This window comes from Rosa rugosa, chromosome 4 (assembly GCF_958449725.1).
Source record: "Rosa rugosa chromosome 4, drRosRugo1.1, whole genome shotgun sequence".
Classification (NCBI taxonomy): Eukaryota; Viridiplantae; Streptophyta; class Magnoliopsida; order Rosales; family Rosaceae; genus Rosa; species Rosa rugosa.
Window position 1 is genome coordinate 3,714,722 of NC_084823.1, and position 72,089 is coordinate 3,786,810.

The 72,089-nt window shown below is 39.5% G+C and overlaps 3 protein-coding genes, 2 long non-coding RNA genes and 1 pseudogene across 11 annotated transcripts; 3 read left to right on the forward strand and 3 right to left on the reverse strand.

Annotated features, from left to right (window-relative positions):
- Positions 1–1,423: 1,423 nt before the first annotated feature.
- On the forward strand, positions 1,424–4,836 carry LOC133746574 (MDIS1-interacting receptor like kinase 2-like; annotated as a pseudogene).
- Positions 4,218–35,180, reverse strand: LOC133746575 (uncharacterized). The gene is made up of 3 exons (XR_009864236.1): positions 34,270–35,180; positions 4,853–4,925; positions 4,218–4,345 (listed from the first exon to the last, which is right to left on the reverse strand). It is a non-coding gene; the product is annotated as an uncharacterized LOC133746575 (long non-coding RNA).
- LOC133745729 (uncharacterized) lies at positions 19,970–21,647 on the forward strand. Of its 3 annotated transcripts, XR_009863750.1 has the most exons (3): positions 19,970–20,411; positions 20,518–20,817; positions 21,046–21,647. It is a non-coding gene; the product is annotated as an uncharacterized LOC133745729 (long non-coding RNA). The 3 variants fall into 3 exon arrangements; XR_009863751.1 differs by having other exon boundaries at positions 19,970–20,416; positions 20,518–21,647; XR_009863749.1 differs by having other exon boundaries at positions 20,518–21,647.
- LOC133746301 (65-kDa microtubule-associated protein 6-like) lies at positions 29,267–31,269 on the reverse strand. Its single transcript, XM_062174477.1, has 3 exons — positions 31,182–31,269; positions 29,951–30,154; positions 29,267–29,509 (listed from the first exon to the last, which is right to left on the reverse strand). The coding sequence occupies exons 1-3, from the start codon at positions 31,254–31,256 to the stop codon at positions 29,282–29,284; spliced, it is 507 nt and encodes a 168-aa protein (XP_062030461.1). The 5' UTR covers positions 31,257–31,269; the 3' UTR covers positions 29,267–29,281.
- A 29,114-nt stretch (positions 35,181–64,294) lies between the features above and the next one.
- On the forward strand, positions 64,295–68,647 carry LOC133741847 (pectin acetylesterase 6-like). 5 transcript variants are annotated; one of them, XM_062169567.1, is made up of 8 exons: positions 64,295–64,965; positions 65,899–66,023; positions 66,149–66,232; positions 66,398–66,527; positions 66,795–66,877; positions 66,973–67,115; positions 67,322–67,524; positions 68,366–68,647. In XM_062169567.1, the coding sequence occupies exons 3-7, from the start codon at positions 66,158–66,160 to the stop codon at positions 67,326–67,328; spliced, it is 438 nt and encodes a 145-aa protein (XP_062025551.1). In that variant the 5' UTR covers positions 64,295–64,965; positions 65,899–66,023; positions 66,149–66,157; the 3' UTR covers positions 67,329–67,524; positions 68,366–68,647. The 5 variants fall into 5 exon arrangements, 3 of the variants coding, with proteins under 3 accessions (XP_062025551.1, XP_062025550.1, XP_062025552.1); XM_062169566.1 differs by having other exon boundaries at positions 64,299–64,965; positions 65,903–66,023; XM_062169568.1 differs by having other exon boundaries at positions 64,299–64,965; positions 65,903–66,023; positions 68,371–68,647.
- Positions 68,648–70,791: 2,144 nt separating this feature from the next.
- On the reverse strand, positions 70,792–71,721 carry LOC133744184 (uncharacterized). The gene is made up of 2 exons (XM_062172328.1): positions 71,597–71,721; positions 70,792–71,551 (listed from the first exon to the last, which is right to left on the reverse strand). The coding sequence occupies exons 1-2, from the start codon at positions 71,719–71,721 to the stop codon at positions 70,792–70,794; spliced, it is 885 nt and encodes a 294-aa protein (XP_062028312.1).
- Between the last annotated feature and the right edge of the window lie 368 nt (positions 71,722–72,089).

Below are 72,089 nucleotides of genomic sequence, written 5' to 3' on the forward strand. Positions count from 1 at the left end.
GGTCCGAAACGGCGTCAGGGTCACTGACATCCAGTGATGCTTACAACGCCTTGGATCCTCCTACGCCTGGCCCTTCATGGTGCAAGCACATTTGGCATGCTGCAATACAGCCTAGAAAGAGTGTCACTACCTGGAAAGTCTTGCATGGAAAAATTCAAACAGATGATTTGCTTCAGATACGGGGTACATGCCTTTGTTCTAGATGCCTCCTCTGTGGGACAAATTCCGAATCACGTATGCATCTCTTCCAGACTTGTGAGATCGCCACTTCATTATGGCATTGGCTTCACCATCTCTTCAGATTGCGGTTTCCCCCGGATGCGTCGCTCCGTGATTTTTTCCTTGATAATTTGCTATCCTCCCTCGATTACTCCTCCAGGTTATTGTGGTACATAGCTGTCTGCAACCTCCTTTGGTGCATCTGGCAAGAAAGGAACAAAATAAAGTTTGATGAGGGTGCCTTTTGTCTAGCAAGATTTAAGCAGTTCTTCACCCTATCACTACGGGAATCCGCAGGGTTGATATTTGCCTCATCCTCCCTGGCATCCACTGCAGCTCCCATTTTTGGCCTATTGGGCATCTCCCCCCTTCGCCCCATGGCACCTCGTTATATTCCAGTCACATGGACTCCCCCGCCAGAGAATTGGTTCAAAGCAAACTCAGATGGCTCTTTTCGTGATCCCAATCATGCTGGCTTCGGAGGCATTTTTAGAAATAGTGAGGCAGCTTTCTTAGGTGCCTTCTCTTGTAAAGCAATTGTGCCATGGGCCATTGACACTGAGTTATTGGCAGTAATGGCGGTTATTAAAGTGGCAAGTGATCGTAACTGGTTTCCTCTATGGTTAGAGACCGATTCAATGTTGGTTATGCACTACCTTAAAAACCCATCCAGGGTGCCTTGGCGTCTTCGTACTAGATGGAAAAACTGTGTTGCTTCGATTAGACAATTGCAAGTGCACATCTCCCATATCTATAGAGAGGGGAACCGCGTGGCCGACAAGCTGGCTAATTTTGGCGCCACAAATGACAATCCAACTTGGTGGGATTCAATTCCGCCTTTCCTGCTTAGCTCTTTTGGTCATGACTATTCAGCCCAGATAGACTACCGGTTTCAGTAATTGGTTCAGTTCGCTAGTTTGGTTCCTCTTATTCATGACAGTTTGATTTCAGTTTTTCTCTTCCTGCGAGATTAATTGGTTCTTTTATCAGTGTTTTCATGGGCTCCTTTCTGGAGTTCCAATTTGTTCTTTCTTTTTCAGCTGCTTCTTCTCCTGTGTAAACAGCTCGGGGTTCAGGTTGTTATGTCCCCCCCCCGTTGCTTCTTTTATTTAATATTTAGATCCGGGCGTGGGGCTGAGCCTCCCAGCTCGGCTGGGTTCCAAACCCTTTAAAAAAAAAAAAAAAAAAAAAAAAAAATCTCCATCTCGGTAACAATAAACTTTCTGGCACCATTCCTAAAGGGATAGAGAACCTAAAATCTCTTCGGACTTTAGGGTTGATTATTAATCAACTTAATGGTTCAATCCCAAATACAGTGGGCAATTTGATTAGCCTTACCAGTATTTATCTCGGACAAAACAAATTTTCTGGTTCTATCCCCTTAGAGATAGGAAATTTGAAGGCTCTAGTGGTATTAGGCCTCGGACATAACAATCTTTCTGGTTCGATTCCCACTTCCTTTGGAAACTTGAACAACCTGGAAACCTTATACCTCTTGGACAACCAGCTTTCTGGCTCAATCCCCCAAGAATTAGGAAATCTTATGAAGTTGACTAAATTGCTATTGGGTGATAACCAATTTGTTGGTAATTTGCCCCAAAATATATGCCAAGGTGGAGTACTCGCAAATTTTTCTGTAAACAACAACTATTTGACTGGCCCAATCCCTAAAAGCTTGAAACAATGCAAAAGCTTAATTAGATTCTTTCTTGAGGGGAACCAATTGACAGGTGATATATCTCAAGCCTTTGGTGTCTATCCTATTCTTAGTTTTATAGATCTAAGCCACAATAAATTTTATGGGGAAATCTCAAGCAACTGGGGACAATGTTTACACTTAACAAGCCTCCTGATTGCGGGAAACAACCTTACTGGTAGTATACCACCTGAGCTCAGCAATGCAACCCAAATTCGTGAACTCGATCTTTCTTCAAATCGTTTAGTTGGGACGATTCCAAAAGAATTTGGGAGATTGACTTTGGTAAAACTGATGTTGGATGACAATCAACTTTCAGGTCCTATACCATTAGAATTTGGATCATTGACTGATCTCGAACAACTTGATCTGTCAATGAACAAATTCAATGATGAAATTCCAAGCTTTGTCGGTAACTTTCTCAAATTACACTACTTGAATATGAGCAACAATAAGTTCAGTCAAACAATTCCATTTCAGTTGGGAAAGTTAGATCATGTGTCTGAGCTAGATTTAAGCCATAACTCACTTGAAGGTAAAATACCATCAGAGATGAGCAATATGGAGAGTTTGGAGAACCTCAGTCTTTCCCACAATAATCTCTCTGGTCTCATTCCAACAAGTTTTGGAGGCATGCTTGGCTTGTCCTATGTTGACATATCCTACAATGACTTGGAAGGTCCCCTTCCCAACAACAAAGCATTTCAAGATGCTCCTCGAGAAGCATTAGAAGGGAACAAAGGTTTGTGTGGCAATGTTCAATTTTTGCAACCCTGCAATAAAAATAGCCCAAAGGACCACAAACAGCTGGTATTGCTAATAACCTTTCCTCTTCTGCTGGGAGCACTTGCACTTCTATCTGTTGTCTTTGTAGTTGCATTTGTTGTAAAAAGAAAGAAGGAAGATCAACACATGGAACAAAAGAACATGCACGAGGAGATTTCTTTTTCATTAATAAACTTTGATGGCAAGTCAATGTACGAAGAAATCATAAAGGCAACAGAAGATTTTGATTCCATGTATTGCATTGGGAAGGGAGGACATGGCAGCGTCTACATGGCTAGTCTGTCATCTGACAACATAGTGGCAGTGAAGAAACTTCATCTTTTGTGCAATGGTGAGAAGAATCTTCAGAAGGAATTCTTGAATGAAATAAGGGCACTAACTGAGATTCGACACCGAAACATTGTGAAGCTTTATGGTTTCTGTTCACACAAGCGACACTCCCTTTTGGTGTATGAGTATCTAGAAAGAGGTAGCTTGGCCACTATGTTGAGCAAAGATGATGAAGTTAAAGAATTGGGGTGGAGTAAAAGAGTGAATATTGTGAAAGGTGTAGCTCATGCCTTGTGTTACATGCACCACGATTGCTTGCCACCAATTGTCCATCGTGACATATCGAGCAAGAGCTGGACTCTGAATATGAGGCCTCTGTTTCAGACTTTGGCACCGCAAAGTTCTTAAACCCAGACTCAGCTAATTGGACGGGCATTGCAGGCACATATGGATATGTGGCACCAGGTAACCTTGTTGTTGTCTGTTCTTTTAGTTTTAGATCTTCTTATGCCTTTTCTTTTTAGGCATATCCCCCTTGCAGACTCAACGAAATGATTCTTTTATTTAATTTTTCTTTTTACATCATTCTGTTTTATAAAATTTTCATGACAAACCAACTGTGCTACTCTTTTTCCTTTGTCTTGTACAGTGCGTGTGTTATAGGCAATGTTTCTGTAATAACTAATAAGTGATACTTATTCTCTTTAATGATTGAATTCTGATCTCCAATGTGTGTGCAGCAATATATATACCTATTATGCTGTAATTGATGTCTATATATTATACCATGCTGAAGTCTCTAAAGTAATATCGAATTTATCCCCTGATATACTGTCGTACATTGATTTATAACTAAATGCCTTGATGAATTGGAAAACTAGTTTTTATTAACTAAATTTATGTGCAGTTTTGTTTTGAATACTAAAGCCATGGAACGGTTATTATATTTATAATAAATTTCCCTTCGTTTCGAGTTTTTCTCTGAGCAGAGCTTGCTTACACCATGGAAGTGAACGAGAAGTGCGATGTTTATAGCTTTGGAGTGGTGACACTGGAAATAGTCATGGGAAGGCATCCAGGAGATTTGTTCTCATCTTTATCCTCATCATCGGTGTTATCATCAGCTGCATTACCAGCTCATCACATGCCAGTTGTGGATGTTTTTGACCAACGCATTTCCCCTCCTACACATGAAGTTGCAGGAGAAATTGTCTCTCTTGTGAAGGTAGCATTTGCATGCTTGAATTCCAGTCCTCAATCTCGTCCAACAATGAAGCAAGTTTCTCAACACCTCTCAACTCGAAGATTGCATTTGTCAGATCCAATAGCTCTGGTAACATGTGGTGAATTGCTTACTTGTAATGGTTTGACTACCTGAAGAATTGTGAATCCAGAATGTGCTTCTGTCTTTTATGTATTTCTGTCCATGTTGTAAACCTCTTTTCTTTAGAGGAAAGAATGTTATTAAACATTTTTCTTATAGTATTATACTTTATGTACTTGTGTGATAACTCAGATATAATAAAAATGCAAGGATTTGCTTTTGTATATGATCTGCTATTTTGTAAGTATAATCTGTGAGTTCTGTTTTAGACAGATGAACTTCGGTTTATAGGAATTGGGAACTAAAACTCTTACATTGTTTTTGTTTTTATTTTTATTTTTATTTTTATTTTAGTCATAAATTAAGATAAGTAGATATTTGTTAAGTTACTTGACAAAATCTGGTATCTTGTACTCCCTCAGTTCTGATTCTATGTTTCAAAATATACTAATGTAAATAGTTGTATCAAAAATTAAAAGATGAATGAGAATGCAAATGACTGTACTTATTGAAATGATGAGATAAAAATAAATTAGAGAAGGATTGGAAGAGCAAACCTCAGCAGCAGTTGAAGGGAGCAATATTTCTCAAAGAGGTGGTGAGCTTCGACCATCAATTACATCTAAGCAACTGCAAAAAAGCTGAATGAATGAGGAATCAGAACAGTTTCGCATGTTCTTTGTTTCTTTGAAGGATAAGGTGTTAAAACTTTCAAAATATCAGTATTTTGAGTAAATAGATATTGCTTCAGTAAAAAAGCAGGAGACTCTAGTTACAAGATCAACAGTGAAAACTTTCAGAGAAAAATCGAGTGACAAAACAGTTGATTAGTCTCCACTTCCTTCTCATTGATCATTATCACTTGGGGAGAAAAATATTTAAACACCAGAAAAAAGGAGCCATCTCAGCTCACTTCAATGTATCATTTTCAATTAATTCAAATAATTAAAATTAGAAAAATGGAAATTTAATCTGACTGTAGAGATAAAAGACGCAAACTTCTACTCCAAAGTCTTCTGCAAACGATCTTATATTTAAGAAAGAAAACTGAAAGACAGATATTCGAAAGACTTTCTAAATCTGAACAACAGCTCCTAATTAATGCAGTAGCTATCACTTGGGGAGATAAATCTTTAAACACCAGAAAAAAGGAGCCATCTCAGCTCACTTCTATGTATTATTTTCAATTCAATAAATGAGAAAAATGGAAATTTAATCTGACTTTAGATATAAAGACTTCTACTCCAAAGTCTTCTGTAAACGATCTTATAGTTAAGAAAGAAAACCGAAAGACAGAGATATTCGAAAGACTTTCTAAATCTGAACAACAGCTCCTAATTAATGCAGTAGTTAGTATAAGTTCAATACTTTACATTAAAACAAAAGTCATGAGATTTTTTAAACAAGAAATAAAAAGACCACCATGAGATTTTTATCTTGTTATGATCAAGTATGTCTCATAGCATATTGCCTTATACCGTATCTTCATCTCGTTCTATCACCCAACCATGTAGCTTTTGCTTCTACAGAAGCGGAGGCACTTCTCCAATGGAAAGCCAGCATTCTGAACCAAACCCTGAACAATCTTACCTCGTGGAGTTACCTGCCCAGCAATACAAAGGCAAACGCAAGTCCATGCTTTTGGGCTGGTATTTCATGCAAAACTGCTGGAAGTGTCAGCAGGATATACCTTACCAGTTCTGGTATTGTTAACGTTAGTGATCCGTGGGATCTCTAGTTAGCTTAAGTGAGAGAGAGAGAGAGAGATTGACACGAGATGTATAGTGGTTCACCTCCCGCCTTAGCGGGAGACTACGTCAACTTGAAAGCTTATACTAGTGTGTGTCGAGCCTTGCGGCCTAACATGATTACAAGAGATGTTGTAATGGAGTTGGTTGTGGAATGAATGGTGTTTAAGTGGGAGGAGAGTTCCTTATATAAGTGAAGGAAGCCATCTCCTTTACATTGTTTTCGATGTGGGACAAGTAACAACTATTCTAGTGTAGAAACTATTCTAGTGTGGAAATGCCTAGTTTGTGGAGGCAACTTTGCAAGGGCGGGAAGATGGCTTCCCGGTGGCGGATTTGCGACTTCCGGATACCGTAGCGTAGCTTGAACATAGGGCTACACGATGCATGTCTCGGTTGGGCCTTGCCATGGCTTGTGGGTGTCCCAAAGAGGGTGTTACTTATGCTTGGTGATGTAGCAAATAGCCTTGCTAGTGTAGGTATAAACAAGTCCCCGAAGTCCCCGAGTAAGAGTAGCTTCTTGGTTGGGGAGTTCAAATCATGAAGTCATCAAGCATAAGTAACATCCGAGGGGCGCACGACCCCTACAAGTCCCCGAGCTCCGCAAGCAAGAAGGGACTCGCTATCCTGTATCACAAAAGACAAAAATTTGTATATGTAGTTACATCGGAGGTGCACATCCATAGACTCGTGGAGCCCGGAGGCCAGACCACATGTAAGAAAACGTGAAAAAGTGTGGTGCTCGGAGGCTAGACCACATGTATGAAGCATTGTTAACCGAGAGCGTAACTAAAGCATGTTGGATAAATGTAGGGAGTTAGGTGTTCGAGCAAGTTAGGTGTAGGCGTTGTATGAGCGTGCGGGGCGTAGCCCAAGCGAGTCGCGGCCATGCTTTGATACCTAAGCGAGTCATAACCGTTTCGCAAGCATTTATCCGAACATGTTTAATTGAGCTATAAGTGTCACAAGGTTCTAGATGAATGTCACATGAAAGTGAATTTGAAGCATGTATGTGTGTAGCATGTACTTGTAGAAAAGTTGCTAATAACATTGTGTAGGCATGCTTAAGGGTTATAGAGACATGTATAGTCATGGCATCGGTGGTAGCTCAAATTGCAAGAGCGGAAAGGATAAGATAGTGACTTATCTTTGTGCCGTGGAGCGAGCTGAAGATGGAGTTGGCCGAGTGTGACGGTCCGTTGCTTTTGGCGGATAAAGTGTTCCTATAATGTACGTCATCTCGTAGAAATAGTTGAATTTCCTTGAAACAAGATAGGTGATTAGTACATTAGTGTGCAAAACCAACGCTAGTATTTATGTTTATTTGCGGTAGCTCACGTAGGAGAAATACAAATAAGCAATTTGAACACTTAATTAAAATATGGTTGCATCCCTGCATGTGCCCAGAGGCTCATAGGAGAGGTAGATAGCATGTGCTGCGTCTCTACATCATAAATAAGTAGGCCTCCACAATTTCATCATGCTTTGGTTTGATAAAATGATAAATCATCTTGGCTATGTGGTGCAAGCATGGCCACGTGGTACTTGTATAAATAAGGAGTAAAGGTCGGACTTAGCTCGTGAATTGGTATATTTGACTGCCGTCGCAGTTCGAAGCGTGGCGGAAGACCAGTGCCTGAAGGATTTGCCTTTGGGTGCGTTTTGACAGAGGCAGCTGGGTGGTTGGAGGCTTGGGCCAGCAGAGTGTGGCGGAGCAGTGGACTTGGAGGCCAGCGGCGGAGGTTGTCGGTGCCCCAGTCGACTGGAGAGCTTTGGGCAGCGGCGTACGGTCTGGCGGTGTGCAGTCCGGCGGTGTTCTCTGCAAGCGGTGCAGCAGATCTTGCCAGCGGTGGCAGTAGCAAAACGGAGCTTTCCGTGAGGCTCTGGTCAGCGGCGGAGGTAGTCCGGCGGAACTCGGCGCTCAGCGGGTTTTCGCAGCAGGCCTGAGTTCAGCGGGGAATGGGCTCTGTCGCTGACGGAGTTCGGCGGAGGTCGGAGCTGGCGGAGGATCCGAGCTCGGCGGAGCTTGAGCTCAGCGGAGGCAGAAGACCGGCGGTACGAAGCGTTTGGCCCGGGGTTCGGCGGTGCTTGGGCTTGCTGCTGCAGAGCGCGGGGAGGGCTGCTGGCGGAGCCTAGCGGAGGCGCTGATGTAGCTGAGCGGAAGAGAGTTGAGAGTTGGGTGGATGACTGGTAGCGGCGCCCATCGCTGCTGTTGGCAGTGGTGATGTGGCGGACTGGTGGAGTCTAGCGGAGCGGACATTTTGTCTGGCGGTGCAACATCAGCAGAGGTGCTGGCAGGTAAGCTTGGCGGATAACGCCTGGCGGTTGAAAGAAGGTGAAGCTGGGTTTGGCTAGCGGTTTGAGGAGCTCAGCGGTGACCCGAAGTCAGCGGAGGCATAGTCAGCGGCGGGGGAAGTTGGGCGGAGCGGGGCTCGCTGGGTCTTGAGAGAGCTGCTGCTGGCGGCCTGATGCAACGAAGAAGAAAGAGGGTGGCCAAAGCAGATCTCTGGGTGTCCAGAGAGAATTGGTGGCCAAATTTTTTTTTTTTTTTTTTTTTTTTTTAAGGTTCAGCGTTGACCGGTCCCTGATGGGCGTTGACCGACCCCGCCGGGCGTTGACTGACTCCGCCGGGCGTTGACCGAGCTTTAATTTGATGTTGAATGAGCGTTGACTCGACATTTTCGGGTCAAAGTTCGTGGTAGGTGACGAAGCCTTTGTGTGTCGGCTTCCCACAGACGGCGCCAATGTTAACGTTAGTGATCCGTGGGATCTCTAGTTAGCTTAAGTGAGAGAGAGAGAGATTGACACGAGATGTATAGTGGTTCACCTCCCGCCTTAACGGGAGACTACGTCCACTTGAAAGCTTATACTAGTGTGTGTCGAGCCTTGCGGCCTAACATGATTACAAGAGATGTTGTAATGGAGTTGGTTGTGGAATGAATGGTGTTTAAGTGGGAGGAGAGTTCCTTTTATAAGTGAAGGAAGCCATCTCCTTTACATTGTTTTCGATGTGGGACAAGTAACAACTATTCTAGTGTAGAAACTATTCTAGTGTGGAAATGCCTAGTTTGTGGAGGCAACTTTGCAAGGGCGGGAAGGTGGCTTCCCGGTGGCGGATTTGCGACTTCCGGATACCGTAGCGTAGCTTGAACATAGGGCTATACGATGCATGTCTCGGTTGGGCCTTGCCATGGCTTGTGGGTGTCCCAAAGAGGGTGTTACTTATGCTTGGTGATGTAGCAAATAGCCTTGCTAGTGTAGGTATAAACAGGTATAAAAGGTACGCTACAAGAGTTTTCATTCTTGTCCTTCCCTAATCACGAATATCTTGACTTGAGCATGAATAAACTCTTTGATGCCATCCCACCTCAAATCAGTTTCCTTTCCAAACTCGTCTATCTTGATCTTTCTTTTAACCAACTAAACGGTTCAATCCCGACATCTCTAGGCAATATGACAAACCTTACCAATCTCTATCTCAGTGTAAATGAACTTTCTGGAACTATTCCTAAATATATATATAGGGAACCTACAATCTCTTTTGGCTCTAGGATTGAGTGATAATCAACTCAGTGGTTCAAAATTCCAACAATACTAGGTGATCTGACAAGCCTTACAAATCTCTATTTTGGTGTGAACAAACTTTCTAGCACTATCCCTTCTGAACTAGGAAATTTGAAGTCTCTTGTGGAATTTGGCCTGGCAGAAAACAATCTTTCGGGTTCAGTTCCTACTTCCTTTGGAAACTTGAGCAACTTGGAAGTCTTAAACCTCTTAGGCAACCAACTTTCCGGTTCCATCACCCAAGAATTAGTAAATCAAACAAAGTTGACTAACTTGCAATTGGGTGATAATCAATTTGTTGGTTATCTGCCCCAAAACCTTTGCAGAGGTGGATCACTCACACTCCTTTCTATCAGAGACAACTATTTTATTGGTCCAATCCCCAAAAGCTTGAAAGCATGTAAGAGCTTACGTAGATTCCGTCTTGGTGGGAACCAATTGACAGGCAATATATCTCAAGACTTGGACGTGTTTCCGAATCTTGATTATATAGATTTTGTTGTAGTATATATGAAACATGTTGTATTGTTCATTGTATAAAATGTCTATGTCATGTATAAGATAAGTATTTGAGTGAATAGCATAGGTATAGTGACTTGTGAGTCAAGCTTTATGCCAATGGGGAACAAGTGTGGCAATCATCATCACAAACCACAATGTGGAGCTGCAAATGGAGATGCCACAATGGAAGGCTACAAATGAAGATGCCATCAAGTTGTATCATTATTTACTTCAAATGTATCCCTATAAATACCTCCTATTGAATGAAATGAAACACACACTTGAATCTCTATTCCCTCTCTCTCTCTGTCAATTTTGCTTGTCCTTAAACACGTTATCAGCACGAAATTGCTCTAGAATTAGAATCGAAATTGAAAATAGTAGAGGGAGTTCAAAATCCGATCGAAGTCATTTTTCCAAACCAACAAAAAACCTCCAAACCCTAGCTCATATCAAAGCCCTTGATCCAAGAAGCCCAGAACCGGTTTTAGAATCTCCAGAATCGGCCGGAAACCGCCTGAACCGGCCATCGGAAAAATTGAACCGCTGCCGGACCGCTGTCGAGTCTTGCCGAAGTGCTGCCGAGCCCCTGCCGAAGTGCTGCCGAGCAGCTGCCGAGACCTACCGAGACCCCTGCACAGCCCCTGCACAGCAGCTGCCGAGATCTGCCGAGGCCCCTGCGCAGCACCTGCCGAAGCCCCTGCCGAGTCCTGCCGAGACCTGCCGACAACACCTGCCGAGTCCTGCCGAAGCCCCTGCGCAGCACCTGCCGAGGACCTGCGCAGCAGCTGCCGAGCCATCTGCCGAGCAGCTGTCGACAGATCTGTCGAGTAACTTTCCGGCAACTCTCCGGCCACTTTCCGGCCACTTCTCCGGCAACTTTTCCGGCCACTCTCCGGACACTTTTCCGGCTACTTTTCGACAACTTTTCCGGCCATTTTCCGGTGACTTTTGGGCAACTTTTTCGGTCATTTCCGACAACACTATTTCAAGGTATTCTTTACTAAAAGTTCCCGCTTTTGAGTTTTTATTTATTTTTCTCCTCCTTTTTCTTTTTGGGAACTTACAATTAAAAAGCGGAATTATAGAAATTCACGCTAAACGAACTAAGAGCGTTCGTAGTCAATGAACTAAGAGTGTTCATAATATTCGGACTAAGAGCGTCCGCAAGCATCGACTTATGACCCTATTAAACATCATTGTTTCGGTCTAATCCAAATATTCTTGGAAATTGATTTCTTGGTAGCATAGCTCGGAAATCTTATTGTTTTAGTTTTTCGTGGAAGTTTTAAACTCCGAAACTAATACATCTTTTTCTTCTTATATTTCAAGGATGTCGAATGAACCTAGACTCGAATTTCAAATCCTTGACTCAACTGGTTCGGATTACCATAGTTGGAAAACTGACGTTGAGAACCATCTCACATCAAAAGGGATATTGCCCATAATCCAGGCACCAAACGCGGGCCTTGTGTTCCAACGAACACCCATAAAGCATGCACAAGCAATTATCTTGATGCGACGCCATATGGACAGAGCACTCAGATTAGAGTATATGTCCATCAAAGATGCAAGGGACCTATGGGTAGCGCTAGAAGAACGCTTTGATAATATCCAAGATTCCCTCCTCCCTGACTTGAAGGTTCAATGGAACAATATACGCTTCTCCGACTTCAAGTCTGTTGCTGAATACAATTCAGAAGCTCTTCGGCTAAAAGCCATGCTGAAGTTCTGTGGAAAACCTCTCACAGAAGAAGAGCTAATTGAGAAGACTCTCTCCACCTTCCCCGTCGCAGCAATTATACTATCAAAGCAATATCGCACTGAATTTAATGCTGGACGACTTACGAAGTTCAATGAGCTTATCAATATTTTGTCGGTGTCTGAGAAGCACGACAATATCCTTGTGAAGAATTATAATTCAAGGCCCGTAGGAACCAAAAGCGTTCATGAGGCAAATTATAATGCACCCAAGAAAGGGCGCAAGGAGCGGTACCCTACTAATAAGGGGCATGTATACCCTAATAACAGGGGACATGACGGACGAATGGGTCCATACAACCGCCCCAATAAGGAAGGAAACCGCAACTTTGGAGCGGGCACACGTGGTGGCAATTCCACACGTGGGAAAAGAGAATATAACAACACCATGGGCCGTAACACTGTGGGCCGTGGAGGTCGCATAATACGCCGTGGTAGTAGCAGCAACAACCCGCCTAGGGAATATCCACAACGTGCACCTCAAATAAAGAAAGTCAACCACAATGACGTGTGTCATAGGTGTGGATCAATCGAGCATTGGTTTAAGCAATGCCAAGCAAGTACTCAACTAGCTGCACGCTACAAGGAGTACAGGGAAATGAGGGAGCAAGAAGCTCACCTTGCTGAAGAAGAAGATGGTGAAGATGTTATTCTCACCATAAAAGACTTCAAAGCTGAAAATGAAGAGCACGAGGATGCCGCAGACTTTGATTAAAATAGTCTTTTCTATTTTCCAATAAAACGGCAAATGTGCCTTAGTCAAATAACAATTGAATTGACTCTTTCTCATGTGGCGTACCCAATGAAGTATGATGTCTAGGCAAGTAATTGAGATCGGGGTACTTAAGCGAGCCTCGCTCCACCAACATCTCTCTACTTACCTGGTCATATTTTATTGGAATTACCAAACGGATTTAGCAATTACAATTTGTATAAAGTTTGATTTTATATTGGAATAAACTTTGGAAACTTTGATGTAATCATTGACTATTTTCCCTATTAATAAAGTATCGCATTATCAATGTCATTGACATGTGTTAATATTCCGAACTTTATTTTTTCAGTATGTCTTCGGGAGAATTGGAATGCCTTCTTGATAGTGGCACCACACATACTATATTACGACATAGGCAATTATTCTTATGGATGACGCCTAGTCAATCTTCAGTGACCACGATGGCAGGACCATCTCAATTGATTCATGGTCGTGGACCAGCTCAATTTCTATTGCCGAATGGCACAAATATTAATGTCGCCGAAGCTTTATATGCTCCAAGGGCTGGAAGAACCCTATTAAGTTTTAAAGATATAAGAGCCAATGATTTTCATGTGAAAACACATTGTGAGAATGGACAAGAGTTCCTTTACATCACCTCTAATAACTACGGAAATACACGAGTATTAGAGAAACTCAAGTGTCGCTCTAGTGGATTGTACGCAACCACTATTAGAGTCATTGACTCCAACCATGTCATGAATAAAAATTTATGGGATTCCGACACATACAAACTTTGGCACGACCGTTTGGGACACCCAGGTCGAGATATGATGCTCCGTATATTAAAAACTTCACACGGACATCCATTCTTTAAAACAAAAGGAAGTACGAACCAAAGAAAGGTTCAAAGAATTACTTCTGAAGCATATCATTCGTTTTGCAAAGCTTGCTCTTTAGCAAAAGTAGGATCGAGACCATCCTATGCAAAAGACATTAAAGAAAATATACCATTCTTGCAAAGAATACAAGGTGATATATGTGGACCTATACATCCAACTTGCGGACCATTTAGATATTTTATGGTGTTGGTTGATGCATCGACACGTTGGTCACATGTCATGCTCTTATCCACAAGAAATGCTGCATTTGCTAAACTCCTAGCACAAATCATTAAGTTAAGGGCTCACCACCCTGATCATCCTATTAAGTCAATTCGTCTTGACAATGCTGGGGAATTTACATCAAAAACTTTTGATGATTATTGCATGTCCATTGGGATCGAGGTTGAACATCCTGTCCCTCATGTACATACCCAAAATGGTCTCGCAGAAGCTGCCATTAAAGGACTTCAAATGATTGCTAGGGCATTGGTTATGCGCACCAATCTCCCTATTTCTGCTTGGGGCTATGCAATATTACACGCAGCTGTGCTTATTCGTCTAAGGCCCACTGCCACCCAACCTTTTTCTGCGTCCCAGATGGTAACTGGGTATGAGCCTAATATCTCACATTTACGCATATTTGGGTGTGCAGTCTATGTGCCAATTGCGCCACCACAGCGCACTAAAATGGGTCCTCAAAGACGATTAGGCCTTTATGTTGGCTATGACTCTCCAACCATAATCCGCTACATAGAACCCTTGACAGGTGATCTATTTACCGCTAGATTTGCGGATTGTCACTTTGATGAGACAGTCTTCCCGCCTTTAGGGGGAGACATGAACACTAATGTTCATCAAAAAGGACAGGAATTGTCGTGGTTTGTCCCCACTTTGTCCCATCTTGATCCCCGAACCGCACAATCTGAAAAAGAAGTGCAAAGAATTCTCGATCTTCAGAACGTAGCAGAATCGATGCCTGATGCGTTTTCTGATATCGCTAAAGTGACGAGATCACACATACCTGCTGCAAATATACCTGCAAGGATTGATGTCCCTAAAAGACATAATGCCATCTCAAAAATACATGAGAATGGCGCCAACGTTCCCTCTATGGGTGACACATTGGCTAGGCCCATGGCTCCTGCCAGGAAGCGCGGGAGACCTATAGGTTCGATGGATTCTCGCCCAAGAAAGAAAGCGAGTTTGGCACAAAATAATCCATTAATCATAGATATGAATAATCCATCTCATGAGAATATTCCGGATTATGGTTATGTCCAAGAGACATCATTGGGGGACGCTCCAATGTCAGAACCAACTCCAGAGAATAGAGAAATCTCCATAAATTACAATAGTGTACATGAGATGATGGATAGAAATTCTATGGCAATTGATGATGCGTTTGCATATCATGTTGCAAAAGGAATCATAGAATATGATGATATCGAGCCTCGCTCTGTTGAAGAATGTCAACGAAGAGCGGATTGGCCTAAATGGAAAAATGCGATCCAGACTGAATTGGATTCACTAACAAAGAGACAGGTATTTGGGTCTATAATGCTGACACCACCAAATATAAAGCCTGTTGGCCATAAATGGGTCTTTGTTAGAAAGCGTAATGAGAAAAATGAGGTGATGAGATATAAAGCCCGCCTTGTGGCACAAGGTTTCTCACAACGCCCTGGAATCGACTACGAGGAGACATACTCTCCCGTAATGGACGTTATAACGTTCCGCTACCTTGTCAGTTTGGTAGTTTCCGAAAAACTTGACATGCAGCTTATGGATGTGGTTACAGCATATCTCTATGGGGATCTAGATTCAGAGATATATATGAAGGTTCCTGATGGACTTCAATTACCAAAATCAAGTGGCTCTAAACCACGGAGCGCGTTTTCAATAAAATTAAGACGCTCACTATATGGATTGAAACAATCCGGACGGATGTGGTATAACCGTCTAAGTGACTACTTGATTGGAAAGGGATATGTTAACAATGAAATATGCCCTTGCGTGTTCATTAAAAGAACAAGTTCCGGATTTGCAATTGTAGCAGTTTATGTCGATGACATGAACCTAATTGGAACTCTAGATGAGTTAAAAGAAACTGCTAAATATTTGGAATCCGAGTTTGAGATGAAAGATCTTGGGAAAACACGGTTTTGCCTCGGAATAGAACTCGAGCACCGTAGTGATGGGATTATGATCCATCAGTCAGCATATACTCAAAAATTACTAAGGCGCTTTAATGAAGATAAAGCAAAGCCTGTAAGTACTCCCATGATCGGCCGAAGTCTTGAGCCCACAAAAGATCCGTTTCGTCCAAGGGATGAGGACGAAGAATTATTAGAGGCTGAAGTACCCTATCTAAGTGCGATAGGCGCATTATTGTATTTAGCTCAATGCACAAGACCGGATATCTCATTCGCAGTGAACTTGTTAGCTCGACATAGTTCTGCGCCAACACACCGCCATTGGATTGGCATAAAGACAATCTTTCGATACTTAAAGGGTACGATTGATATGGGCTTGTTTTATCCCTACAAAGAGAAAAGAAAAGACGGAAGCATGAGATCAGACCCCATGAGGCAAAAAGCCACCTTCCGTAATGTAGACGCCGGCGACACCATCAATGGTGACCGACGTTCTCCTCCTCCCCTCCATCAAAATAAAAATAATGTTTTGATGGGATTTGCTGATGCGGGGTATCTCTCTGACCCCCATAAAGGTCGCTCCCAAACAGGTTATGTCTTTACCATGGGAAGCACGGCGATATCTTGGAGATCTACAAAACAGACCCTTGTCGCTACTTCCTCAAATCATGCAGAGATTATTGCTCTACATGAAGCTGTGCGTGAATGCATATGGCTAAGGTCTATAAATAGACACATTCGAGGAACTTGTGGTTTGAAGTTTACCACAGATAAACCTACATGCATTTACGAAGATAATGCAGCTTGTATTGAGCAAATGAAATTAGGTTTCATCAAGGGTGACAATACTAAACATATATCACCGAAATTCTTCTACAATCAGCAACAGCAAACACTTCTAAACATTGAAGTAAATCAAATCCGATCAGAGGATAATGTAGCGGACTTATTTACTAAGTCGCTACCAAAAACCCCTTTCGAGAAGCATGTGAAGAGCATCGGATTAAGAAGGTTATCCGAACTCCCATGATCTTCAGGGGGAGAATAAATCAGGGGGAGTATCTAGAAACATACTCCACACTTAATGCGCGTTGCACTCTTTTTCTCCTTCGACCAAGGTTGTTTTTTCCCACAGGGTTTTATTACTTGGCAAGGTTTTTAACGAGGCAATTTCGAAGCGCACGGCTTAGACAAATACTATCGACATGAAATATCCAAGGGGGAGTGTTGTAGTATATATGAAACATGTTGTATTGTTCATTGTATAAAATGTCTATGTCATGTATAAGATAAGTATTTGAGTGAATAGCATAGGTATAGTGACTTGTGAGTCAAGCTTTATGCCAATGGGGAACAAGTGTGGCAATCATCATCACAAACCACAATGTGGAGCTGCAAATGGAGATGCCACAATGGAAGGCTACAAATGAAGATGCCATCAAGTTGTATCATTATTTACTTCAAATGTATCCCTATAAATACCTCCTATTGAATGAAATGAAACACACACTTGAATCTCTATTCCCTCTCTCTCTCTGTCAATTTTGCTTGTCCTTAAACAGATTTGAGCCACAACAACTTCTACAGTGAAATCTCGCATAACTGGGGACAATGCTCTGCAGTTAACAACAGTACAACACTACTAATGGAGGGAAACAACCTTACCGGTAGTATACCACCAGAGCTCGGAAATGCAACCCAAATTCATGAACTGGATTTGTCCTCAAATTGTTTAGTTGGGATGATTCCAAAGGCACTTGGGAGGTTGGCTTTTTTGGTGAAGCTGATGTTGGATGGCAATCAACTATCAGGTAGTATACAATTAGAATTTGGATCCTTTGTGGGTCTAGAATATCTTGATCTGCCTCTAACACTAAATGAGTCAATTCCAAGCATTCTACGGAACTTTCTCAAATTAACCTACTTGAATTTGAGCAACAATGAGTTCGGACAAGGACTCCCATTTCAGTTGGGAAAGTTAGATCATGTGTCTGAACTAGATTTAAGTCATAATTCACTTAAAAGGTATGATACCATCAGAAATTAGCAATATGGAGAGTTTGGAGATCCTCAGCCTTTCCCACAACAATCTTTCTGGTGTCATTCCAACAAGTTTTGGAGGCATGCGTGGATTATCCTATGTTGACATATCCTACAATGACTTGGAAGTTCCCCTTCCCAACAACAAAGCATTTGAAAATGCTCCTCTGGAGGCATTACAAGGGAACAAAGGATTATGTGGCAATGTTCTGCTTTTGTAACCCTGCAACAAAAGTAGCTCAAAGAAGGACCACAGACTGATATTTCTAACTACCTTCCCATTTCTAGGAGCACTTACACTTCTATCTGTTGTCTTTGTATTTGCTTTTCTAGCAAAATGAAAAAAGAAGGATCAACATATAGAACAAAACAAGATGCATGACGAGATTTCTACTTCAGTATTAAATTTTGATGGCAAGTTGATGCATGGGGAAATCATAAAGGCAAAAGAAGAATTTGATCCCATGTATTAATTGCATTGGGAAGGGAGGACATGGAAGCGTCTACATAGCAAATTTGTCATCTGCGAACAAAGTGGTGGCTGTGAAGAAACTTCATCTACTATGCAATGATGAGAAGAATCTTCAGAAGGAATTCTTGAATGAAATAAGGGCATTAACTGATATACGACACCAAAACATTGTGAGGCTTCTAGGTTTTTGTTCGCATCAACGACACTCATTTTTGGTGTATGAAACTATGAATATCTAGAAAGAGGTAGCTTGGCCACGATGTTAAGCAAAGATGATGAAGTTAAGGCATTGGGTTGGAGTAAAAGGGTGAATATTGTCAAAGGCGTAGCTCATAACTTGTCTTACATGCACCATGACTGCTTGCCACCAATTGTGCATCGTGACATATCGAGCAAGAAGTTATTGCTGGACTCTGAATATGAGACTTGTGTTTCAGACCTCGGCACTGCAAAGTACTTAAACCCAAACTCGGCTAATTGGAGTGCCCTTGCAGGCACATATATATGGATATGTGGCACCAGGTAATATTGATGTCTATCTATTTTGAATACTGATAAACCATTCAATTCTTTTCACGCATGGTCAAAACAAATCTGTTAGGATCGATCAGAAAATTGAACATGTACAATTGTTATTAAGTATCTTTCAGTAAGAAGATGCCTAGTGAGGTTAATGTATAGAGGAAAGATTTTTTTACTAAAGAATACTAAAATTTGTCTACAGACTTCTGGGTTACAATTTGATAGTACATAAAAAAGCTTTGGCAATTGAATGATACTAACTGAATCATCAAATTAAATAGTATAGAAGCTTGTGGATCCACAGGCACCTCAATCGGTTTTACTGAGTGTTCAAGTGTAGAATCGCTGTAAATCTGTATGTAATTAGGATTTTATTTAATTAGGATTGTTGAGTTAAAAGTGTAAAATGTCTCCCAACGTAATTTCACTCGTATTCATTAACAGAACAGAGTTTTAATTATTTCGGGTTCGACCCATTCAAGACAGAATGTGTCTCTTAATTACAATCCCTTGTTACAAGGGAACACCCTTTGATTCCATTTATAAAGAAACCAGTGTGTGATTGTTTGTTTTTGCGGCTGCACCCGAATTTTGGAATGGGTTGCCTACGTACCTGGGAAGGGATCAAGCCACTCGTAGTTCAAGAGTTCCAATGAGTGAATGACTCAGTGGAAGGCTTGGATTTTTGGAATAGGAATAGTGTTTGGGATGCGGTTGCATCTAGATTATTTGATTCCAGATTGCCTACATACCCTTGCGGGATCAAACCACATGTAGTTCCAGCATTTGGGATTTAAATGGGTAGATGACCCATTTATTTTTGGATTTGTGTTTGAGATATTTGTGAGGGTTTAGTGCCCTTGAATTTGCTTTTGGGTAATTTGGGAATGATTTTATTTTTCTGGTGTTTGGGTGAATTTGACTGGTGGAGTCAGAGATTTGGATTGGCTGAATTTGACTGGTGAAGTCAGGGATTCGATTTGAATTTGTGGTTGCATCTAGTGGGTCGCTAGATTGCCTACATACCCTGTGAAGGGATCAAACCATTGTAGTTCATAAGCTTTCTTGGTTTTGTACCAAAAGAAATTTCATTTTGGGCTTCGAATCACTTTTTTACGAAACCAGAGTTTGTGTATTTTTTTTGATATGGACACCCGTAGCATCGAGTAAACTCCAAGTCGCACTTTGTAATTTTCCTCTGAAGACTAGAGGCACCATCGAGCTTTTCTGTCAGACACCGATGACGTCAAACCTAGCTCTTTAATTGGGCCCAAATTTGATATGGGCACCCAACTTTTCTCCGTTCCACTTCTCTTTGTTTTCACTTCTTTATTCTTCTTTTTCCTTTTCACCTCTTCTATTTCGTTCTTCTCCTGTCTTGAACAAAATGCATAACCAAAACGAAATGAAGATGGACTTGAAGACTGAAGCTGCATTAGAGATGGACTTGGAGACCCACGTAGGAGCTTCCACAAAGCCAAAATGGAGATGGGGCTGTGTCTATATCTTGGCGAGAGAAGACCACCTCTTAATTTGTGTTTTCCCAGGCCAGCGATACATTTGTGACTTGTGAGGCCGAAGCGGTGCCATCTCACGACAGTAATTTGAAACACCGTCATCCAAAATAAGAAAACACGGGATTTGGAATCATGGTCAGGGATCGCTGTTTCTCATTGTTTCATTTGTAGAGTAGCAATCATGATGCCCACCAACTGTTCGATGAAAGGCCAAGGACAAAATCTGCAGCAATCTTTTGGTAGGGTTAGTCTTCGCGAGCTTTGTCTTATTGACTTTTTGCTTCTTCCTTTCATTGACTCTGAGACCATGATTTAAATTGTTTGTTTTGTTTTCTTTGCTTGCAGGTGCAATTAGATCACAAGGTGTTCAAAAGCCCTTCTTTTGTCTTCGTGCACTTTGCCTCATTACTTTCTTTCAACTTACAAAGCTCCAGCACACCAAGTAACCAAGCCTTAATTGTTTTGGCTTGTGCATAGGCAATTAAGGCTTCTTTGTTTTTTTTTTTTTTGCGTAACACAGCAACCCCAAAACCAAAAGTTGGTTTATTCTTTTATAATCATACTTTTTACGTTTTGGTTGTTCTGGTGTGTTGTAAAGACCGGATTATATGCTTGCTTTTGCCGATTACGTGGCTCTCCAAAGAGGTGAGTTTGTCATCTTTCATCATCTTTACTGATGTAGAACAAACTAGATCCCACATCCCTTTTTCTTTTTCATTTGCTATGAACTGCATGCTTGTAGCTCTTCGGTCATTTGTTTTCCCTTTTATTTTGGAAGAAAAACTCAGTGAGCTTGCTTTGAGTTTCAGAGCTTATGGCCCAGAAGTTTAACATCCGCTTGGCTTTGTTTGTTTTTTTTTCCTTTTAGAGCAGGTTCGGTAAAGCATGTAGCTACGATATGGCTACGGAGACGGAGCTTCGGCAAGGCTTGTGGAGACAGAGCTCCGACATATTCATCGGGACGCTGCCCGGCATGGTCATCGGGACGCTGCCCGGCATGGTTCATCGGGACGCTGCCCGGCATGGTCATCGGAGGCGCTACTCCGGCATGATATTTTTTGTTCTTTTGTTTTTACTTTGGCATGGCATCGTTGAGAGGCCAGTGAACATCCAAAGAGGAGGTGGAGCCTGTGAACATTGAGGTGGAGCCTGTGAACATTCAAAGAGAAGGTGGAGCATGGAAGGGAGGAAATCTCAACCTTTGTGTTGTCTTGAATATCTCCTCTGAACTTTGTTTTCCAAGCTGTTTTCTTGCCTTCGCTGCTTCCTCCCTCTGCAATTCCACACTGCTGTGCTCCCGACGTTGTTGTCCTCCGTCCTCCCGTTTTTCTTTTCATGTAGCACTTATATAGTGAACTATAGATGAGTTTGGCTTGTGTACAACATTGAAAGATTTAGAGTTCAACTTGAAGTGAACTCGTTGGATATTTTATCTCCTTTCTCTTTCGACGTGAAGACTGCAACTTCTTTTTCAATTGCTTGTCTAGAGTTTCAAACAAGCTAGAAGTCAGATGCTTCGCAAACCCAATATAAGCAGCTTAATTATTTCTTTTGTTTAGAGTTTCACTAGCTATCAAACTCGTCCCCTATTTTTCTCAAAATAAAATGCTTTTAATTTTATTTAAATTAAAGCATTCATTGCAATTGGGTATGTATTTTTTCCATTTCAATAAGGATATCCTGTAATTATGGAAAGATTGTTTCCTATTAGAGTTAGACTACTCCTTTGTACTTATATATATACCCTCATTGTGGGATGAATAGAATTATCGAATTAACCCTGAATTGAAGTATTCTTTTCTACTTGGTATCAGAGCCAGGTTCAATCCTTTGAACTTGCGCTGCATCCTTTGAATCCTGAATCCTGAAGAACACCACAAACCGCTGCGTACCACCACCATTGAAATCAAACCATCCTGAATTTCAAACCACCATCACCCTACCTTTTTTTCGAAAAAAAAGAAAAGAAAAAAAATTTCTTTTCCAAAACATTCATATCCATCTTGAAATCCTTGAAAATCCAAACCTACTAAAATCATGAATTCCTCAATGATGCAATCAAAGAAACAGGCTATTGGGCATTCGGTGACTACCGAATTTTCTGTTATGGCTCAACGCAAACAGGGTCCTCCTCCAGGCTTCTCAGGACCTTCTCAACGCCGTCTTCTGGGTAAACCAAATCCATATGCAAACAAAAGGTGCATTATCTGTGGGGAATTAGGTCATAGCAAGGAGCGGTGCTATGAAGTGATTGGTTACCCTGATTGGTGGGACTTCACCAAGAAACCGCGAAAGAATCTGGGCAAGGCCGCTGTTGCTACTACAGAGGAAGTTTACCTAGACAATGGCTCCGCTAATGTAGCGCAGTCAGGTATGAAGGGTAATGTTACATTTAATAGTACATGGATAATTGATACAGGTGCATCTGACCATATGACCAATGACCCAAGTCTTGTGCAAAACCTTAGACGTTCCCCTCAAGACTTTGTCTCTACTGCTGATGGTACTCCAACTCCGGTCACCGGAGAAGGTTCTATTGCTTTATCTGATACCTTAACCCTTGAATCTGTCTTAGTTGTTCCATCACTAGCTTATAATCTCCTGTCTGTTGGTCAAGTTATTTTAGCTCTTGCATGTATTGTGACCTTTTATCCGTCTTTCTGTGTGTTTCAGGATATTCTGACTCGACGGATTCTTGGTTATGGTGTTAGAAGGGGGAAATTATACTATCTGGATCTGACAGAGACTGGAAAGAAACAGAAGCATCTTTTGGGACAAGCTAATCAGATCAACGAGGTAGAGAATGCGAAGGAAGCTGTATGGTTATGGCATCGCCGTTTAGGTCATCTATCCTTTCGTTATCTTAAGAAGCTGCAACCTCAATTGTTTTCAGTTGTTAGTGAATTGGATTTCCACTGTGACATCTGTGAACTGGCCAAGAGTCACCGTATTTCATATTCACCAAGTCTTAATAAAAGTCCTGTTCCTTTTATGAAGATTCACTCCGATGTCTGGGGTCCTGCGAAAATTCCTTCTCTTTCTGGAGTTCGGTATTTTGTAACGTTTATTGATGATTGCACTCGCATGACATGGGTGTCATTACTGAAGAATAAGAGTGATGTATTTGGAATGTTTACCGAATTTCACAAAATGGTGGCAACTCAATATCAACAATCCATCAGAGTGTTTCAGTCTGACAATGGTGGAGAGTTTGTGAATGGCCTTATGATTGAGTTTTGCCGGTCACATGGAATTCGTCATCAAACCTCCAATTCTTATACTCCTCAACAGAATGGTTTAGCAGAACGGAAGAACAGGCAATTGATGGAAGTTGTTCGTGCTTCCTTGTTTGGCATGAATGTACCTCGGTCCTATTGGGGCGAAGCAGTGAAATCAGCAGCATATCTTATCAACCGTACTCCTTCACGGGTGATTGAGTTTCAGAATCCTCATCAGAAGCTTCATACACTTTTGACCATCCCTTCTATGCCTAATTTGGAGCCCCGGGTGTTTGGGTGCACAACTTATGTTCATATTCCCAAGCCTCAACGTAGCAAGCTTGATCCCCGTGCCCGTAAGTGTATATTTGTTGGTTATGCTGACTTCCAGAAGGGTTATCGATGTTATGATCCTCTTACTGGCACTATACATATATCTCTTGATGTCTCATTCCGTGAATCTGAGCCATATTACTCAGGGGGAGCTTCTCAGTCTTCCCTTCAGGGGGAGAGAGGTTATGAAGGGAATCCTTGTTCTATTATTGATTTTGATGTCTTTGAAGACTTGGAAGATTTGGAGGAACGATTTGAAGGTAGAAATTCCGAAACAGAAAATGCAACTGCCGAACAGAGTGTTGTAAATTCCGAAATAGAAAATTCGACTGCTGAACAGAGTGTTGTAAATTCCGAAACAGAAAATGCGACTGCCGAACGGAGTGTTGTGAATTCCGAAACAAAGAATGCGACTGCCGAACAGAGTGTTGTGAATTCCGAAACAGAGAATGCAACTGCTGAAACTGCCGAACAGAGCGTTGTGAATTCCGAGACAGAAGAGACGACTTTTCTGGATAGTTTGAAACAAAATCAAGACGTATCCGAAGCTCACACACAAGATATTCCCCCTTCTGCCCCACCAACTGAAGATCCCAGTCAGAATGATCTACCTCAGGTACCCCTAAACTTTAATGAGTCTTCTGGGTTAGAAAGTGTCGAACCTAGGAAACCACAAAGGGTTACCAAGGGAATTCCTAAGAAACAATATGAACCAGATATCAAAGCCAAAGCTAAATACCCTATAGCTAATTTTATGTCTAACCATAGGATTTCTGGGTCACATGCACTTGTTGTTGATCAATTATCTACTGTATCTATTCCTAGTAACGTGCAGGATGCATTGATGAATCCAAAATGGACAAAGGCGATGAATGAAGAATTGGAAGCTCTTCAGAAAAATGCAACATGGGAGCTAGTACCTATGCCGGTTGGAAAGAAGACTGTAGGATGTCGTTGGGTATTTACTGTGAAGCTTAATGCAGATGGAACTATTAATAGATACAAAGCGAGGTTGGTTGCCAAAGGATATACACAACGCTATGGGATTGATTATGAGGAGACTTTTGCACCTGTGGCAAAGATTAATACTGTCCGGATTCTAATCTCACTTGCAGCAAACAAAGATTGGCCCTTGCACCAGTTTGATGTGAAGAATGCGTTTCTTAATGGGAATTTGGAGGAAGAAGTGTACATGGATATGCCCCCAGGTGTTAAGAATTACCCAACTGATGTTGGCAAGGTGTGTAAATTGAAGAAGTCTTTGTATGGCCTGAAGCAGTCTCCAAGAGCTTGGTTTGGAAGATTTTCAAAGTCCATGAAAGCCTTTGGGTACAGACAGAGCAATTCTGACCATACCTTGTTTATCAAACGCAAGAATGGTAAGATTACAGCTCTTATTGTGTATGTTGATGACATGATTGTTACAGGGGATGATCCGAAAGAGATGAATGAATTGCAAAAGTATCTGTCAAAGGAGTTTGAAATGAAGGATCTGGGACAACTGAAGTATTTTCTGGGTATTGAAGTTGCAAGGTCTAAGAAGGGGATTTTGCTTTCACAAAGGAAGTATGTCCTTGATTTACTTGCTGAAACAGGGATGCTGGACTGCAGACCAATGGAGACACCCATTGAGATGAATCACAGACTTGCTATTTATCCTGATCAAGTTCCAACTGACAAAGGGAGGTATCAACGTCTTGTAGGAAGGTTGATTTATCTTTCACATACTAGACCTGATATTGCTTATGCTGTGAGTGTTGTTAGTCAATTTATGCATTGTCCTAGTGAAGAGCATATGGATGCAGTCTTTCGTATTTTGAAGTACTTGAAGATGGCGCCAGGTAAAGGGTTACTGTTTCAGAAAAAAGATGAATTGGAAGTTATTGGGTACACAGATGCAGATTGGGCTGGTGATAAAACTGACAGACGTTCTACATCTGGGTACTTCACTTTTGTTGGAGGGAACCTTGTCACCTGGCGTAGCAAAAAGCAGAAAGTTGTTGCCAGATCAAGTGCAGAAGCTGAGTTCCGAGGTATGGCACACGGAGTCTGTGAAATGTTGTGGATTCGTAATGTCTTGAAAGACCTGGGTTACAAGCTTAAAAAGCCTATGGATTTGCGTTGTGATAATACAGCTGCCATTGAGATTGCACATAATCCAGTTCAGCATGATAGAACAAAGCTTGTGGAGGTTGACCGTCATTTTATTAAAGAAAATCTTGACAGAAAGGTTATTCGCTTTCCATTTGTAAACTCAGAGGAGCAATTAGCTGATGTTCTTACTAAAGGAGTGTCTAGGAAGGTATTTGACAGCTCAGTTGACAAGTTGGGCATGATAGACATCTATGCACCAACTTGAGGGGGAGTGTAGAATCGCTGTAAATCTGTATGTAATTAGGATTTTATTTAATTAGGATATCCTGTAATTATGGAAAGATTGTTTCCTATTAGAGTTAGACTACTCCTTTGTACTTATATATATACCCTCATTGTGGGATGAATAGAATTATCGAATTAACCCTGAATTGAAGTATTCTTTTCTACTTCAAGAAGGTTGTTTTGCTACCCCAAAATGTTTTGAACATTTAATTTAATGATTTGATTTGGTTTATGGCTTATGTTTAATACAATTTGTTTAAGCTTTCATTCAATAGTCCTATCTATGTACTAATGTTGGCCTTGCTAAGAGCTTGAATTTTGTGAACAGTGCTTGCTTACACTATGGAAGTGAACGAGAAATGCGATGTTTATAGCTTTGGAGTGGTGACACTGGAAATAGTCATGGGAAGGCATCCAGGAGATTTTTTTCTCATCTTTATCATCGTCACCGGCATCATCATCAGCTGCATTACCAGCCCATCAAGTCCCGGTTGTGACCAACACATTTACCCTCCTACACATGAAGTTGCAGGGGAAGTGCTCTCTATTGTGAAGACAGCATTTGCATCCTTAAATTCTAGTACACAATCCCGTCCAGAAGCAAGTTTCTCAACACCTCTCAACTCGAAGATTGCGTTTGTCAAATCCAATAACTGTGATAACATGTGGGCAATTGCTTGCTCTTAATGGTTTGACTACCTGATGAATTTTGAATCAAGAATGTGCTTCTGTCTTGTACTTATTTCCCTCTGTGCATGTGAACCTCTTCTACTTAGAGCAATATCAAATATTGTTTCCTTATTGTAATAAAACATGCAGGGATATACCTTGTATAATTAATTGTATGGTCTGGGATTTGATATTTACAATTTATGTGTTCTATATTAGGCCCATCTCACCTCTATGATGGTTTAATTTGATTATATCTGGAAATTGGAAACACTATGTCAAAAAGGCCTTCAGACGACAGAACTGTTCTGTCGTCTGAACGAACAAAAATGTGTCGTCTAGTACGATGTCGTGTCTTGGGCGTATCGAACGACAGAAGAGTTCTGTCGTCTGAAAATTCAGACGACATAAAAAATGTGTCGTCTGATGAGTTTTGCATTTTGGGAACATTGTGATCTGTTTCTTTAAAAGCATTCAAACAACGGTTTTGTATTGTCTGATAAACAAAACAATGACATATTTTTTGAAATACTATTCTGTGAAGCATATTGCAAGACTTATTTGTGTGGTCTGAATGCCCTTAAATAAGAAATATGAAGACTCATATGTAGTGTCTTCTCTCATACAACAACATTTAAAGGTTGTGCTAATTTACTTTACACGACAATTATATGTGGTCGTAAAGTGTATCAGAGGACAATTAAATGTCGTTCTATAGTTGATTTGTATGACATTTAAGTGTTGTGTGAAAGATTTTTCAATTATACATATGTGATGTTGGGAAATGGTTTAGACAATAGATTTCTGTTATGTCAATCTCATTACGACGACAATTTACTGTCGTTTGAGATTATTTAGACGACAAATTTTTGTAGTCTGAATATAACAAGGACCACTAATAGTACGTGTTTTATATTGTCTGTAATCATGTCCAATCACACTTATTTGTTGTTGTTATACACTGTGCAGCTGCAACCACACATTTTGGTGTGCTTTTGTTGTAGCTTGCAGTTTGTGATGACACATTTTAGTAGTCCCCTGTACAATTGGTATGCATGCATTCTGGAAATTAAAATTGCCCATTAATGAAAGTATGAAACCATAAAATCCACATTCAAAATCATTCATTGCAATTTCCATTAATCCACTAGTATCTCATGTACACAAACTTAATCATGAACTTCAGTTCAAAATAACTCATATATACTAATCTGGATCTGAAGACAAGTCTAAATGCTTAATGAATGAAAAATTTCTACTAGACACAAGTTAATAAAGGAACTAGCTAGCTATACTGCTGTACTGCTGTACTAGTTTCACAATCTGATCATGAACGGAATCACCCAAATCATAGAAGTGGTCATAGAAAACGGAATGGCCAGTGAGCTTGCAGAGACACAAACCTGCTGACCCATTGCAGAGACACAAATCTTTCTTGACCCCCATATAGACTTATGCTGCATATTACAAGAGCAACTAGTCTTCATTCTCAATGAGGAACAAGATATTGCAGAAAAAAGAACAAAAACCTTTGCTGCAAATCTGGTAGGTGGTCTACTCGTCTGCATTTAACTCATGTGCAGCTTAGTGAGGCATTTAACTCATCTGCAGAAAAGATACAAGCTACGTAAATATAATTAAATATAATAATACCATGACCATTATCAAAATTCAGGCATTGGTCAAACCTATCAATACTCTGATATATGATTTTGCATCATATTAATTTGAAGCTGATATTGTACAGTTCAGATAAAGCCGAAGTAAGTACATTATATTTATCAACAAAGAGATGACTCAGATGAGTTCATCAAATACAGAACATACTTATCAGAAAAATCAGAAAACTCCAAGTGTAATGAATTATGATGATGTTTAAGGAAAACATGCTGAAGTACTTACACATTGAGAAGAGATGAGCTTTTCGATTAAGAAAGAGCGCCATTCAACTTATTGTTTCCAAGAAACCTAATCATGAAGACAGAAATAAATGCCTTAATTAGTACTTGAAAGAGTACATTAATTTAGGAGGAAAATAAAACAAGTAAGAGCTGAACAGAGTGGAATTTTACTGAGTTGCAAGAAGAGAAGAAGACCATCACTTTCTTTGATAGATTCCTCGTCAGGAAAGAATATAGGAGAATAAAATCTCTTGGCACTTGGCACAAGACAATAGTCCTGTTGCAGTCCTATATTCGTGGCCTGTAGTGCACACAATCTTGGCAGGTTATAAAGATTACGGCTAAAATACAAGAATAAATAGGTCTATATGAGTATGAAGTGGACTTAATATTTAGTGTGGAATCCAAAAGACCAGTTGGATTCCTACCTTAGTTCTCCCATCATCCACATCTATATACATAGGCATTGTCTGGAAGGAAAAGTCAGCAAGATCTTCAACCTACAGGTTTAATGGGAAAAGTATTAATATATATAAGAAGTAACTCGTGTAACATATGGGCAATCCAGTCATGTAAAGAAGAGACAAAAACAGTTTAGAAACTACTGAACTATGGCTTCCTCGATGACAAGTCATGTTCATCAAGGGTTAATGAACTGATCAAAGAACTGTTGAGATGATCGTAACCAGATATTTCCTCTCTGATCTTCTCAATTTGTGTCCTTATATCTGAAAATTGCTTCATTCGTGCCTCTTTCTTCATTTTTAGATTGTCTAGCAGTGGTGCAACAGATGCGAGTTTCTCTTTTAAAGAACTTGATCTCTTTTCTCTCCGTATCTGTAAAATTATGTTGTGAATTAGTAAACATATGCAACTGAAACAGCAGCTGGTAGCCACAATCAGTACACAAGGTTCATATAAGGATTACCAAGCAGAACAGTATTACCAACATTTAATAACAGGGAAAGACACTTATTAAACAAAATTCTTCTACAGGCTAGAATCTTCAGAACTATAAAAAGCCAAAGGGCATTCTTCCCTACATCTGATAATCGTGGTAAGAAATTCTAGTTGAGAAGTATTATAATCCAAATGTACCCATATAGATCTGAATGATAAACAATAACAAACCTAGCCATTCAATCACAGTATATTAATCACAAATATGACAAATAAATGACCCAAATTGGAAAATAGGAGAGCAAAACTGCTAGTACGAGAACAAAAAATGGTCAATAAATGATCATTTCCACAACAGTCTGAGTTTTGATTCTTTACCGGTGAATCAATATTGAGTTCCCCCAGAGTAGCCATGAGAGTGGCGAGCTCAGCTTCTTTTGCTGCAACGGACTGATGAAGGCGTGCCTTGGTATTGGCAGCTTCATCAACCTTCCTCCTGTAAACTTCTAAGCATTCCCTTTCCAACTCCAACAACATGCGGTCTTGGTCTGCCGCGCTCTCACCAATGTCATTCCATATTTGCTGCAAAGCAGAAGCACAAAAACGGTTATTGCTGTATCACCATTCACAAAAACGGTTATTTCCGTTCACATTTTCTTTACTTCACGGGAGAGTGTGAAAATTTTGCCAGAAGTACATGGGGTAACAAACATTTTATTAACGAAAACTCGAAAAGTAACCAAAGGAAACACACAAGCACCGTTCTCGTGATCTATGACACATCAAAACTTGCATAGCAGAAAAATAACAGAGAAAATCTTCAAAATTAAGATAAATGAAGTAGTAATGCTGAATTATGGAAATTGGGAAACAAAAGTCAAGAACCCAAAGTTTTAGCAACTTCATTCCGGCCAAGTAGCATCCCTGGTTTATTACCACAGATGAATGAGCATTTTGGAAGAACCAACAGAAAGTCAAATCCCATAAGAAAAACAAGTGAACAGAACCCTAGTCTCAAAAAATCCATTGAAATAGAAAAGTAAAATTGAGGAACTTCAAAATTCAGGAAGACACTTACACAAAAAGCCAGGAAATGAATACAACATAGATAATTAACCGGTCAATTTTACCATGATTACAAGGAAAATAGTGGGAAATTCCAGAGATTGGCGAAACCCATTAGAAGAAAAGAAAAATAGAAATAAAACAGGAAAAAAAAATCCCTAATATATACAAACACATATTTTTCATAAAAACCATGATCGAGTATACACAATGATACAAAGAAACTGAATTTGAAAACTATGGTGAACAGATCACATTCCACGGAGCCTATTAACTTAAAAAGGTGGAAAGACACATCTACTTTCTCTAATAATTCAAAGAAAACATAAAAGACCCCTAATTTAAAGCTCCATTATGACACATTTTAGCGAAATAATCAATGCTCTCCTTTTGACAGAGCAAAAAAACTTAAAAGTAGGCTGAAAACGCATAATGAAAAAGCAAGCTTCCAAGAAGAAGAAGAAGAAGACCCAATTAGAAAAAGTCACAAATTTTACTGTTTAGAAACAACAAGAAACACAGAAAGTGAAGAAGAGAGAAAGACCTGAAGCTCTTTGAGCAAATGATTGCAGCCACTGCTTGCTCTGAAGCTGATAGTGGAACTCCCAAGAGCTAGCATTTTGCTCAGATCTCTGTGACTTACTCAAATTGAAGTTAAAGCAAGTTTCTTGTGAGAATAGATATTGTTCAATGTTCATCAAAATTTAGGTACTAGTTTAGTAATAATCATTCAACTTTAGCAGAAGTATGAAGTTAAATTAAAAAAATTCACAATGCACACAATTCTAGATTAGGTGATTGCTTACCTTCAAGACCCAACTCAATCAATTTGAGATATCCCCCAGGCTGCAATAGCTCCCCAACAATTCTGTCTGGCTCACTCAAGACTTTTGCACTCCCAAAATCACAAAGTTTCAGCTGATGTGTGTGTGGATTTACCTGAATATGCACAGGTAGGATTTGAGCATAACCAATAAATTTAATACAAAAAATATTACATGTAGTTGATTAATTTTTGTAAAACCAGTAGAAGTCTTATATAGGTCATGTGTCCAATGGCTCTGCTAAGGAACCCAGTGAATCGGTATCAGACAAGATATCTAGAGTCATACAAAAGCAACCATCCGTATGGAAAAATAATCTTACAAGTAAATTTTGAGGCTTGATGTCACGGTGACAGATGCCAATGCCATTCTGTATATAAGCAAGTGCCCGACAGATCTGTACCAAAAAGAAGTTGGGCTATAAACAAGTATAAATAATGAAAGCAAAGAAACATTATAAATTATGAACATAGAACCAAATATACTTGGTGGCCGTAGGTAATATGCTCATCTATGAAGCCACACTTTTATAGACTTATTTTAAAAAGAAGACACTAATCAGAATGCACTAATCAGAATACACAGAAAACAGAGCTTTGTAGTTACTTTTGAACATGGATGAAACCTTTCGAACTGAAATTTAAGACTCAAGGAATGCTTTGCATGTTTAGTCCAATGTACTAAAGATTGAGGACTGACAAGAGAGTAAAAGTTTCTCAAATCATTAATCTTGTACCAAAAGCTGCAAGTTGAAAAGTTCTCAGAAAACTGGTAACAAGAAAGAAAAATTCACCAACAATCATCCTTTCAATGATTTTAATCACAACTCTCCAGATTTAAAGTAGACATGCAAAGCTACTATTTTTCAAAATTTCATGTTATTCGAAGTTCAAATGAATGGTCAAACAAGAATTTGAAATGACAGGAACGCTGAATTCTGCAGAATTCCTGAAACAGTGCAGTAACTTCAAAATAGCATAAGTATCTCATTTTCACTCTGTTTTTCATGAAACCAGGTTCAAAATGATCATTGAAGAGTCTATTTTAAGCTATCAAAGACTGAGAGTGAAACAAGGAGTATAGGTTTTTCGAAAATCATGGAATAGCCCACTGGTTCAGCTTGGGTGTTGTCTTTGAGGCATAACTTCAAACACATGGTGTGTAGTAATTGAACTTGACCCTTTCCAGTCCTAATCATCCTAATGGAGTCACCATAGCCAGATAATAATCAAAAGTGCATTCCACAACAACCTTGAATAGATTCAAGAACAGAGATTTAACAGAAAGTAGGTGTTCTTACCAAAAGAAAGTTTCTGATACTGAAGAACTCGATTAAACAAGACCCATAAATTGATTGGGGAAAAAGACTCCCCAGAAATTTAGACAAACAAGCCTTCTGTTTTTCTGCACTACACTACGAGCAGTGAGCCTTGCCAGAAAATCCTTTTGTAGCACCAAGTTTCCCTAACAAGACCAACAAAACAGAAGAAACGTGTTACAAAATTGAAGAACTATACCCAAACTCAAAACCCCAAAACACAAATCAGCTTTAATTGAAAGAAGAAAGAGTTCTTGTTTGACAACATGGAAGAACCCAGTTGAAAAAACCCCAAAACACAAATCATTTGCAGAAAAAAAAAACCCTAAAATCAATCGAAGATTGAACCCCGTCGAAATCCTAAACTACAAAATGATTGAAACCCTAAATTGCTTACCAATATCCGATTTGAAAACAGCTCTTGCTGGAGAGCTCCATTAATACGAACATGAAAGATGAAGTAGAGACTAAGAAGAAGAAGGAGAGACTATGAAGAAGAATAGAGAGAGTGAAAATCGAGATCTGAGAGAGCACAATGAGAAGGAGAGAGGCTGGTGTTTGAGTTTTCTAGTTTCGCGAGTTCTAGGTCGAGTTGAGAGAGTTGAGTGAGAAGGAGAGAGCGCGCGGGGTGATGTTTGAGTAGTGTTTAGTCATGGTCGAACTGAGTGAGAAGGGATATATGTCAAAATGACAAATAGCACAAGTCAAAATAATTTAGGAAATTTTAAAACAACCCCCACATTTAGACAACATTTAAATGTTGTCTGAATGTCACAACATTTTCCAGTTAACTAGGGCGTGGCTATTTGAGAGGGAAAAAACTCAATCAACTTTTAGATATCCCTCCAAATTTGAGATAGGAAATCACCACCTTCTACAACTACACAAATGTGTTATCTGAATTCTTGCCATTTATCCAAATTTGAGATAGGAAATCACCACCTTCTACAACTACACAAATGTGTTGTCTGAATGCTCACCATTTTTCCAAATTAAACCAGTATGGTTTTAGTATATATTCAGACAACAGAAAAAAAAATTATGTCGTCTGAAAAACTCAGACGACATAAAACAAAACTTATGTCGTCTGATGCGTGTCGTCTGAAGGCCTTTTTGGCATAGTGAAAAGTAGGTTTTTTATGGTTTTATTCCTCACTCTCATGTCTAAAGACATATTTTTAACACCGATCTTACGAAAAAATATTACTAATTAAATCACGCTTATGAGCTTTTTCTGAGCAGAGTCGGCTTTGATGAAATAATAGTACTAAAATAGTAAAATCAAAGAACAATCTCGCCATATACATCAAGATAAAGACCATATATGCATGCCAAACTAGCTACTATGCAGTATGCACGAACAAAATAAGGATAAAAAGGCCAAAACAGGACTAAAATGAATGAATAGCCAAATATGATATCAACAGCCAAAGGAGAATGAGATGAAGATCATGTCTATAAAGTAAAAACCAAGTCACTGATCTACATACCTCGGCCAGACACATTATTCCTTCTAAATTCACACGCATAGTTTTGATTTTTTTTTTTTTAATTTCATCAACCGCTCCCATCTACTGCATCTTTATGTCGAGGATGAACTGATAAGCATGTCGATCAAGACCAGCAATTGCATGCTCACAGTGCCATCAGATTCTAGGTCACCAGGATTTGAAAGAAAGCTTTTCAAAAAGAGGATAATGTTTCATAAGTCTAATTTAACCAAAAATTATTCCACTGAAAAGTTTTATTAAAATAGGGATTTCCTAGTACGAGGTGAGGGGAGGCCTCCGGGAAATTCGGAGCGACCTCGTTTAGGTGTAACCAAAGGGTTTCGTGTGCTGGCGGCGGCGATGGAGAGGCTCGACGTTGTGCAGTTCTTACGCGGGCGTCGATGATTGATCCAGGTACGTCGGAGAGGCTTCAATCGCTGCGGCAAAAGGCGGTGGTGGTTGAGGGTGTTCGGGCTTCGCCGGTAATTGGATTCGACAGCTGCTGCACTGGTTTGATCTTTTCTGTTGGCGGCGACTGAAGGCTTGTTGTCGGCGGCTGTTCCAGGTCGTGGTCCAGACTTTGATGATCTAGTCCGTCTTTGGCAATGATCTAGGCTTGGGGGCGGTGGCTTGTGTGGTGTTGCTCCAGGTCGTGGTCCAGACTTGACCATGGCAATGGTGGAGGTCCATGGCCGGCCGCCGGACTGGTGAATGGGCAAGCCCATTCTCTTATTCCCTTTCTTTGATTGGATCAGGCCTATTGTGGGCTTTTTGGAGGGAGTGGTAGCAATTCAATTTTCTTGCTTTGAAAAATTGAGCTTGGCTCGGCTGACATCCTGTACTGCTCTTGATTATTGCTGTGTGTTGATTTGATGAGTGGCGATGTACACCATGAAGGTCTTAGGCGTCAATGCTTGTCATGTCGGTTGCTTTGATTTAGGGTTGGATAGGTGTAGGGTTTTTTACTTTTTGCATTTTCATTTTCTAGTTTGGTTATTTTGCTTGTGGAATTTTCGAATTCCTCTAGCTTGACCGAGAGATGTCGTTATTTTAATGGAATTTAATTCAGTTCTCCTTAAAAAAAAAAAATAGGGATTTCCCATTAAGTCTAATTTTTTTTATCAATAAGTGATTTTATTTCCAAAGTTTAAAAAAAAAAATTATTTTCACCTCTTTTTGTTTATTTTTCATGACCTTTATGCCCTCCATCTCATTATCCATTGCTTCAAATAGAGACAGAGACAGGAAGAGAGAGCTCTACCCCTTTCTCTAAACCGATCGAAAAAGCTTCACCTTTGTTATAAAAGATGATGACAAATGCATATCAACACGTGGCTGGTGAGTCGATGTATCAGTAATGGAGAACTTAACTGATCCTTAATTACAAAAATTATTGACTCACTGTAAAAAAAAAAATTGTATTTCCTTAATAAACACAATACTGACTTAAAAAAATAATGTTGCTGGCCCTCAATAAAAAATTTATTGTATTGCAAAAAAAAAAAAATTATTAACCAACAATAACAGTTTTGTTTTAAGGAAAGAGATTTGGAGAATGATTGATGTATTCATTGGTAATAGGGACTTCTTTATATAGAGGATTACAATACAGAATTTGAATCATACAAGAAAAACCTAATCGAACATTGATTATGTGGCGACCCGAGTGGGTATACCACAGCGCCGTAATATTAAACTAATAGGAGCTCGATACGTCATAGACGTACCGTAGACCTACCAACTTAATACTATAAGGCCTTTTGAAATACGAGTTTTTAGAAAATAGGAGACAAATAAAACTTTTAAGAAAGAACTTTCGATCAACAACCCAATGTTCAAATTAACAAGTTTGGAAATACTTCAAAAATAAAGTGGGCAAGTGCACTGTGACGCCTTAGGGCTTACATCAGAACGGAAATTAAAGGGGTTCAACAGGTATAATAAAACAAAGGGTGAGGCGCGCTCCCAGGTAGGCGGACCTCACAGAGTTCAACTGAGCATTGAAACAAAAGCAAGTAAATTGATAGAGTACCCAAAGGGAAGGACTTCAAGCAACAGGGATAGCAACACACAGACTCGGCCAACGACCCACTTCTAATCCAGATCTTCCGCAGTGACCTCGTTGTAACCTGAAATGTAGGGGTGAGCATTGCTAGCCCAATAGGGGCCGACCCAACCTTAGTTAGGTTTGAAAACTAATAAGTAAAACGTAGCTACTAGAATATAGATTGCGCGCATTTGTAAAATCAAGTAAAACAAATGCAAACAAAAACAATCATTGTTGTCTTCGTCAGAAAATCATATGCAGCATGCTTCACACAACTTGGAGATCCAAGATACTTACCTGCCAGCTAATCTAAAACAATCGGTGGCTAACGCGGTTCGTCATCCTTCTAGAACCGGTCAACTTGTCACGCCCCGAATTTTGAATAATCAATTCAAAGTCCGAAACATGAATAAAACGACTACAAATAACGTCCTGAATTTTTTTTTTCAGAAACAAACACACCACTCGTCACTCAAATATAAAATCTCGAAGACCTCGAGTTTATTATTACAAATTCACTCTCACAAGTAAAATTGTAAAGCTCTAAATGAGCATAACAAACCTCTCAATAGAAAATCAGAATAACTCACTTGCAGCTACTCTACGCAGCTCGATCACCTTCCTGATCCTCCTGACCTGTATTAGTGCCCGCTACACAGTTTGAATAGTGTACCGGGATTGCAACAACACAAAACCCGGTAAGCTTTTGACAGCCCGTATGAGTAAACAAGAAAGAACTGTTGATTTATTAAATTACTATTCCTTTAACTCAAGTAAACAACCAACAATCTCAACGTCTGCAAGGAAACATCAAACAGCACACGGAAATCCACAACGAATACATTTCCACAATCCTCTAACCACAATATCACCACTTTGGTCCTACAATCACTCAACCCCCTAAATCACCACTTTGGTTCATCCCAACAACACGTTAGAGCTCTAACTACATCGTTACCTGTCACCTCGGCCAAGGTTCAAGTAAACGGTATACATCTCGGTTATTATTTAACCGGCGTTCTTCGGACTTTTCCCCTGTCCTCAGAGCACTACATCTCGGTTATTATTTAACCGGCGTTCTTCGGACTTTTCCCCTGTCCTCAGAGCACTACATCTCGGTTATTATTTAACCGGCGTTCTTCGGACTTTTCCCATGTCCTCAGAGCACTACATTCTCCACCTCTATACATCCCACAATGTCAACCATGAATATCAACATGAACTCATCAATCATCATCATCACATATAAATATGGTAAAACATATCTCAATCCATAATAATTAAATCATCACAATTCCACACTCTTCAATGTCACACCATTCCACGTATAATCACGTAAATATATATATACGTAATCACCCACTCAGGAATGACCACTAATACCAACTATAAATCAAGCATAAAAATTGTGAAACTCATTTTGTATAATTAAAATCATTTTACTTACCTATGGACCGTAGTTGATCAAGTCCATATGATTTAAAACAAATATTTACTCCATAAATATTTTTCACACAATTACAACAAAATAAATTAATTAAAAGTGCTTGGTTCGTAATATGAACCACGTGAGGTTTACTCACCTCTAAATTCCCGCTGCGTCTTCTTAACAACTCAATTAACAATCTCACGAATCGTCCGCCAAATAAATCCGTCGATCACCTAATCCAATAATGATCTTAACTTAGCCAACAGCTCAAAAGCACACATATACGGAAATCCAACGGTCGGATTCTAATTTAATGATGATCCAACGGTCGGATAGAAATCATACGATGATCCAACGGTCGGATCCTCACGGATCGCCCTCAGGATCATCCTCCAAAATTATCACGAAGATCCAACGGTCAGATCTTCCTGAATCGTCATTACAAACATCTCCACAAAATTATACGAAAATCTGACGGTCGGATTCTCACGAATCGCTTTCCGAATCACCATTTCTCAATTATACGAAGATCCAACGGTCAGATCTTCGCCCGTGACCACACAAGGTCATCGGGACAGTCATACGATCAACATATTAAAATTTGAAGCAAAACCGACGGTCAGATCTTCGCAGATCGTAAACCGAAAGTAATGCATAAAAAACCGAAACCCTAGCATGCATCAACTTTCTCCAAAATGACCTTATAATATATCCAAACGACCGTATCGATGCGTAGATGAATATACTGAAAACAAAACACCAAAATATGGCTGGACGCGCCACCACGCGCCGCCACAAGCTACTGGTCAACGGCGGCGGTCAACGCCGGGTCAACCACCTCCGATGGCAAAGTGACCAACTACAAACTGGTTCAAAATGAAGGATTGATCGACTTTCATACCTGGAGCTAAGTCTGGTTCGGCCTAGATCGTCCTAGATCATGCTTGGAAGTTGGATTAATCTGGGCCGTCTGATCAGATTTCCAGATTGAATCAGGGACGTCGAATCTTCAATTCGTGATCCTTCACTCTACACTCAAAATCGTCGTGCAAGGAGGATATGAGGATGATCAGGGGAAGGAGGACAACCCAAAAAGTCGAAGAAATCTGTCGGGTGGTCGCCGGAAGTAGGAGATCCGGTCGGGTCCGAATCCGCTTGGCTGAGCATCTTCGATCCAGGTTTGGGGGCAGCGGCTCGGCGAAGCGATGGGAGGGAACGGCTGGGCGTGGAGCGGCGATCACAGGGGGGTCCGGGTCCGTGGCCGGAGGAGGCCGGAGGGGAGAGAACCATCCGGGTCGGGTCGAACACGACCCGCCGGGTCTGACGAGAAACAGAGGAGAGAGAACGGAGAGGGCTGGGGGCTTTTCCGCAAAAAGAAATTTTTTCGTCCTTAAATGAAAATAAAATCAGAAAATTTCCTATTTATAGAAAATTCCCAATTTTCGAAAATTCATAACTTAATCATACGAACTCCAAATATTACGTTCCACATATGCACGAGATCGTATCGACGAGCTCTACGACTTTCATGAAGGAAATTTTCCCAAATTCCGTAAGTATAAAAAGTCAACTTTTCACGAGCCCCTAACTTATGTTCGTTTTCGAATAAAACTTGTTTGAACTAATTCCACCACTCCTCCGAGCTTCGTACTTTCTCCCATGACCACAAAATCATTTCCAAAATGTCATCGGAAATTAACTTGAATTTTCGGGGTATTACACAACTACTCTATAGTCCTTGTGACTACAAGTAGCGAAAGTGTCCATTTCTTGGCCCTGAGTGTCCTATGACTGGTTCACTGTCGGTACTCACCCTTGCTCGACGCACATAGGAGCACAGCCCCCTCCAGAGGTTCACGGTTATTGACACCGTGGGATGCCTAGGAATCAACGCGTTTAGGTCCCATTTACTTTCATGTCACAAGTACAAACATGCAATGGGGTACAGTATCTCAACATACAAGTCTAGCCTCGGTTTTCGCAATAAGCAATTATAAGTTATGAAAACACAGATATCACGACGCATCGACTAATGAACAACCAAAAACGTACTTGCAAGCAACATACTATTATACTAGAGCATTCCACGTATATAGAAAAGCCTCTAACAAGGAAGGGACAACTCACCCTACCTAGAAATGCCGGTGTATTCCACACTCCGGTGTTTTCTGCTTAAGCTTCTTTAACGATCGTGTTTCCTGAACCATTACTTAGTTTGTAAGTAATTATCCGGGTAAACATCGTGACCAACTCTAAGTAATCGCGCATACTAAATCATTTTTATTTCAATGAGGCAATTTATTATTTCTTTCAACTTTTACTAATTTGGGAAACTAACTTCTTTCTTAAAAAAAAAAACAATATAAATAAATAAATAAAATAAATAAATAAATAAAAATAATGCTTATCGCTCCATTAAACTATCACCAATTCGAGCGACCAAAGTCGAGTCGATCCTAGCGTTTTATGAGGTCAGTCAACCTTTAGAGTTGACTTTTTGACCTTTGACTTTGACTTCTGACTTTTGACCAAGTATCCATTTCTTTACTATTATTTCTTATTTATTAAAAATAAATAAGTAAATAATTATAAATAAAGTTTTACTTCTACTTTTACCCTTTTTACTCCTTCTTTTTCATCTTTTTACTTTTATCGTAGTTTTTACTTCTTCACTTTCATTTTTACCTTTTACCTCCTTTCATTGAATTTACCTTTACTTTCACCTTCTTCACTTTTTACCACTTTACTACGGTAAAACTCCTTTAATTCAACTTTTACTCATTTCTTTATTTTCTTTTTCTTCCAAAATAAAGACTTTTCTCTTCTTCTTCCTTTTCTTTTTCTTTTGGTCAAAATTACACAACAAAATCACCAAAATCTTCAACACCAATTTTCAACACTTTGAGAACTAAACAAATAAATTTCTACTAATTAAATCCTCCTCAAAGATCCAATTTTCACAATTTTCCACCAACAAAAATAGCTCAACAAAATTCAAAATCAACAAAACAAACTCCAAAAATTCAAGGGTTTTCCCAAAACTCATTCCTTACCCTTTCTTCTCCAAAACTCACGGCCTTTCCTCCTCCTTGGCCTTCTTCACCTACAAATCCGTCCAAAATCAACATCACAACCCAAAAACTCAAAACAAGGTTGCATGGGATAGATCCTTACCACAAATCCTTGCCAAATCTGAAGCCTAGCCTCATGGTTTAAGGGAAAATCGGGTTCATGCACCAAAACCACAAATAAAATCAAAAACTCAAATTTGATAAGAAATAAGTATAGATCGGAGGAATAGAGGCTAGATTAGGAGGGATATTACCTTGATTGAACTTAGAATGAAAAAATCACAAAAACCCCCAAATTGGCTTTGGGTTCTAGGGTTTTTGGGTGATTGAATGGCTAAATCTCATGGTTTTGGTTTGAGAAATGGGTAGAGGGAATGAAGAGGAGAAAATCTGAAAATTTTGGTTAGGATCGGAGCACCGGCGGTGGTGCGGCGGCAGCTGGCGACGCAAGGAGGGAGAAAGAGGCTCGGAAGAGAGAGAGAAGTGAGGAAATGGGGTTTGAGGCTAGGGTTTGAGGGATGTGAGAGGCCTTAAATACCTCTCCCATTAATTAATGTGAAAAGTCCGTCTTGCCCTTCATTTTGGGCCAAGTGGGCTTGGCTGCTCCTATTTTCTTTTTCTCTTAATTCCCCTCAAGCCCACTCCGAAAATATCACTCCAAACATTCTTATTTCTCCGACACTTCACTGAATCCTTTCGGAAAAATTTTCTGGGCTTGTCCTAAGCCTCGATACTTCAAGAAAAGTTTACTAGATCCAAATTGGATTTTCTCTAAATTCTTAATCCTTTAAAATAGCCTCAAAGTCTTAACCTAAGCACAAATACTTTTGTACCTTACGAATACGTAGTCACATACGTTATACGACAAAATAAAATAAACAAGAAAAAGTATGGGGGTCTACACTCTACCCCCTTAAAGAAATTTCGTCCTCGAAATTTGTACATGGTTAGCTGAACAGGTGGGGGTGCTTCTCACGCATCTCTGCCTCAAGTTCCCAAGTAACCTCCTCCTTTCCTTGGTGCGTCCACTGAACTTTCAACAATGGAACCTTGCGGTTCCTCATCTGCCTGGTACTTCGTGCTAAAATCCGTATATGCTCCGTCTTATAGGTAGCGTCACTTTGCAGTGGCAAGTCTCTCCAAGTTATGACTTGCTGGGTCTCTGGCGGACTCTTCTTAAGTTGAGACATATGGAACACGTCGTGGATATGCTCTAGTTCTTGTGGCAAATCTACTTGATAAGCCATGTTCCCAATTCTCTGGACTATCGGAAAAGGTCCAATATATCGGGGTGTCAACTTTCCTTTGACCCTAGACCGACTGATTCCCTTTCGAGGTTTCACCTTGATATAAACAAAGTCCCCTACTCAAACTCTAGGGGTCTCCTACGCATGTCTGCATATGATTTCTTTCTACTCTGGGCTACTCTTAGTTTCTCTTTAACCACTTGAATCTTTTCAGTGGTTTCCTGAACTAAGTCAGGTCCTAGTAAAGCCCATTCTTGAGCGTCAGCCCAACACATAGGCGACCTGCATGGCAGTCCGTAAAGTGCTTCGAACGGTGCCATGCCTATGCTACAGTGATAACTATTGTTGTACGTAAACTCCATGAGTGGTAAACAGTCATACCACTTCTCTTCGACGTACAATACGCAAGCTCGTAGCATGTCCTCCAAAGTCTTGATGGTGCATTCAGACTGTCCGTCGGTCTGAGGGTGGTATGCCGAACTCAAAATTATCTGAGCTCTAAGCTCTTCTTGAAGTTTCGTCCACAGCCTTGATGTGAACCTAGGATCTCTGTTAGATACGATAGTCTTCGGCACTCTATGTGATTTGATGATGGTGTTGACGTATAGTCCTGCAAAATACTCTACAGGTGAGTCCATCTTCATCGGTATGAAGTGGGCGGATTTGGTTAGTCGGTCGACCACCACCCACACTCCGTCGTGTCCTCGTGACGAGCGTGGTAATCTGTTGACGAAGTCCATGGTGATGTCTTCCCACTTCCACACTGGTATAGGTAGTAGCTGAGGTAGTCCAGCTGGTAGTTGGTGTTCAGCTTTTACTTGCTGACATATTGCACATCAGGCGAAGTAGTCGGCCGCATCCTTCTTCATCCCTCGCCACCAAAACTGGCGCTTCATGTCTTGGTACATCTTTCCAACTCCCGGGTGCATAGTGAAGCAAGTACGGTACACTTCTTTGAGCACCAACTTCCTAATATGGTCGTTTTCAAGGACAACCATCCGGCCCTTAAATCTAACACAACCGTCTCGGCCCACCGTCCACTCGTTGGTGACTTTTCCTGCGTAGATCTATGCTCAGAGTTATGCGTATTCGGGTCATTCCACTGGCTTTCTTTCACTAGTTGTAGTAATTGTGGCCTCAGAGTTAAATTCGCGAGATACCCCTGAGGGTTTCCATGTTGGGGATACAAGCCAAACTCCTCCAGAGTTTTCAACGTCTCATTTCGTGACAAGAAGATGCAGGATAACGAACTCCTCGTCTTTTTGCTCAAGGCGTCAATAATGACATTCGCCTTTCCTGGATGGTAGAGCAAATTGAACTCGTAGTCCTTCAGATACTCCATCCATCTTCTTTGGCGTAGGTTCAGATCACACTGAGTGTAGATGTACTTCAGACTCTTGTGATCTGAGTAGACTTCAAATTGCGTGCTATAGAGATAGCACCTCCAGATCTTCAATGCGAAGATGATAGCAGCCAATTCCAAGTCGTGAGTCGGGTAGTTCCTCTCGTGCGGCTTTAATTGTCTCGAGCCATAGACCATTTTGCATAAGCACACAACCTAGGTATGTTCCCCGAGGCATCGGTGTACACTTGGTACGTACGGGTCGACATTGTTTGGGAGAACTACTACAGGTGCGGTCATCAACTTCGTCTTAAGCTCCACGAAAGCGTTCTCACACTTGTCGTCCCACTTAAACTTTGCGCCTTTCCTTGGCCTGGTCAAAGACATAGTGATCTTGGAGAAGTCTTGGATAAAGCGGCGTTAATAACCAGCCAATCCAAGAAAACTGTAGATTTCAGTCACGTCCCGCTGTTGTTCCCAATTAAGTACAGCTTCGACTTTCGAGGGGTCCACTGAAAGTCCAGCTGCAGAGATGACATGTCCAAGGAACTTTACTTCTATGAGCCAGAAGTCACACTTGGATTTCTTAGCGTAGAGTTGGTGATCCAATAGCGTCTACAGAACTATGCGGAGATAGAAAGCATGCTCCTCCTGCGTCTTGGAGTAGATGAGGATGTCGTCGATGAAGATGATCACGAACCGATCCAAATAGGGTCGAAACATTCGGTTCATCAGGTCCATGAATGCGGCTGGGGCGTTGGTTAGCCCAAAAGGCATGACCACAAAGTCGAAGTGCCTGTAGCGCTTTCGGAAGGTCGTCTTTTGAATGTCATTTTTTAGAGCATACAAAGACCCTATTTTAAAACAAATAGAAACTAGAGTATACCCACCTTTTACAAATTCTATGCACCATTATTCTAACAAAAATCTAGATGCTCATAAGCATGAAATAAAAGGTTTCAACCGAGCTACTGGTTTTTCCGACCTAAAAATAAAATTAAACAATACTAGAAGTGGAAGATGATAAGTCACCTTCCACCCCCTCCAACAATAAGCAAGCTCAGCATCCCACCAAGCTCCAGCCCACTTGGAAATTACTGAGGATACCTTACAACAGTTTGTAGGTTTCAAGTCGCCGTCGCTGACAACCCCTACCGCTGCAGAAGAAACTCAACACCATCTAGAGATCAAAGCATCCCAAATAGGTCTTCCTCAATCCTCCTCCACCTTAAGTTTTCGGCCGCCGCAGTAGGTGCGTCACCTCTACCACAAGCAACGTCAATATTCGGCCTGAACTCAACACCACGATGCACGACTGCAACTAAGTGGTCCTTTGACCCAATACCGAATCCAGAATTAGACACCAGGTTTTATCAGACAACCTAGGCATGTCTAATTAATCACCACCAATCTGTCACCCCTCTGACAATCTCCATCGGTTCCACCAGCAACACTGATGACCACCAATCTATCCTCCATCAGAAGCTCGAGAAGAAGATAGAAAGCAAAAGGCAGAGCGTGGGACCCGACAAAGAAAACCCCCACTGCCACCACCCTCAAACCCACTAGAGAAAGGAAGGGGATAAAACCCCTCCCTCCTTGTCGGAGGTCACCACTACTAGCCATGTTTGAGAATTTTATCGAAAGCCACCACTGTCGAGTAAAGCCAAGTAGAGCTAGGTCAGAGAAGTTTTGGTTTAGCTTAGAAGCTGTATTAAATATGAGAGGTTTTTTTTTCCACTCCTAGGATTTTTGTTCATTTATTTACTTACTATTTATAACAAATGCCCTTCTAATGAGGACCTCTACAATGAGAACTAGTTGATGACTTTTTTGTGAGACTCACTTTCCAATCACATTTCCGCAAATCAACCGTTAGATGTTTAGATATTCATGTGTAGATCATTTATGCAATTTTTCAACCAAATTGAAAATCGTTAAAGCATTCAAATTGTGATTTGTCAGTTATGAACATGAACAGTTTATGTTTGACAAATTTAGTTCGTCTATTAATTTGATCTAGTTCGGTACCTTAACGATTAGTAATTTGGAAGAAAATTTTCAGAAGTGATCTACTGAAGCATACATAAACATCTAACGGTTGATTTACCGTAATGTAATCAAAAAGTGGGTCACCCAAACCGTTGATTAGAAAGTCCTCAACAAATTCTCATTTTAGTGGTCTTGATTAGAAGGGCTCTCTACCATTAGATATGATTTTAGAAAATGGTGCAATCCTGGTAACCAAGCGAAACCCTAGGTTTTTAACGTCAAAAGCTCTCCCTCCAAGGCAACCACATCTTCCATGGAGTACATAATTGCATTCCTAGCTTCCCTACCTCACTGGTCCTGATTAGAAGGGCTCTCTACCCTTAGATATAATTTTAGAAAATGGTACTCCATAAAGTACATAAGTTCTCTGCAATCCTGGTAACCAAGCGAAACCCTAGGTTTTTAACGTCAAAAGCTCTCCCTCCAAGGCAACCACATCTTCCATGGAGTACATAATTGCATTCCTAGCTTCCCTACCTCACTGGTCCTGATTAGAAGGGCTCTCTACCCTTAGATATAATTTTAGAAAATGGTACTCCATAAAGTACATAAGTTCTCTGCAATCCTGGTAACCAAGCGAAACCCTAGGTTTTTAACGTCAAAAGCTCTCCCTCCAAGGCAACCACATCTTCCATCGAGTACATAATTGCATTCCTAGCTTCACTACCTCACTAGCTTTGGCCGAAAACCATGGAGCTCTAGATATCGGGAGAATTGTTACCAGTGTTATGCGCAAATCCTCCCAAACGTATCTCACCAGAAAGAAGCTGACCCACCGAAATGTCAACAAGAAGTCTTTGAAGTAACGATTTCAACGAATATGGGTTCTAGTCTGTTAGTGTTATAGTTTGAAGAAGTTGTGAGTATTTCTTCTGGTAGTGAAAGAAGCTTTATCCAGTTTGCCACATGAACGTAGGTATACACTGAACAACATTTATTCTTGGTGTTCTATTTTCTTTATGGTAGCAATTTTATTCTGGTTTGAATTTGTTTGTTACCATTCTACCATAGTTTCCAAGATACAATGCTATTGCATATCAGTAACTTTGTTCTGAAAGACGAGAGAAGAAAATATCGCATGCTGATCATGGGTTGTTGGGCTTGGACTTTTTGTTATATTTTTAGTAATTGCTCAATCCTATTGCTCTTAAGTTGTTCCAATGGTTTGGATCTCGATCCATCTCCCATTTTCCACAAGAGGACTATGTCCAAGACAAGGAGATTTGTAAATTTATGGGTTGGGCTCTCTTCTTCAACCTAATCTCAATTGTAATCACTTGTAGATCTCAAATTCTTGAGTTTTCTGTTTGTCAAAGTAAGCTTTGAGTTGTAGATTCCTCGTTGTACATATATGAGAATTGATTTCTGATTTCCTTGGAAGTGCAGTTAATCGACCATTTGCATGAGAGTAAATACATTCATGATTTATGCTTACTAGATTTGGAGTATATCCGTTATCCATTTGGGAAGAAATCATGCATCTCATGATTATCTATGACTGTTTATGTCTCTCGCATGGAAAAATTCTACAAAATGTTAACGTATGACATGCATACAATTGCCTTAAAAGTGGTAATTTGAGTCCTCAAAATAGTAATATTAGTCCTCAAAGTGGTAACATGAGTCTTTAAAGTGGTAAATTTTCTTAGTTACCACATGAGTCCTCAAAATAGTAATATTAGTCCTCAAAGTGGTAACATGAGTCCTTAAAGTGGTAAATTTTCTTAGTTTACCATATGAGTCCTCAAAATAGTAATATTAGTCCTCAAAGTGGTAACATGAGTCCTTAAAGTGGTAAAAATAGTTGATGTATGAGAAATGTTAACATACCATAGCTTTACCCCTCTCGCATGACCACTTGATAAAATGTAGAGGAAAGTTGAACAAATGGCCAATACTACTGAACGGATTCCTCTTTAGATAATAGGTATTGTAATCTGTATTGCTGTGACCGGTTTAATAAGTTTTTTCTTTTGTAAAGATATTGTGTGTATGTCTAACTAACTTTTATTTTAGACTCTCAAGAGCTTATATACTAAATCTTGATATGAAAAAAAAAAAAAAAAATCTTCAACTTCAGACTATTGTTAGGGTGGCCTATTAGTTATTTGTAAAGCCAATACTGTAAAAGTTATGACATGAAGGATAAGTGAGGTTGGAAATAAAAAAAAATATATATATTAACTTCAAACCGTTTACATTCTTCGATATAAAATCATAACCAGAATATCCTTTTTAAGATCTTCTGTTTTATGGGTATGCGTCTCTGCAACTTCCTCCATCTCCGATGGAGCAAAATTCCGGCACTCCCCCTGGTGTCGCAGCTATCGAGCACGGTCCAGGCCGTCTCCCCCTTTTTCTCTGCTCTTCTCCAGAAGTCGAGGTCCTCGACCCGTGTTGAAGCGAGGTCGTTCACTCCTCCTCAGATTGATTCGATCTGGGCTTTGTGGTCGCCTTCTGGTTGGCATGATATTGCTCGTCCTCCAGCAGGTTCGAGAAGGAGAATCCTTTGCGAATCTGTGGATCCAAATCGCATTTGGGATCCAGGCTCTCTTTTTCCGGTATGCTCTCTGGCTAGTAGGGTTGATGCCGTGTGGTTTCGACGTTGGTTGGAGTCACGGCGATCAGACCATCTCCGGCGGCGGCGATTTGACCTCTGGTGGATAAAGGCACTGAGTTCAGGTTCGTTCCGCGAGAGGCATCTCGATCAGGCCATCTGGTTGCAGTGTTCTCGGGTTAGTCGCTGCCATGCTACCCTGAAGGCGCGGCGGTCTGTCTCGGCGGCCCGGCTGTGCGGCTCGGCGGCGTGGAGGAGTGGCTCAGGAAGGGTGCCCAGCCGCTCGGGTGCCCAGAGTGTTTTCGTATGGGCTTGGTTTTGTGGCTGTTTCAATTGGGCCTGGATGTTGGTCATGTTTGCTTTGGCAGACTTGATTTTGGATTCAGGTCGGATTTGGATCCGCATTTTGGACCCGGGTGTTTCCCTAATTCGGATTTTGGATCCGAAACAGCTGCGCTCATATTGTTTTGGTATTGGTTCTGGTTCTTAAGAGTTCGTCTGCCTAAAGCCGAGGTTCTGGTATTGGTACCCTTGGTCGCTTTCGATCGCTTGGTGAGCGAATCGCCTCTCCTAGGTGGTCCTATCATCCGTTACAGTTACGGTTACTCTCCTAATTACACTGCTTCAGTGACATATGCAGTGCAACAATGCCTTACGGCATTAAGTCACATGGTTACCTGGTTACCTTTTATTCTTGATGCGATTGTGCATCTAATTATGTTTTATTGTTTTTTCTTCATTACAGATGCGTTTGTGCATCTCGTTATGTTTATTGCGTTCTTTCGATGTTTTGTGCATCGCTCCATGTACTCCTCAGTTTTCACTTAATATAGTTTGTCGTCTTCCTTTCAAAAAAAAAAAAGATCTTCTGTTTTGGGGGGGGGGGCTCCTCGAGGGTTCCTACTTATACGACTTGATGCTGTAACATCTAATTAAATCACATATCAATCCATCTTATTTTCATAAAGCACGTGAAACTCTACTCTGCCAACTATGTACTTTATCTTCTGCTTTTCAGTCTCGGGTGCGCATATATCTAATCAAAACATTGACAAGTTTTTGAGACTAAATGGAATTGTAATTTTCTTTTATTATGTGCGATATGGAGCTTTATTTGGAGAAATAAAGTTAGAAAAGACTATAAACAAAAGGCTTCTATTGTACAATGATTGTACTGTCAATTACTTTTTTTCCCAACTTTTAGTTCCTAATTAACTAGCTTGGATGTGAATCATTTTGACTCGGACCTTTATGCACGGGAGTTCCAAAAATTCCCACTGACCAGATTTATTTGAATGAAATATATATTGAAAGAAGAATTATAATTATGTCAAATATCGATCTTCTCCATCTTTTCGTTAACCTCAATCATAAAGTAATGGATGGAGGTAAGGAAGGACAGATAAGATAATTAGGGATGAAAGTGGATTCGAAAACGCATGAAGATAATGACCTTTGTAGCAAAATATGGCAACTGCTAATTAACCAAATAAACAAGAAAAAGATGCAAGTGATTAACAAACATTATTATACCTTTTGAGAAACAATATCCCACATCGCAAAAAACAAATAAAAAAGGACAAATAAGGCCTTATCATAGGAGGGTAATGGATTTAAGATGTAACATGTATGTTAATGCTGCGTGGCAATCAATTCTACATTGGAACATCATTGTTAGCTAGTGCCTATGGCACTAAGAAAAATAAGGGTTTATAAAGTCACTTTGAGATCTTGGCAAGTAAGGGGAATTGATGTGTTATCTTTAGCCTAACTTCATAAAGGCGAATAATTTTATGGTCATGATTTTGTCTTAGGATGTTTCCATTGTTTGTTTCAACTTTCAAGTACACTTGGCTTGATTTTTACATAATAATTAATTATGAAAGAATAAACCGGGGAGGAACTTAGCTATCATTGATTTAGTTTTTCAACTCCCTCATGATCATTAGCATCAAGTGGGAAATCTTTCCTTCATTTCCCATACGTTCTTAATTAGTTACCTTATCAAGGTCTCTACGAAGAAGGTAATTCAAACAACAAAATGGGAATCAGAAAATTTTACGAATTACAGGAGAGCGGCCTTTTGCACTCTCTGGCCAGCTCTTTTCAGGAGTTCAATCATGATTGTCATTGAGTCTTCGAAAATATCTGGAGGTTTCTCGCCTAAAATGTAAAATTTGTTCCTCTAATTTAATTAGTTTTATATGAAAGTAATTTTTAAATTTTTAATTCATAGAAAGATTAATCGAGACCATCTTCACACCTTGTCTTATGGTTCAACATATCCTCACCCTGAAGAAAGAGGGGCACCTACCACCTCTCCTCAATAGGGGAAAGGATCAGTACTCTAGAAGAGTCTCTCCATCCCTCATTTGTTGATAAGAAATTGAACAAAAATGCATCATATAGGACCTGTAGCCTTACCTTGTGAATTCAATCAAAAGAATGAACAACAAGATATGCATTCCTTTGCAGCGTCCGTACTTTCCGAGATCAACAACCTTAGCAAGGTCTTTAACTCTTTATATGAAAAATACTAAACTTTCTTTAAATTCTAATATATGTATGTTTACGTAATATACATGCATATCTATAATATGTAGAAGATATATTGCGGTAGCACACCTCAAAATTCTTTTTAACCCGACCTTAATACAACTAATAAAAATTAGAATAGTTCTATTCACGCTTTGGATACAGTACAAATAGCATTCTATAGAGTTTGTAATGTATTTCATAAGATAGTGATAAAAACAAGTATAAGAAATTGAGAATTATACGAGTCCAAATTTGTCCCATACATTGCACATTATATTTGTATGTACAGCAAAGAAGGACCTAGACTGCTAGACATACACACATGCGTGTAAAGTAAACCACATTATGGGTAGCTCCAAACTACCCACTAAATATATACTTGGAAAAAAAATCAAAATCATCATAGAAACAACCCTCGGCTTTTGATCCAACTCTCTGTTCTATTTAATTAACTAATTAGTTCTTGATGCCCCACTTTACAAAATATTGTACTCCATAAAAATCTAGAAAAGAGAGGGGAGAGGATACCCAGATTTTACATGAAGGTGGTTCTACTGCTCGGTGGGGGACTGGTTTTGTATAATAGAAGAAGAATTAGGGTTTTAGTGGGAGTGGTGGGCTTCAGTGGGTTTCGCACTAGACGATCATGATTTGTGGGCCTCCTATGAATCATTGCCAGGCCAATAAATCTCCACCTGTCACATCACAGAAAAGGATAGGGAATAATGGGCTCACTTTATCATGCAGCGTCTGGTTTTTCCTTCATAGTGGAACCCTAACCCCATTCGTTGTTAACCAAAAAGCCATGAGATTTCTTTGAACTGTCAGTTTTTTCAGTTGGCTCATTACCAGTGCTGCTGTTAGGTTGCCGCCGCCCCCCCCTCTTCTCTCTATTTTTGGCTAAGTTGTTCTGTAATATTCATGAGGATAGCAGCATTCCATGGCTACGATATTCTTTTTGTTATTTTTATTTACTTCAAAACATTGATCACACGAGAGACAGATGCCAGCGGACGACAACAAGTTGATTAAGATGTGATGATTTGATTACAGGGGTGATGCCAGGATAGGATCACGGGAATCTCTTATTCTTCAGTAGCGCTCAGATGAGATGAACAAACTCAGTAGTTCTTCCATTACTGAGAGTTGTTTTTAGAAACATTTGAACTCGATGTAAGAAAGGAACGTAATAGAATAGCCCTAAAACAGCTACAAGCATATATTTGAAAGCTTCTGGAATGGGAGAGTTGATTTCAACATACTTTAAGGCTAATCAAATCTCTAACTAACAAAACTTCATGGGTCCCTAGAAAAAATTCGATCAGATACTAGCTTGTAAGACACATAATATTGTAGGACAAGCTTAACGTCTCATTCCAGATAGCTTATAGAGGGAGAAACCTTACCTATAGACTTGACAAACGCTAACAAAGAAAAACATGTTGGGAAAATGGGTCTAGTTGCTATATTTAATCAAAGCATAATGCTATACGAACTACATGCATCTCACCTTATATGGCAGTTGATGTGGCACAAACACGTTATTTAATGAAATTCTGTGATAAGTTTGATTTTCTGTCCCATCAGCTGCCACATAAGGTAGGACACAGGTAGTATCCAAAAATGTAGTTCACCTAGCATTACCAAAAGTAATTTGATTGCACAAATAAATATATGCAATATACTACTAATTGATTGCATGATCAATGACATCAATAATGTCAAACAAATGCAAAATTAGCTTTAGGGAATTCTTAAGCTAGTCGATGCTTTTGTTAGACATAATGGCTGTAAGACGATTTTCTCCCAAATGGGTACTTATGGTTAGAATAAAGCTCTCATTCCTTGATACAATTACTTCACTTTTGTGATAATAACAGTACAATCCATAGGAACAGACGAATCAAAATCATGTAGAAACTCTCTTATATACAAAACAAATAATTACCTCAAATGCTCTCTAGTTTCTAAGTGTAGGGAGTGTATTATATTCAAGTGTACCCTTCTTATTTTTCTAAATGATTATGTAGGGCTTCTCTTTATAAGCATCTGAAATGTCTTTTAATATTGAGATGCAAATTTTCATTAGAAAAGTGCAACCGGTTCTCCTATTTGTGTATGTTAGATCACTTACTTACACCATTTTATATAGTTTCTTTACTAGATAATTTCTGCAATGGATGCCTTTTTGGTAGAAACTTGTTTAGGACCTCAACATTATTGGTTTTATAAATAACCAACATGTCACATTTACCGGTAAAGTTACAATGTGACAAATTTTGAGAAAAATCGAGAAACTTATTATATTAGATGCAGTTTTGAGGCCCTAAAGAATCATCATCATCATTATTATTATTGTTGTTGTTTTTTTTTTTTTTTTTTGAAGTGCCCGCGAGCAAGAAATATATTCATAAGCCAGAATAGGCTGTTACATACCCTTCCGCTGCCATTTAGACAGACAAGAAGATAGTGATAGTACCCACAGTGGTACATAGAAATAAACCTACTCATTGTACAATTAGATACGTAGAACATAATGGGAGCCCCCTTTGGTACTACGCCGGAGGCGCTAGAAGGATCCGGCCCTCCCAACCTAACTATTACCCAGTAATCTAGTCGCCTAGAGACCTCAATTGGTGTACAACTAGAGACACTGAGAATTAAGTCGACAAGACCAAAACCAATAGCTAAAACTAGGTGCACATAAGTGCCTAGACTGTCCCTGAAAATAGGGAATTATTGACACCAACAAAGACTAAAGAAAACTAGATAAAAGGCAGGGCCCACCGACCCCAACCCAAACTTCAGCCCATAATAGGCCCACAGCCACCGCCAAAGCCTAGAGAAAGCAAAACCAGAAGATGGCCGTCCCCAACCCTTCCTGGCCCTAGACCAGCCTCGCCGCACCTCCCCCAGTCTCCACCACTGATGTTGGACAGAAAGACGTCGTCACCGCCGGACCACCAGCGAGAAACACCACTAATCATCATCCCAATCCCACACTAGGCCGCACCCTGAACTCTGCACCATAACCAAGCCGGCAACCCGATCACCGTCGACAACCAGTCGAGCCAACATCTGATCCAATCCGTCGAAGTGGCCCTCCGAATTCCGACCGTCACCTGAAGCCGCTACTCCCCAGCAGAGCCCCGAGTCCACTCCGATCCAATCTGCAACCACAGCTCAACTACGCCATCCACCGAGAAAGAGAGGGTAGGACATCCTCTGTAATAACCCGAAACTTAGTATCACTGTAGAGCACTCTAAGATACCTTAAACTTAGAAATAATCCAAGTATCTTCTAAGCATTTATTTTCTCGATTAGAAACCGATGATACCACATGCTATACTTACAAGTTATAATAGAGTTCTAGGAACTTACTAAAATACCTTAGTTCGTATTTCTTGTGTATACTCGATATTTGTTATTGAGCCCAATACTATTACCTATATTATTTTTGTGATGCATGTCATTTTAGTACTAGTTATTGCTAACACATATTTTGAATATTACGAAATGACATATCAATCTTCGTATTAGTTTGAGAAAATGTGTATCTATGTGTATATATGTATACATGATTCAAATGCCAATACATCTAGAAGAACTAATCTGATTTTTCTTTCTAACAACCATAACATTCCTTGGAAATTTCTTGGAAATTTCCTTGTAAATGCTTTGTAGACTTTCAACTCACTTTTGACTTACAAGTAAGATGCTAAAGATTAATTTTTAATGCATCTTTCTAGTCTTTATAAACATGAAGCTGAATCATTTTTCCTTCAAGCCTTAAGATCAAGTGCAAAACTGATTTGGAAGTCTTAGTTGTAGAGAAAACTCACCTCACAAATCCTTCATCCTTTTCTTTCAAGAAACTCCCTTTGTTTTTCTCAAAGAAGTCCAAGCTTGGATCCAAGACCAAAATCTTCACTTCACTTCTGAGTTTCTTAAGTAAGTACATGATTACATTCCTATATTCTTTTGCCTTTAAGATTTATCAAAGTGCATAACCGATGATAAAATGGAAAAGAATCTGTTTTGCTGCAGTCATATATTTTCGTGTTTGATAAAAGTTAATCTTGTCAAAAATAATTATATTTTCAGTTTCTTCATGAAAAATCCTTCAGTTTAGGCTTTTGAATCACTAAAAAAGGTTAAGAAATGAAGAAGTTATGGTTAATCAAAGTTTTCAACTTTTAAACTCGCTGGAAATCTCATACCGCCATCACAACTTCAAAAATTCATATCTCCCTCATTTCTTATCCATTTTCTACAAACTTTATATCAATTTGAAGCTTAGGACCTCTACTTTTATTCTGGAAAGTTTGAGAAGTAATGGTAAAATACACAGTACGTAAAGACTTAAACATTAAAGGTCAGTTTCAAAAATATCGGTTTCAGCACTGTTATGGTTCTTTTACCATTTATGGACTATATCACTCTGATCTGGACTACATGACTTATTCCATTGAATTCCTTATGAAAAATCCTATGACTTGGTGTCTTCACTTGACTATTTCGGACATGAATTGAACAAGTTATAAAAACAGAAAGTTGACAGTACTTGGTACTATTATTTTGATTGACGAATGGACACTTTGGACTAAGATTTCCAATACTATGGAAAAATGACTACTGACTCTTTGACTACTAACTAATATTCTCTTACTACTTTTAATTTTCAGTACCTTTATTTTATCGCACATTTACTTTCAAGTTTAATTTACAGTACCTTTATTTTATTGCACATTTACTTTCAAGTTTAATTTGCAGTACCTTTATTTTATTGCACATTTACTTTCAAGTTTAATTTGCAGTACCTTTATTGCACAATTACTTTCAAGTTTAATTATAGATATATATATATATATATATATATATATATATTTATATTAATTTGTCCACACAATTTCAGTTATATTTACTTATTTGTGTTATATAATTATGCTACATATGTTTTCAGATGAGGTTATTCCTGAATATATGTATGTCTCTATATGTGTGTGTGCATATACATATATTATGATCTATAATTTATAAAGATTGTATTTTGTGAATTTGATTATGTCTGAGAAGTACAATTGTGAAGCCGGGTGTTATCTACAACCCCGTGCTTAAGTGAATTACTGGTAAATGTGTTTTGGTGTTATGAGACGTTAAGCCTGGGCCCTAGTCCCTTCAGATAGTGCACTATTATACTCTTAGGAAGGTTGCTTACTTTGAGTATACATACTTGGGTATAGTACGTTGGACCCTGGTATGCTGCGGCTTACCCATGCTTTGGTATTATGGACCCTAGCATGTGGTTTCCCGTGCTTTGGTATTATGGACCCTAGCACGTGGATTTATGAATTGTTACCAGTCAATCTGGCTTTCCCGTGTTTTGGTATTATGGACCCTAACACGTGGATTTATGATTTGTTACCAGTTAATCCGAAAATTCACTAAAATGAAAAGTGTACTTATATTGTTTTGATCAAATATCTATCTGTGATATATTGTTAATATGTTATGGTGTTAAGTGAAAAGAGAATCGAGCATGCATTGTTTTGAGGTTATTTGCACCTATTATTGCTACAGTATTTGTTGATTCGATAAAGAGATGTGACTATGTGATTTATTACCAGTTTTATAATCGTTTATATATATATGTGTCTGTTGTGTGTATACAAATACATATTTAAGATTTGGTGTGAACATATAAATGGTTCTCGGTACATTTTTACTTGGTTGTTCAGTTTTGATTTCTTATAAGACACATTAGTATAAGAATGTAAGCTGTACTTACTGGGTCTGTGTTACTCATGATGCTACACCTTCATGTTTTCAGGTAACAAGTAGATGCATGGGGAAAAAGGGGATGAACCTACTAAATAAAAGAAAGTTTTTCCTACTACTATTTCAAGAGAATGAGTACTGTAATATATTTTGCTAAACTTTGGTATTGTACAAATAATGATGTCGTTTTCTAATAGAAGTACTATTCAGATATATCTATATATAGTCTTTTACTTTCTTTCAAAAAGGAAGTTTTATTTAGTTTGGCTCACATCCCAAATTCGGGTACCATATTTCAGTACAATATTGGTCTCAAGTTTGGGGGTGTGACATCCTCGGATCTCCTCCTCCAAGCCTGAAGCACAGCCTTAATTACCCGTCCGACCGCACCCAACGTGCGTTGGCTAGGCCAGAGGCCGTCGCCATTGCAGGGGCGTAGCCGGACAGGCGCTAGCACAGTGTCGGCGGCTAGGGTTTCTAGAGAGAGTTTTTTTTAGAGAGAAAAACTAAATGATTTTGGTTTTATTTAATCATATCATGTTCAAAAATGTTGTTGTTGTTGTTGTTACTATTATTATTATTATTATAACTATTTTTTTTTTGATTAAATTACTATTATTATTATTAGAGCCAAAAGCTCATTAGACATTTAGGCATATATAAATCCTAATTTAATGTAATGGTTCGAAATTGAGGAACTAACCAGATTAACCATCTCTTGAAAAAAGTTTGTACTTATCTACTTGTCAATTGTCATTTTGTCAATTGATTTTGAGTTAGATGCCTAACTTATATTATCATGGTATCGGATCTAGTTAGCTCATATGTGAATGTCCAATAACCACACACGTTCCATGTCACCCAATATAAGTTATACATATGTTTGCCTTAAAACTTTGCCACACATGAAGGGGCGTGTCAGAATGTGGAGTATTTTCTCACGGGGCCGTGACCATTTACCCAATTTCAGTTTAAAAATTGCCCACTTACTCCACTAAGAGTTTTTTAACCCCATTTACTCAATCTAACAACTACTGACAGTTTTGCCCTCATTAATCAAATTGAAACTCATCGTCTCTCTGCTCTCAGAATCTCTCTCCTCCCGGACTCTCTCTCTCTCTCTCTCTCCCCGGCCGGCCTCCATCCCCGTCGCTACTGGCTCTACCACCATCGTCGTGGAGCAAGAAGGAATGGGTCCTCCCGGAAATCGACGAAAACGACATCGTCAGCGCCTCCTGGAGATCGAACTCGCTCCTCCGCTGCCTTCTCCACAGCCGGCAAACGCTGTATCTGCCAAATCATGGCCGGTGACGAGTTTATTCTGATCAACGATGGATTCAGTGGCCTTGTTCTTCCTTTGGCTCTGAGGCTCGAGAAGGAGAAGACGGAGGAGATGTTGAGGATGACGAGGATCTTAGCTTCCTCGAAGAGCCGACCATGATCTTGATCCAGAGCTATCCGGTCAAATAAGTTATTGTCGTTGAAGGCGAAGGCGAAATCGGCGTCCGTCGACATCGTCACGTACCGGCAAACTCCTCGTCTTCCTCCGCCGGTCCCGCCAATTCTCCGATCCTCGGCCGCGCTTCGAAGCCTCCCCAATCGAAGCCCAACCCCATTTCCACCTCAAAGTCCTCGTCAACTCCCAAGGCTTCGCCTCAGAGAACCCAGAGCCTCGATCAGAAGAGACCCGAATTGCCGGCCTCACATTCCGGTGGGTGCCCAGAGCATTTTTTTTTTTTTTGGGTATATTGTGAGCTCCGAGAATGGGGAAGGAAAAAAAAGAAAAAAAATTGAACGTTTACAATTGAACATATAAATTGATCAATTGTGTCTATAGTGTATTCATTTTGGTTTTGGGAGTTTATGCAATTCACTTGAGGGCAATAATATGATTATTGGGGACAATAATATGATTATTGCGAGGCAATAATATGAGTATTGGGAGGCAATAATATGATTATTGGGGGGCAATAATATGGTTACTGGGTATTATTATGGGGCAATAAATTCAGACGCCGGAATCCGGTCACTAGTCTGGTAGCCGAATTCGAGATTCCGGTGACCGGTCGCCGGAGTCCGTCACCGGAGTCCCCGGCCGGCCACTGGTCACCGGAGTCCGACAAGGTCGATGACTTCTCTAACTAAGTGACAAAGAAGGAGAGGGCAAAATTGTCCCAAAAATAAATAAAAAAATACTTAATTGGGTATTAGGGAAATAATCTCTTAGAGTGTTTGGGTAAGTGGACAATTTTAAAGCTAAAATTAGGTAAATGATCATTTCCCCATTTTCTCACATTAGAAAATTTAGACCTGCAAAAGAGTTTATAATGGTTAGGGCCTTTCTTCCTATAACCAATTAATTTTGAGGTGGAGTCTAACTTCGGGACAATATAGCAATGTCAAGGTATTACGCCATTAATTTTTATTAAGTTTATCTCATATTGGAAAACTTAGATCTAGCGAAAGAGTTTTTTTCACCGTATATAGACAATTGGTTTTGGTTACATAGATTTTGGTCTACATCAAATATTAGCTTATTCAGAAATTATTATTTTTAATGTTAAATGAAATATAGAACACAGTTTTCCATAGCTAAAACTTTTTCATACATATATCTGTGTGAACCTGGCATAACACATATATGTATAAAATGTAGAAACTGTTGAGAATATATACATACCACATGGAAAAAATGAGACATTGCCTATGGATTTATAAGGGTTTGAGCCACTCCATCTATTGGTTTTGGATGTGAATCCCAGATTACTTTATCATGGTATCAGAGCCAGGTTATCCCACGTGTGCATGCCTCACGACCACACAGGCTCCACATCACCCAAAGTTGTCCACGTGTATGGCTTGAAAATTCGCCACACGTGCGAGGGCGTGTTGAGAATATATACATCCCACATGGAAAAAATGGGACCTTGCCTATGGATTTATAAGGGTTTGAGCCACTCCATCCATTGCCAATTGGTTTTAGATGTGAACCCCATATTACTTTATCAAAAACGAACATCTGTGTGAAACATCGAAATTGATGCAGAAATAATCTTTGAGATATGTACACACAGATATCCGTGAGAGTCCTGATGAATGAATTTCACACATATATCAGTGACGGTGTTGTTTAGACCTGCCGATCCTTCAAATCCCATCAAATCCTTCATCTAGATGGTCATCTGCTTAAGAAAAACCTTCAATTTAATCCTCTCCATTTCCACTTCTCCTAATGATCATATGCTTCTCATAATGATCATATGTTTATCAAAACAAGTTATGCATCCTAATTTATCCTTTTGATTACTAAATTTACGAGAAAGAAATCAATCAAGAAACAAGTTTACGCAAACAATGTCCCTTATTTTACTTCCCCTAATTACTTAGTCTACGTGACCACATCATAGCTAAGCTTATCAAATACGCAATCAAGGTATAGAACGCTATCTTATCAACATCAAATTTGAAGTATTAAGATCATATGGAAATTTGATTGATTACAAAACAACATTCTTGTGTGGAACGCCTACCTAGCATGCAATTCTAATTGTTTCATTTAAATTTCATCCAAAAGTTGTCGCTACTTATGAACATAGAACAAAAAATTATTAGGTGAATTTTTTCTAAGTCCTATCTCCAATTACATGCTCATATCCTAAGTAAGCATCCAAAGAACATAAACATATAAAAGATATCAATCTAATGAAATCAAACAATCTATCTCACAAGCAAAGTTTTGGAAACTAAGATTGCATAACAAAAGAGTTTGTCACATAATTGGGGCTTCAAACTTCGCCCCTAAAAAAAAGAAAGTTAGATACGCATAGTTTTGGAAAACACAAAACAAAACATAGTATAATAAAAAAGAGAAAAGGAAAAAAAAGAAAAAGATGGTGGCGGATGAACAAGAGAGAGATAGAAGAGAATGTTCAGGGTGTGGTGGTGAATTATGTGATTCAAGGATCTTTATATAGTGATCATGCCTCCCTTGATTCCTCTCCATGTCACCTTAGTTTTCCTTGTCCAAGTTGAAGTAGGTTTGCCTTTAAATTTTATGATTGGTGAATATATGTAGGACTAATGGAAGCACACCACCTTATATAATTCTCCATCTTCTGCGCCACATGTGCATAATAAGTTGGTTTATTCAGTAAAAACTTACCATTTTTTTTCTCGATGTGATTTGGGCCTCGAAACATAAATTCCAGTCAAAAACCAGTTTCATGCGCAGCCTGACTTTCCTGTACTAAATCGATAATAACTTCTTATAAAAAAAAAAAGAATATTCACGAAAGCTCCTTTGCTTAAACCTCATTTCCCTAAATAAAGAGTCAGCCACGATTTGTTTTATCGTTGCAGCTTTCAGTGTATTTAGCTTTCTTTTCCCATAAGAAAACTACCTAGTTAATTGTTGTGGTTGACGTTGAACAAGAACAACAAGTCTAATCTTTGGTCCACTAGGATTTTGTCTTCAAGTCATCACCGGCCTAAGAAGTTCACCCTGACTTTTAAGTTCAAAGATACCACAACAAACATATATCTCCACACATAATCATTTTCAATAATAGAATCTTTGACCCCATTATTTTTATCGAAAGAATATTTGACCCTTTTGTTCAAGATATCTAAACGTCTTATTATCATTTGATATTTCGAATTAACCTAAAAAGTTCGAAGAACTCCATGTGGAAGTTTCCTTGTCAAACAATGTTGCTGTGCGAAGTGGTCCTAATTTTAAGTTAGCAGATTGATCGACATGTAAAATTGGAATGCCTCACTTCATTTTTATAATTCTTTTTTCTTTTCAAAAGGATAACTTTTTGGTACTTTTGTGTTGTCATAATATTAGCAAAATAAAATACTAAATTACAATATATATAAACTTCAAATTTAGTTCCGAAGTAGCTTTTTTTATATTTTTTTTTAATCCCCAAAAAGTTTTATATACACATTTTCATTTACTAGATACACAACCCTACTTTTTTTTGTCCAACTTCTTCCTTAAACTTCCTCTTCTGCCCTTATTTAATGGTTTTCTCTTAAGTAAATAAGTATTTAATTGAAGCTAAAGTTTTTTGTTTTTTTTTAAAGCTAAAGTTGATTCACATAACCCCATTGAAACCCCATGCTCTGCAACGAAGTGTAATTAGACAAATGAAATGTCGTGGCTTATGCTCTCAGACGACGTGAGTAGCTCCAGCAAAGAATCAAGTAAAAGTGTAAAATTGCCTATTTTCTGTCGTTACTCTCATGGCAACCGATTTTAAAAAAAAGTATCAATTGCTCTGTGAACCGTGAGGGGTCACAAGAACCAGGTAAAGATTTCGTCATTGTAACGAAAACACTCGGCTCTTTTTTACATGCACAATTTGTTTGAACCCATATTTCCAGTGAATATAGAAACTTCAATTTTGCTGATTAGCGATAAACAATCTATTAGGTTCGTGCTATATGTGTTTGCGGGCGGATTTGCTACTTGCTCCAACAATAAAACGGTTAGGTTTTGGTCCTTGGAACCTTCCGATGGACGCCGGCATGAGACGTCGAAAGATTCTGAGCGGCCTTATGAGCTGTGCACTCGCATTGGCATGGATTCTAGCCAATGTGGATTATCCAGATTATGGAAGTGTGCGGTGGCACGGACAATATGCTATCGGAATGGGAATTGATCGAGGACTGGGAGGAAGCCTAGAGGGACATGAAGGGATTGTCACCAGTGTCGCTTTGGATGATGGGCAGAAGAGGAAGTTTAAGAAAGAAGTTGGACAAAAAAACAAAAAAATATTAGGGGTGTGTATCTAGTGAAAGTGTTTGAGTATTCACTTAAGAGAGAAGAAAGAAATTTCTGGAGAAAAATAGCTGAATCTATTTCTTGATGCTTAGTTGTTACAGATTGAGGAGCTGAGTCTATTTATACAAGAAACGGATGCATAGATGAGCACCACGTGTCAATCATCTGTGTATATGCTAACTAACTATCTAACTAACTTGACGTAACAAAAAACTAATAGCTAACAATTAACAACCCTAACTGAGCTAAGCTAATTAACAGCACTAATTATCAAAGGACTAATTAACTAGAAAACTAATTACTATGGCTAACACCCCTCCTCAGCTTGATGAGGGGGAACGATCATCAAGCTGCTCCAAAGATAGGTATGTTGAGGAGAACACAGACCCTTAGTGAAAACATCAGCAAGTTGTTCATGAAAAGAGACAAATTGAACCCGTATAGACCCAGCCTTCACCTTTTCCCTTGTGAAATGCACGTCGACTTCAACATGTTTCAACTTGGAATGATGGACTGGATTTGAAGCCAGAGCAAGAGCGGAAATGTTGTCACAATGAAGAACTGGAGTGTAAGCTAAATCAACATGTAGATCGTGAAGCAGATTAATAAGCCATGCTTCGGTACCCAGGCTCAGTGGAGGATCGAGAGACAGCAGTCTGTTTCTTGCTACACCAAGAGATAGGGGAATTGTTAAGGAGAATAACAAAACCTGTTGTAGATTTCCTGTCATTGGGATCACCTGCCCAATCTGCATCACAATAAGCCTGCAAAGCAGCTTGCACTAGACTGGACTTGGAAGGAAACACATCACCCCTCCTGAAAAGAATGCCATGATCCATAGTGCCTTTGACATATCTCAAAACTCTATTGGCAGCATATAAGTGTTCCTCAGTAGGAGAATGTAAGAATTGACATATAGAGTTCACACTATATGCTATATCTGGTCGAGTAAAGGTTAAATACTGTAGACAACCAACTAAGCTTTGAAAATGAGTGATATCAGATTGTTGAAGTGGAGTACCAGAGTCTTTAAGGAGCTTAACACCAGACTGACAAGGAGTGATGTGAGAATGACAAGCATCTATACCAGCCTTATGAATAAGATCTCTGGCATACTTGTGCTGAGAGAGAAAAATGCCAGTCTGCAAGTACTTGATCTCTAATCCGAGAAAGAAATGTAAATCACCTAAATCCTTCATGTCAAACTCAGCTTGAAGAGCAACCTTAACCTCTGAGATAAGATCCTCACTATCTCCTGTAAGAATAATATCATCCACATACAACAAGAGATAAACTCTAGCAGTACCAGAAATTTTGACAAACAAGGATGGATTAGCATAGGAGTTCTTGAAGCCGATTGAAGGTAAGAAATTGGTAAACCTCTCATTCCATGCTCTGGGGGCCTGCTTAAGACCATATAGAGATTTGTGAAGTTTGCACACTAAGGATGAACCAGTAGGATGTTCAAAACCACTAGGCTGAGACATATAGACTTCTTCATTGAGAATACCATGCAAGAAGGCATTTTTAACATCCATTTGATGAAGCTTCCAGCCAGATTTAGCAGCCAAGCAGAGAATAAGTCTAACTGTAGTGTGTCTGACAACTGGGGAGAAAGTCTCTTCAAAATCTACTCCATATTCTTGACAGAACCCCCTAGCAACTAACCTAGCCTTATGTCTTGCAATTGATCTATCTGAATTTCTCTTAATTTTAAAAATCCCTTTGCATGAGACTAGGTTTTTATCAGGAGGTAAAGGCACAAGAGTCCAGGTATTCTGATGCATAAGAGCATCATATTCCTCCTGCATAGCCAGCTTCCAAGCCAGAATTTTTAAAGCAGCCTTGTAACTTGATGGTTCAAAATCTGCAGGGTCATTACTTGGTTCAGTAAGTATAGATAAAAAGCTTTTCTTCTGTATGACTCCTCTCTTACCCCTGGTGAGCATGTTATCACTACAAAAAAGAATTCCAATGGCTTCACCAATTTGCGTCGGCCTTCAATTGCCGTCGCTAAAGCCTCCTCTTTCGCGACGGCAAAACTTGAGGGGTCGCGATTGTGCAAAATATTTGCGACGGTAACAACTGCCGTCGCCATTGGGCGTCGCAAACCCGATAATTTACTTCGGCAAGAGTTAGCCGTGGTAAAATATTAACAGTTTGCGACTGTAAAGACATTCATGCCGTCGCGTTTCTTCAATTCTTCCCGTGGCTTTTATGTTTTTATTTTCCCGTGCTTTCTATTCCTTTAAGATTAGCATCTGAACTAAACGATTTCACTTCTCTTTCTCTCTACTTTGCCGTCCTTCTTCTTTGAGTCCATCTCGATTCGATACCGATGAGTGCTATAGATTTCCTCTCTCCATCACCTCCTTCAACTATTTTCCCCTCTCGATCTGTCATATTCTCTGCGGAGTGCATGCAGCCCCATCCCCTCGTTCTTACTTTCCTCTTTTCCCTTTATATACCTTCCGATCCCCTCCCTCCACTCCTCCACTTTCACAGCAGATTGGTCAAACTCCAACCAACTTTCTACCATTTTCAGATCGCTTCGTTTTCTTCATCGGAATCCATGGCGAAACAACCAGCTCGCGTCCTCGTTACCAGAGCCACAGGTACTGTAACGCATCCATAGCTTTCCTGGATCAGAGTTTCAAAAGCCATGTGATTTTCCGGCCTAAGACAACCTCGAGGCTTTGTTGATTCGAGGTTGGCTTAGGGTGGAGTGGCGGATCTGTTGTAGCGTTCTCTGAGGACGACGGCAAAGGTTTGGATCTACCAGGGATCGAAGGCGTTCGATGGGACAGGGGAGTGGGCCTGAGCCTAGAGCTTGGGTGCTCGCGGTAAGGTTCTTGTTTCTCATCTCTTATATTTTTAAAGTTTCAATCTTAAGGCTTGCAGGTTGCAGATCTTGAATTTTTTTTTTATGGAATTTTGTTTGTGTGGGTAAATGGGATATCAGGATAATCAACGTGCTGGAAAACTGATTGGAGAAGATGAGACGAGAATTTTAGTATATTTGGTTATTGTTCATTTTTGTTTTCGTTTATGTATTGGAATGGTTTTTGTTTCATTGGATTCTCCTTTGTACACAGATTGGATTTTGATGGCTGACATTGGATTCAAATGTCTAATATGATTAAGGTTTCACTTTTGTTTCAGAAACCCATCAAGATTGTTGAGCCAATTGCTTCATATTTGAATACGTTTTAATTATTGCTTGATTAGTCGACATGTTTCATAATGATGAGGAATCATTTTTTTACTTTAAGATTAGGAAATGTATGCACATGTTTCACTCATGTGCCAATCTGTTTGGTCATTACAATAAATTTGATTAATCTCTCTCTGCTCTGCTGCATTTGTTTCTTTTTCGGTTTTCTTTTTGTATGTGTTCATTTGCCAACAAACATCAAAAGGTCTTGGGGTAAAAGGAGCCAAGCTATAAAAAATCATAACCAATCTTATGCTTGTGGAAACTTGATACTTTGTCAAAGACGGAAAAGCATCCTTGAACATTAAGCAATCTCAAGGCTGAGGTTTTGTTGCCAAAGCTGGATTGGAGGATCCTTTCTAGTTTAATTACTGGAGAATTTTGGTTATGATGGAAAGCATTGGAGGATCATTTCTTATAATAAGCTTTTGTTTTCTATTTAACATATCTATAATTCGCCCTTTGAATTTCTCTGTTTCCCGTCTTTCAATCTCTATTTTTTTTTTGTGTGTTTGTTTTGGTACCTAACCTTTTTGTATATGAATTGCTAAATTTGATTAAGGCAGATGAGCGATGCAAGATTAGCGCAATGGTTGAATCTTCTAGTATGTTCAGTGATAATGCTAAAAGCAACAGGAGTTCCTGTCGGAATCACTGTCCTTAAGACTACGGTCGCCAAAGGAGCCGGTGAGAAACTAGGTTGCAAAGTTGCTGATATGAATCAGAGTTCTTTTCTCAACTCGTTGGGTTTGATAATGAGACAATTTTGTTCTGATTTTTGGTTTAACCTTTTGTATGGACATGGTTTACAGTTTGTTTGGATGGGAGCCCCCCAGCTTACCATTGGGATAAGGGGTTTGGTTCAGGAGTTAACAAATTCGATCTTTCACATTGAGGTTTGTTCTTTTCTTTAAATTAGCTCCAAGTTAATGTAGTAACAATTCGAGTGTTTTGTCTTGGTAAAGTTACAAAATTATAGTAAAGTTTGCATGGATTTTTTTATAAATGTTGGTTACGTATCTCTGTTTTTGTTATAATTGTTCTGTCTGTTTGATTCTTAGGGAGAAGGATGGTGTAACAATGTCACAAATTGCCTCGGCCGTAAGAACACTTGTTTAGGTTCATCAAAGCAAATGCTGAAGGAAATTCCTTTTTCTGGAATTCTGAGCAACAGGCAATCACTTAATCCAGGTTTGGTTTGTTGATCAACATTTCATCTATAAATAAGAAGTTAATTTCCATAACCTTTGTGATGGCCATTTTCTATCTATGTATTTCATAGATGAATACCTGAAGAATGTCTTTCTATAATTACTTTTGACTTTATTGTTTTTCATGAAGTGTAATGTTAATAATGATATGATTTCATTATGTGTACCAATGCTTTCATTAACTAGACAGTTTTGTTTCTTGTGAATGTTTGTTGTACTGATCGAACACCTGTTCAAGGACAATCAGTTCTCCATCAAAAGCCGTCTGAATTTCTCCATATCAGAGACTGTCTGCTGATGTTCCTGTACAACTTCATGAGAGGTTTCAAGGTCTGTCATGCTCTAACTTTCTCAGTTTCATCCATTTCATTGTAGCTGGTAGTTATTATGATTATAATGTTATATTAAATTCATTGCTGGCGCAGTGTGAGTGTGCTGCTGCTGCAGGTGAGAGTATCACTAGGTCCTCAGTTATAGAGGAACCTGGAGACCATGGAGAAGCACACTTAGTAGCTCTGGGTGAATTAGAATTCCGTAAACAATTTCTAATATTAAGTGATGCTGGAGGGTAAGGAACATTTTTACCCTTTGTGTTTTCCTTGCTTATTTGGCTAGTAGTCTTGGTTAAATTGTTTACCTGTTTTGGGTGGTCATTATGTTAATAACGAAAGCTAACCCAGCGCACTCTTCTAGAGTTGAACTTCTGCTCAATTTCAAAACTTCAAACTTGTTCCTATGACTCTAAAGAGTTTGAAACTGATTTACTTCGTGCAGCTCATGATGAGAGTCATGCACAAGATGCGTCGTGGGGGTTGTCTAACATAAGGGCTGTTGACGAAACTTAAAATCAGGTTGACAGTCCATCCGAAAACCCAGTCAATAAGGACGAGATCAGTGAGGTGCCAGATTTATATCTTGGTGCAAGCATTCATCTCTCAAGAGATCCTAATAATGTTAAGGATCCCAATGCCATCCAGGTTTATTCCCTTTCATATGCTTTTTTTTACTATCGATTTGATATCAACTTTTACTTTAAATTTGAAGGCATACATGTTTCTTCGGTTAGGTTGTTTATTCAGATTCAGGTGCCTTAAAATGCTTGGTTTCTGTTTGTTCGCATCCAAAATTCCACATTGTGTCAAAATTTGTAAAATAGTTACCCATTACCTGCTCTGGATAATAGTTTACATTGTCATTTCCTGCTTTGGATAATATGAAATTGTGTGGGAATTGAAATTGTATCTGATATACAATTGTGGACAATAGCATACTGGAAACTAATTGTATCTGATATGGACATATGGTATGTAAATGCATACTAATTGGTTACTGAATACTAACTGCCTTGGTTACTGAATACAAATTTTCTTGGCAACCAATACACGAGTATGAAATTGCATCTGTTTTGGTATGCCCTGTTATGAGTTAATGACTTATCCTCAGCTTTGGTTACTGGTTAGTCAAGGATATTGCTCAGTTATGCTCAGTTTTGTACCCTGAAAAGTCTAAGTGATAATGCTACTTCAATTTCTCTCATGATATGAATTTAGGAGTTCAAATTATAGCTTAAACTCTAGTGCTATTTCATTTTGGTTAATTTTATATGCCTTTTGTCTTAGTATGACACTTCTGCCTAAGATGAAGCAGTTTTATATGTTTTTTATCTGCAATATTGTCAATGTGTTCAAGTCTCTCCTTATATGTGGTGGCATCAAATCCAAGTCTCTCTATGCAAATTTTGTTGAATCACAAGTTTCACATTTTCAAATACTTGTCTTAAATCTACTGATTTTGTTTACAAGAACTGAATTTTTACAGTGTAGGACCTATTGCTATAGAGAGAAGAAGAGTGGTGGAGAAGGAGATAGACACAAAGAAGAACATAGCTATCAATGAATGAATGAAGCAAAGAAGAATACCAATGCGGTTGAACTTATGCGCTTGAATTCTGATTATGTAGGTCATGATACTTAGCCTACTGAGCGTCAGCATTATGTATTTTAATTTTTGAATGTTTTTGTATTTTCAAGATTGGTGAAGTTGTATGAAATGTATAGAAATAATGTGAAAAAAACATATGAAATTATGATTTATATGGCTTCTTTTGCTCAAAATAGAAAACCTGGTATGCAAATTTGCATGCCAGGTTTTTTTTTAATCAATAATATGCATTTTTGCGACGGCAATGTTGCTGTCGCCAATGACCTTTGGCGACGGCAAAATTGTTGATGGCGTCGCCATTATGCCGTCGCCAAAAATCATGCGACGGCGTAATTGCCGTCGCAAATAGCAATGGCGACCCCACCAACGACAACGGCAATTTTGCCGTCGCCTAGCCGTCGCCGTTGGTCTTTTGCGACGGCAATTTGGCTTTTGGCGACGGCCTTGCGCCGTGGCAAATTGAATTCTTTTTTGTAGTGTATGATCATTAACAACAGCATTAGTCAAGCCTTCAACAAGATGCAGAATATTGGAATCAGAAATATTACTACTGTAGCCAGATGTGTGATTTGGACAATCTAGGACCACTTCAATACCAATTCCAGGCTGAGTACTAACATTAATATTGCCATTTGCTTCTTCAAACTGTATCACAGTATGAGCAGTTGGACTAAAAGGAGATAAAGAACTAGTAGTATTGCAAGCTTCTGAAGAAAGTATGGGACTGGTAACATGTGGAATGGAGCCAAGCTCACATGAAGAATTGGTAACAGGCATAGGGAGCAAATTAGGTGAACAATCTGAGAATTCATTTTGTTCTGAAAAAGAGGTATCAAATTGTGAAGAAGTGATAAAGTTATGAGATGGACCTGTATGAGTAGTTACAGTAGCTGGTGATGTGTGATGGACAGGTGTGGGCAAAATAGACTGAGTAAAAGACTGAGACTGAGGAAGATAAGGTTGTACCATTGACTGTGAAGCCTTGGCTGATGATCTTTGTAAATCACTAGAAGATTAAGTGTTGGACAGATGTCGAGACACTTGAGCAAAAGGGAAAGAATCTTCGTCAAAAAATACATGCCTGGAGATAATGCATTTCTTTGTGCTCAAATGGTAGCAAATATAACCCTTGTAACCAGCAGCAAAACCAAGGAAGATACATTTTGCAGTCTTTGGTTGTAGTTTGTCACTTCTATATGGTGTCATTAGTGGATAACATGCACAGCCAAACACTCTTAACAATTCCAAAGAAGGCTGAGTATGATAAAGTTTTGCAAAAGGTGATTCCATATTATTCACTGGTGTAGGCATTCTATTGATGAGATATATGGCCAAGGCACATGCATGATACCAGAAGATGGGAGGTAAAGATGAATAGTACAAAGGGATTGAAAGTAGGAAAACACTTCACTTTTATTTTTCATGGGAAAAATCCAAGTATATCTAGTACAATCATCTATGAATAGTACAAAGTACTTAAAACCATCAATGGAAACATGAGGTGATGTCCCCCAAACATCTTAATGAACAATCTCAAATGGAACTAAACATTTTGTTTGTGAAGTATGGAAGGGAAGTTTCTGAAATTTTCCTAGAAGACAAGCTTCACACATAGAGTTGTTATCTAGTTTACTAACTATATTTCCTTTATTCAGCATTTGACTCACAACTTCATTTGATGGATGACCAAATCTCTTATGCCAAAGAGAATGTTTGACAATCCTACCAAGAAAAGCTGAAGATGTTCGTGAAGAAACCTGAGCTGAAGTAGATGCACTTGAAAGTTTCTGTAACTGAAAAGGTAGGTTAAATGGTATGGGGTACAAGCCTTGTTTACTCAGTCCTTGGTACAATATTTTGCCCAACACCTTGTCCTGTATTACACACATAAATTCATCAAACCAAACAGAGCAGTTATTTTGCTTGCATAACTGGTATATGGAAAGCAAATGTGTAGCAAGTTCAGGTATAAGTAAAATGTTATTCAATATAAGCTTGCCAAGCATTGCATCACCAGTATGTGTAATCTTGAGATAGTTACCATTACCAACTTGAACAGAATCAGTAGCCTTGTATGGTGCAACATTATTGAGGAGCTGAACTTCACTTGTCATATGGTTTGTGGCACCAGAGTCTGCAAGCCAGAAGTGTGGTGGATTAGGTGGAGTTGCAGCAGCAAGCATTACCTGGATTTCTTCATTCTGTTGTTGCTACTGTTGTTGACCAGGAAAGCCAATGATATAATAACATCTGTCAGCAGTATGATTATCTCTACCACAGTATTGGCATTCAACATTTGAGCTTCAAGCACCTCCAGGATTGAAGTTGTTGAGTGACCTGCAAGTCTTTGCACCATGACCAACTTTTCCACAAAGTTGACAAGTAATAGATGTGCCACCAGCATTATTGTTATTGTTGTTCCTGTAGAAATTTCCACTGTTGAAGTTTCCATTGTTTCTGTTGAACCCATTTCCACCAGTAGCATTGTTGTTTCTGTTGGAAAAGAAAACACCTCTTCCAACACCATTGCCCCTGCCACCAGTAAAGTTGTTATTTCTTCCTCTTCCTACATAGAATCCAGTCATTGGAAAAGAAGTGTCCCTCATGGCAAAGGGTGTGTATGGAGAAAAGCCATATGGAAGTGCATGTATGGGAATGTATGGAGGCTGTGAAGTTACAACAGGTTGTTGAACTTGAGCAGTTTGTGGTAAAGGACTGAATCCAGGGGGCACATTGGCATTAGGAGACTGAAGTGTAATGGTGGGGGAGCCGGAAGAACTTGCAGCCTGAAGAGATGTTGTGGATGAAGCAGAAGAACTTGGGGGTGATGCCTGGTTTTTAGCTAGCAAAGCAGTGAGATTCAGTGGGGAGCTAGACTGCATTTCATTCTCAATATCTACTTCAACAGCTTTGAGCAAAGTTTTCAATTCTCCCATAGTACATGTCACAAATTGAGCTCTAATAACTGTCTTGATTGCAACATATTCAGAAGGTAATCCTCTCAAAACCACAACCACAATGTCTTCATCATCAAGAAACACACCCACAGTTTCTAGTGCATCTCTAGCAGCCTTGACTTTATCCAGGTAGGTTTCTATATTGTCTTACCCTTTCTTTAAGCCTTGAAGATTAGATTTCAGCTGTAGGATATTTTGTCGATTTGGAGCAGCAAATTTCAGTTTAAGATTGACCCACATTTCAGCAGCAGACTTACTGCCAACAGCACAAGACATGGCAACATGACTAAGGCCCCGTTTGGGATTGCTTCGCTTTTAAAAAAATCAGCTTTTGTTCAAAATTTTAGATTTTATTGTGTTTGGTAAATAAATAAAAAGCAGCTTTAATTGGAAGTTATAGGTCACTGACAGCAGATTTTAGAAGCAGCCCAGATGTTACTTTTAGAAGCTGCTGTAGATCAAAACACACTCTATAGTTTTTTTATTTACTGACAGCACTTTTAAAAATATTATTTACCAAACACGAAACTGTTTTGATTCACAGCTGATTATTCTCACAACACAGCAGCAACAGTTTTTTTTAAAAGTCACAGCAATCCCAAACTAGCCCTAAGTGTTTGTCCAAGCATATTGACTATACTTTG

Coding starts and splice junctions, on each gene's coding strand:
- LOC133741847 (XM_062169567.1), top strand. CDS start 66,158: ATGGGAGCCCCCCAGCTTACCATTGGGATAAGGGGTTTGGTTCAGGAG. Junction 66,528..66,794: donor CAGGCAATCACTTAATCCAG/GTTTGGTTTGTT, acceptor AAGGACAATCAG/TTCTCCATCAAAAGCCGTCT. Junction 66,878..66,972: donor ACTTCATGAGAGGTTTCAAG/GTCTGTCATGCT, acceptor TTGCTGGCGCAG/TGTGAGTGTGCTGCTGCTGC.
- LOC133746301 (XM_062174477.1), bottom strand. CDS start 31,256: ATGCTAGCTCTTGGGAGTTCCACTATCAGCTTCAGAGCAAGCAGTGGC. Junction 30,155..31,181: donor ATTTGCTCAAAGAGCTTCAG/GTCTTTCTCTCT, acceptor TCTGCTTTGCAG/CAAATATGGAATGACATTGG. Junction 29,510..29,950: donor AACTCAATATTGATTCACCG/GTAAAGAATCAA, acceptor ATAATTTTACAG/ATACGGAGAGAAAAGAGATC.
- LOC133744184 (XM_062172328.1), bottom strand. CDS start 71,721: ATGTCTTGTGCTGTTGGCAGTAAGTCTGCTGCTGAAATGTGGGTCAAT. Junction 71,552..71,596: donor CTTCAAGGCTTAAAGAAAGG/GTAAGACAATAT, acceptor CAAGGCTGCTAG/AGATGCACTAGAAACTGTGG.